This window comes from Mercenaria mercenaria, chromosome 8, assembly GCF_021730395.1.
Source record: "Mercenaria mercenaria strain notata chromosome 8, MADL_Memer_1, whole genome shotgun sequence".
Classification (NCBI taxonomy): domain Eukaryota; kingdom Metazoa; phylum Mollusca; class Bivalvia; order Venerida; family Veneridae; genus Mercenaria; species Mercenaria mercenaria.
This window is the reverse complement of record NC_069368.1, coordinates 47,584,245-47,656,333: the sequence shown is the minus strand read 5'-3', so window position 1 is coordinate 47,656,333 and position 72,089 is coordinate 47,584,245. Positions and strand designations below refer to the sequence as shown.

Below are 72,089 nucleotides of genomic sequence, written 5' to 3'. Positions count from 1 at the left end.
AAATTACATTAGATTTATTTGTTTCAAGTAAATCTACTGGAAGATCCTTTGGAAGCATAGAATGCAACTATGCATACATATTAGTCAACTCGGTTTGATTGAGTCTGTTAATGAGAGTAGTGAAATGGGCAACACCCGTAACCCTTCTCCCCCTCCCCCCACACCCCTCCCCTAAAACCGGCTTAAATCGAACTCTACTATCCATAAATATTGAATGGACTCCCTGATTCCAAAGGACCAGAAAATATAACGACACTAAGTCCGAATACGGGAAGACATTATCAAGTCGACAGACAATACTTAAATACTGCTGTTGTGATAGATACTGAAATCTGTAAGAAGAGATATTTGGAGCATAGAACAAAACCAAGCAAAAATACTAGACGACTCGGTTTAAAAGAGTCTATTCATGAAAGGTAATAAAATGTACAACACCCATTACGCCCACTAGCATCACCTTTAGCGAAACTCTGTTATCAATAAACATTGAATTGACCCATGATCCCAAGGCCAGAAAATGTAACAAAACTGAATCCAAGTAACAATTAAACATATTTGTTTTCGGGTAAATTTCACATAGTTCGCTGAATATTGTTACAAATATGCTATTTTCTCCGTATGTCCGATTTCCGTTGTCTATCTATAATGTTTTGTAATGATTAAAAACCCTCAGCAAACAAACCATAACTGAGCATATCAGCATATCTCAAACTACGGTTATATTCATCTGTTTCCAACTTCGTGCCGATTTCAATACCAGTAATAAGAGTCTTGTGATATGAATGAAAATTTGCCTTTACAGAATTCTATGAGTGAGAAGAGTACTCAGTGCAATATGCTTTACAGTTTCTTTGTCTGAAGTACATTTTAATGGCAGTTCTACTGTTTCGCTCTACTTCCTTTTGTGAAGCAGTATGTCTTTGAACTAAAGCCATTCAAAATCTATCTTTATGCGATATTTATGCAACAATTTGGATAATAATAGTGATTAACGTCATTTCTTCTGCCAAAAGCCGTGTCTTAAATGTCATCTGGAAGGAAAATTTACGAGAACTATTTGGAAATTATCCAATGGTTCACACAATGCTAAAAGTTTACAGAAAGAAGTGTCTGAAAGACAGGTTTGGCGATATCGCTTTGATGGAACATGCATAAATATAATGTTGAAATACAGACTTTTAATAAAAATAGTCAAACGTAGTAAAAATTAGATTGGCAGCTTTGTCACAAAGTGCTGGTAGAAAATGTCATTGTTCCCATCAGATCGCGTTTCTTTTTTATCTAACTGAAAAAAGTCTGAAACATTGTGATTAATCTAACACGGGAGTCCTGGTTATTCTTGTGATTTAGTTAAAACGAAGTTGATAGGGCACATTAAATACCTTACCCAGCATCTGACATAGATGCTCAGTTAATTTTTCATACCCTGTGTATTTATCAAAGACATTTTGTGAATTACGTAATATGTTCCGGATTTGTTGTTTGTAATTTCTAAGACAGAATACCAGAATCGGCAAGCAAAATGTGTACTTTTATTTTCTATTTGAATCCGGTTTCTCTTCTGCATTAAAATGCGTCATCTACCGTACATTATATATATTATGTTCTTATATACTGTTAATTACAATACAGAGGAAATGTCTCCCTCATCTATTTCCGTGTTCATTTATGAATGTCATAAAACAACAATACGTAATTTTGATCTGCCATTTAACTGTAACTTACTTTTGTTTCATTTGTTCAAATTGATAATGATTCCCCATAATAGTTTTGATTTATGTCTTGTGTATATGTCATACCAAAAATAAGGCCAGCCGAGCGAGAAAACCAAATACTTCTCATTTTTGTTTATTTTGGTTTTGGGATAACAGGAACATTCTCGTTTGAAGAATTATTTCTATTATAAGATTCATTAGGTAGAACTATTTCCAACAGCATTGAAATGAGTAGTTTTGATAATAAGAAATTTTAGTAAGATTTAATGTTTAATAATTAAAATGAAATGCTGTTTGGATTATACAATAGTCAACTCTATGATGTCGTGATATTCTTTCTCATTGTAAACTAGAGCTACAAAGTAATCATTAGCTAAAAGTGTTTCACTTTCATTATCTATCACTGTCACATTATTTACTCTTAGCTGATAACAGCTAGTCATATCTTTGATCCTGATTTCAAGCTGCATCGAAAGCTTATCATTATTATAATAGTCACGCTATCTGCTAATAAAAATATTTAGAAAGGTAATATACGTGTAATTTATCATTCACGCATGATAATACGGAAGTTACTGCTTCTCAGCGATTGGACTATTATTCTAAGTATTACAGTTTACAGTCATCTGTCATTAATTTTTAGATTAAAGTGGATGAGATACAAACAGATACATAATGTCATATGCAAAAAGTACATTTTCTTTCAAGAAATTATATGCCCTGCAATCTTCTGTCTTCGTGTTTCCACTTGTTACTACTTTTAAATTTGCAATATTATATTAATCGTGTAGCACATTTCAGGGAGATTAATCCGATTTTTTTCAAGTTATGGATTTCTGAAAGACATCTGGTCATTTACACTCATATATGGGCTTTAACTGCTTAAAGGTTCATAATGCCTTTATATAAATTGTCGTTATGAACAAAACACACACTAATTTCTTGATAAATCATATTTCCGATAAATGCTTTCTTTAACATTTGTCGAAGGTTTGAATATTGCTGAATATACTATAATGTTTTATTGATTCTATTGTTTTATTACCTCCCTTATGTCTCTAACTATAACAGTTCATGTGCAGTATTAAAAGTAGTGTTATTACGCATAAAATCTATTTGGAAAGCTGTTTAATCTGTTTATAAGATAAAAACTTAAAACAGTATGGACCTTTAACACGTGTTATTTTCACTAGTAAGAGATATTAAAAAATTTCATTTTCCTTATCCTTGTTGCCAAACGAAGATAGAGTTATTTTTGCGCAAGTATTTATTTGATAAACATACTTAGCATAGGAAATAATATGAATTTAGGAACTACTCTATTACATTTGTTAGAAGATTATATCAATAGTTACATATTAATCGAAATTTATTAGAAGTGTGCAAGTTCGTAAAATTTTTACTACCATCCCTTGCCTCTCTACTCGCGCAACCAAGATAGAGTGAAAATAAATGAACTTGGAAGCTTCACGACGGTTAAAATGTTTTCGTTTGGTTTGAGCCGATTCTTTGTGAAAGCCAAGCTAGATGGTTACACAAAGAATCGGCTCAAACGTAGCAGCTTCGTACACGAGGCAATGAAACTCAACCGAGAGTTCAAAACTGTGCTGAGCATACCAACGACTCCCCTAGGTAGTGAAGACATTATAAACCCAATAGCTAATGATCTATCCTCAGTGACTGTAAGACTTGCTGTTCCTCGTCTTGACCGCGGGAAGCAAGAGGATGAAGGCATTCGGAAGAGCCTTACACTTGCTATGATCAATGAAGACTATCCTCCGGAATCATGGACTCATGTCTATACAGACTGATCAGCAACATGCGCCGTCAAAGATGGAGGAGCAGGAGTTTTCATTCAATACCCATCTGGCAAGAGAGAAACACTACATGCAGCCACAGGAAAACACTGCAGCAATTACAAGGCAGAGACTGAAGCACTCATGAAGGCCGTCTCAATGGTTGAAGACTCGGCAGAAGAAAGCTCCTCAGTCGTCTTTCTCACACATGCACTGTCTGTCATGGAAGCTCTGATCAACAATAAAGCTCCGCAGCTAGCCAGGAGAATGCAGAGCCTGAGTATAACCTGCAAAGTAGCACTTCAGTGGATTTCATCCCATTGTGGACTTGCAGGCAATGAGGAGGCAGACAAACTGGCTAAGCTAAGAGCTCAGTCAGAACAACCAACAGAACCTGTGAGTCACAAGGAGAAAGTCACCCTCATCAAGGCACTAACGAGACCAAGGATGGAGGAAGATGCTTTTCATCTCCTTGATCGGTCTGAAAAAGTGATGATGGTCAGGCTCCGCTCAGGGCACAACAAGCTCAATGCTCACATGTACAAGAAATACAGACTGACATCATCGCCAACTTGTCCAAGTGGTGAAGAAGATCAGACTGCGGAGCATATACTTCAGAGATGTAAAAGGCATGACCAGGAGCGAGCTGCGACTTGGCCGATAGATACCTCAATCCACCAGAAACTGTATGGAGGCATTGAGGATCTGCGGCAAACCACAAGTTTCATCCAGGCTACTGGTCTGACAGTGTAGTCGCGAACAAGAAGAAGAAGAAGAAGAAGAAGTTTGGTTCAAATTGTTGAAATATCCTATTACCTATCAAATGCAAATAGAAATTACATAATATAATTTAACGAAAAATACAGTTTTTTCAATACTTTTGTAGTAAAGGGAGACAATAACAAAATTTTATTGAAAAAAAAATATACATTTCTGAAAGGGATCTAACTCTATGTAATTGTTTTTTTTTTTTCTTAAATAAATCTCATATAGAATACACATTTTTCTCTTGAATTCATTTTTACTATGTACAATCCATTTCTCAAGACAACAACAAAAACGTTTTATCTTACTAGACTGAATAATTCAGCCTTCCAGTATGAGTAAATATTCAAAACCTTTAAGTAAATGTTATTAATAAACTTTCAAGTCTTTTTATAATAATATACACGTATTATAGCATATTCTAATATGCTTGTCTCTGTTAAAACACTCTTACGCCAGAATGACGTCACATTAACGTGCAGTGACATCAAAGTTGTTGTTGCGACCAAGAAAGAGCGCTTCTATATTTCATCTACTGTTTTAGATTAAGGACATATTAAAATCAAATAATTTATAGCAAAAGAGGGTTTTAATTAAGTAATAATTCATGGCAAAAGAGTGTTTTAACTCTGTTTATGCACGATGGGCCGTTATACGTCGGGCGTAATAATTTCACGAAGGCGCAGCTTTGAAATCAATTATTTCGACTCTAATATGCACTTAATCAAAACAGTAGATAAAATATAGTAGCGCTCTTTCTTGGTCGCTACAAAAACATTGACGTCACCGAACGGTAACGTGACGTCATTCAAGCATAATATTGAGTGTTTCAACAGAGCAAAGCATATTAGAACACCATTTATACACTCGGGCGGTAATACGTCGTACAAATAATTTCACTCGGGCTGCGCCCTCATTCAGTTATTACGCCCGACCTATGACCGTCCATCGTGCATAAATAGTGTTAAAGCACTCTTTTGTTATAAATTATTTACTTATATACTAGTACCTTTTGTGTTAATGTTCGTCTTGTGAATAAAATCGATGTAATTAAAACATGTGTTAAGTTTACTATAAAGAAAAAACTTCAATTTCACAAAATCAACGAACAAGAACAATGTAATAACAGGTAAGGTGTGCTCACAATTCAGATATTGATAGTTGATAACAGGATAAGTTACAAATCTGAATTGAATGACTCGTGACTAATATGTTGATAAGTCTTTATAATTTTGAAAATCAACACTATTTTCGAATGTTGAAGCATCTTGGTCACGACTGATAATGATCTATTGTAAGCATGCAGACAGTATGCCAAATAATGTTACAGCTTGGTATTTCATATTTACGGTTGCCTTGAAGAAGAAGCTCTTGACTGTTTCGTTTTTACATACCAAATGACTGACAACAAACCAGAACATTTCACTTTCGTCGCTGTTTAATTCAATCGCGCTAATAACATTTTCAATAAACATCATATCATACCATATATCAGCTAAACTGTGTAGAAAACTGTCTCCTTATCAAAATTCCAACATCCCTCCCATTCCTATTGTTTACTAAATAATGCCATGTTTTCCCCTGTATATCATTTTTCTCTAAATGAGGCATTCGCATCCAGTCATTTCTGCTTTTGATATTTTTCAACAATTTTGAATAGAATATAATAAAAGTTACAGTCTATAAACTTTATTTTTCTCAACTGAATATCACAGTAAGCTCTTTATGAATTCTGTTATCAAGTAAGATTTCTAATTTCATGACAGCAAACAAAATCAGTTTCGATCCTTGTTGATCATCAGTCTAGCGGATATTTTCTAATTATTTTTATGAAGAATTACCGGTACGTTAAATATAATTGTGACACTGAAGCTTCCTTGTTTGTCTTTTAAAAGCATGTAAAATACCAACTTTCAAAGCAAGAAGCCATGATCAGCACTTTCAGAGTTGAACATAATCAATATGAAATTAGTTTTAGGCAATGCTTTTAACGAAATGGCTGTCAGTGCCTTAAGTGTTTTGTCACAACAAATTGTATCTTTCAAATACACTAATTCTCGACATGTTTCAGGAACACTGTATTAGAAAACAGCTCTGGCTTATTTATATTAAAAGACAAAAATCAGAGCTAAATGAATTAAATGTATTATAATAGCTGAAACAACAGCTGTAGGTCAGAATTTAAAAAATATGATACAAATAATTTGCATTGCAGGCTATATCAGCATAAAACAGTTCTTATTTGCCTGCAAATGAATGAATCACTCAATGAACAGGAATTCGAAAACACAAGCTGAATACAAGGAAGTGTCTGTGGAAATGTAAATATGAAAGTAATGTTAGAATACAAAATCAAATTTTATATATGTTCCTAAAAATCAATTTAAACATGTCAGACACAGTGAGGCAAGTGTTAAAGGAATGGCATGTTACAAAATTATACTAAATACATCATCATAATTTTTCATTAGACAAACCACTGATCATATCAGACAAGTTATGTCTACGAGTATTAAAATATTAGTGTTAGTGTTTGGAAAATCACAATTCTGGCTATGAACCATAGAAATACTGCTTCTATTGTTATCCTTGCAAAGTAACAACAAGACGTATGAGATATGATCTGTTACAAGACCACATATATAGGTTACTGGGAATAAAGGTGGAAAGTAGAATTACCTTGCTGAAGAATATTAAAGTTGATAAAGCTGGTGTATCCGTCACGATAAATACTTAACATGATTTGTCATAATGTTGTCCTATGTTTTGTCAATAATTAAGGGAATGTTCCATTTGTACTCGTTGGTCTGATTTACAACCCGCTCTCTTTTTCCATTCAAATACATGTGTACTGTCTATTATATCTTAAAGATCAAAAATAGATACCACTTACCAAAAATAGCTTCCTCGCTCGGCGCTCAGCATTAAGAGGATAGTGCTAGGACTGGTCAGCCCAGTGTCATTATCATGTGAATGGGTGGGGTGTCATGCCACGTGTCTACGGCATGATATTCCAGTGAGACAGCACTATAAAGTTGGGCATTGTGCTCACTGCTGCAAGTAGTCACTGTCGTTTATATGACTGAAAAATTGTTGAAAAAGACGTTAAATTTAACGAACACACACACACACACACACACACACACACACACACACACAATACACACTTGCCACAAATTGTTAATATGAGACATGATACCTTTGGTTTGTTTTGAAAAATTCATTATGACTATCAACTTTTCACAAAATGTACTTTAGATCATACATTTTCACGTGAATTACATTAACTACTAAGAGTAACCGTTTCACCGTTTGTTTTGATAATCGGCAAAACTATTCAACAGCTAAGTGTATCACAGCTTTTATATATTTTTGGTAGGTACATCATAGTCAAAATCAAGAATTGCCTTTTGTAATATGAATAATTCATACATTTGTTTTCTTTTAAATTTCCAATGCTACAGCCAAAAATGTCGTAAGATAGTTTTCTTGTTTTACTTAAGTGTACATGTTTCCGCTAGTTAAAACACAAGACGATTGTTTTTGTCAGGTCCAAGACACGACTATATATTCAGTCCAAGTTCATTACAAATGAAATGTAAGTAGATCTATATGAAAATTAAGCTCATGTTTGTTAAAACTTAAAAGATTTTCCCTGAAAAGTCAAAAACTTTATCAGAAAATATTTTTATTCACTTAAGCTTCTGTTCTGCTATCGGTCGGGTAGTTCACGTCATTACCCGGTACTGCATTCGATAACTAGTTATATTCGCAAAAGCTTTTCTTTTTTAAGATAAATGGACGGATTTATTTCAAGAAAAAGTTGTTTTATCTCAGTGTTCGCGAAATTTCCCCTTATCAATAAGGGAAACACAATATATTAAAGATTTTTTTTTAAAATGGAAACGTAAGATTTTAAAACATTTGATCAGTTACAAACTGAATATCATGTAGCTAAACCAGAATTTCTAAACTGCATCAATTCCTAAAGGTCAGTTTTGCCTTTACATATATTGTGTTTATCAATTTACAAACTTTTATTAAACTTTCGTTACAGACACATTACTATAGAAATTAAAAGCTTTGAGTCTATGTGACTATTTTAATACGGAAGTTGAAAGCACGAAGCACATGTTAAATCGCTCTGCATCAGAATAGATCTATTTCAATTTTTCCTTTAAAACACAAAGTCATATTTTTTCACTCTCGCCTTAATAGTCTTTACATCTTCAGTAATTAATGTAAATATTTTTGCTTCCCTCACTTTAGAAAAATATGTCCTATATACTTCGTCAGCATTCTTCTTCTCAATGTTGTTTTCCCTTGTCTTTTATAATTACTTACCTATCGTTGTTTTTTTTTCTACCGTAACAATCTTTATAAATGGTCGAAATTGATTCTTTTTAATATTTTCAAATCTATAGAAAATGTATGCTGTATATTGTTATTAAGATATAGAAATTAAATTTGTAATAATGTTGTGAAAAAACGTGCATTGAGCGTGGTTCCAAATGAGAACAAAAGGCGGGATGATCCAGAGAAGATTGAAATTGAAAGGTGAGACATAAAAGCTAGAGTGCCCCGTCCATGTCATCATTCTGCTCATATTGTTTCCCTAACGTCCTACGTTATTTAACACACAGGAATAACGCATATCACATTTCTCATTCAATTGAAATGTTTGCGTCATGCGTATGTTGATTAAAAAATATCGTATACTCACTTGGTCAGATCTGATGACACGTTCGTCATGCTGACTTGATTTCTTAACTTGCAATCTAAAGTAATCCATTGAGAGGTAATGTTGTTACGCTGCACATGAACAGTTGACTTGCACACAAGACTCTACGCATTGCTTGGCTCCTGCCTTTTCCTCTTTTTGCACGATCTGTTTTACTTAGTAAAAAGAATAGGGTTTACGTTTTGGTTTGTCGGCAGAGTCAAAATAAATAATAATTAATATCACATACTTTCTGGTTCTCCTAAGAATGATCTATTTCTTTTCTATTGTGCAAATTATTTCTTCAAATAACATGTGAAATATATGATTTATTTGATTCTAATTTTTTGCATGAAATTGGCACATATCTCCTTGTGAGGTCCAGAAATAACTGGGAAAGAAAACATCGCATTTCCTTCCATTAAATAAGACTAACAAAATTAATCAGACTGAAAGTAGATTCTCTGCAGTGCAATTTAACGGTTTACAGTTAATATAGTTATTCAGTTCTTTGTTAAGGTTACAACAATTTAGGTCATACATCGACTTTTCCAGCTTATGGTTGTGGAGGAAAACCCAGTGTCTCTCATTGCATTACTTCATCACGGACGGGCATATAGTTGTATATAGAAAATATTCAAATATATAAATTGTTGAAGAGGTCATTAAATCTTAAATCTCAAAATAGATAATTCTGTAATCAGATAATGGTAGTGTTTAGTTTTGCTGTACTTTATTAGCCTATTTTTCAATGTCATTATTAAATCCGAAACCAAAATTAAAGAATAAGACATATTCAATACATGTAGTTATATAACACTGGGAATATGAAGCTATACTAAATAAAATATGCAGTTGAAACCCGATTTCTTGCATTCCAGACGGGGATTTCTGGTGATTTCACCAGTGCTGGAAAACTCCATCTTACACCCCGGGGTGTAAGATAACTCTCGTGCTGTAAATGACGTATAACGAACTACATATGTACAGAAGATGTGTATAGTAATAATAATGTTTTTCGTAAAACGAGATAAAAATTAAATACCTTGTTAGTTCCTCTTTGTTCCTTATAACATATTTCTTGATTGAAAAAACGTTATTTTAAGGAAATAACATAACGTTTCATTGCAGATGATAAAACAAAACCGGAACTTTTGCGTTGTTTTCGTCTCTGTAACGTCATGACGTACTTTCTGTTTACAGACGTAAAATTCCCGCGCTTTGTTAATACGCTACTGTAAGAAAAAAGTGCTATAAGAAAATCATTTGTTTGAATTTATTTTTTACTCTTCTTTGTTGAATATGGTAAGCAAGAAAAAGATTCTATCACTGGCTGTAGGTGCAGATGGGAATATCCGGCTCTCGTGTAACTGTTTACGCGGTCACTCGGCTGGAGCCTCGTAACCGCCTAAACAGTTACCCGCGAGATCGGAAATTCCCATCTGCTCCTACAACCAGTGAAGGAATCTTATTATCTCGAACTCTTTTATTTCAAAATTCCGGACATTTTCAAATCCAGTCTCGAAAATAATTGCACAAAATATCATTTTAAGTCAGATTTCGATTTTCTCGAAGTATAACACACCATCCATGTATAGAATTACGTTTTCACACCAGGACTAGGTCGTGCAGAAGAAGAAAATATCTAAACAAGGGCGATAACAATTTAAATACAAGCTCTGTTTCACACTTCTTAATCATACTCCACGTATAAATGAAATCAGTACACAAGAAACTAAACAAGATGGTTATCTTTAGAGAAAGACATTCTGTGATATGTAACATATTTTAAAATAATTACTACTTTGAAATCTGTTATAGATATGACATGAGTAATTCGGTATAGAGAAACTGCTCCCTGATAAAAATGATGGATTCCTTTTCGCGTAATATTAAAGACTCTGTTACAGAAGTAACTTCATGAGTGTATATCTACGTCTTTTATGTTAATGAAGCATAACTGTCTAATGCAATCTGCAAAAAGCTCATCTTCGGTAATTAGTACGCGATACAGCTACTTCTCTTTATACTTTTATTTCAGATGATGAATATACTCGAATTTATAGATGTTAGTCCTTTAATCATATAAAAAATATTTCTTAGATGAAATAACTACAAAGGTTGCTGTTCGTTAAACGACAATCTCCTCATACACTGTAATGTAACTACAACGGTAGTGGAATTTTGTCTTGCAGCTTACTTAGTCATGCCCTTAAAACTTAGGCTCTTGGTGCTCTGAATTCAGACAAGTTGTTTAGTGCTTTTTTATGTAGCCTTTTCTATGTTCTTTCCAGCGAGATCTTTTACATGTAAATGCATATTTGCATTCGTAAGCAGTGTCATGTTAAACATTACGTATTTTGGCCCCCGAACGTTTTCAGGTGTATTTTAAAGGTAATTATATTCAATGTGCTTTTAAATTATCATGATTATTATAGATTTAAGGACTTCCTAAAATAAGAAATCGCTGTGTAAAACAAAAATGCTTGAATCGAATCCCATAGCTCCTTTTAGAGTCGTGTGATTCCAAAATTATATTACTTGGTGTACTGGAATCCAGTCAAAATGGAAGCGGGTATCTACCCGTATATTCTGTGATCCACCATTGTTTACGTCTCACTGTCATGCTCTCAGATTATACATATATTATAGGTCAGACACTTACATGTAATACGGGACAGGTCTCACTAAGTATGCAATTAGGGTACATTTTGTCCTTAAATGCACTCTAGAAGATATTTCAGTCGTTTTTATCGTAAAGCAACAACTGAAAAGACCACATAATTGTTTTCTAAGTATAAGTGAAACAATAGCCGAAAGTTTTCATCTTTGTTTAATTCTATGACTTTTCCCGCCATGGTATCAGAGCATTTTTCTTGGAATCTTCAAATTTAAAATCCATTGTGGCCCAAAACCTTCAATCTTAATTTCCTTGATATGCTTTAGTAACAATGTCCGCCTTACATTCATGCATTCTGTTAATTACACTTGCCTGGCCTCAGATAGAGGCATTATTAACTTTTATTTTTAAACTACAAAAGGCCAAATTCCATTATTATATAAAAGATGTCATCGTCTAGCCTTTGCTATGTTCTTTCCAGCGAGACCTTATACTTTTAAATGCACCTTTGTATTCGTGAGCAGTGTCTTGTTAAGCATTAGGTTTTTTGACCCCCGTACGTTTACTGAATAAAAGACATAGGTGCATTTAGAGGTATTTTTATTTAATGGGTTATTAAAAATCATTATAAATCTATGGAATCCTCAAATAGGAATTTGTAAAACAAAAATACTTGTATCGATTCCCGTAACTTCTTTCAGATCCGTGCAGGTCGGAAATGATATTACCTTGGGTATCGGAATCCAGTCAATGTGGAAGCAGTCATCTACCCATATATTCTATGATCGTTTGTAAATAAGGAAATGGCTAGGAGACGCTTTTCTTCACACCATTGTTTACGTCTCACTGTCATGCTCTCACATTATACATATACTAGTTTGTCTTTTATTTTAAAACTTTTAATTTAAAAGCAGGCACAGCAGCGTGTCAAACCATTGACATCGTGTATTGCGCAATTAGCTACCCGCATGTACTAAGGAAAATGTTATCGGAGTACACAGCTGTTTGGGTCATGACGTAATGTGTAGTGTCGCGAGCGTGTCAAAAAGCCAGACATGGAATACACGAGGTACCGTATTTAAATGCATAAAAGACACACTGCATTAAATTGGATGCCAAATAATTACGTTTTGGGGGGATTAAACAACACAGAAACACTTTACAGCTAGTTTGAACGATGTTTTTAAGTTTTGTAAAAATTTTCATTTTTTATTTTTTTACCTCAAATAAACGCCCCCTCTTTGGAAAATGTAACGCCCCCGGGGGCGTTAATACGGGAAAATACGGTAGATCAAATATGATAGAACTTTTCTGGCCCATGGCTGGCGCCATATGGTGGGTCGTCACGCTCCTTTCTATATACATGCCAGGGCTGGGAATGGTGATACGTCTTGCGGAATAATTCCATTAGGGCGCAAATGATGGCGAAATATTTTGCACAGCTAATAACCAACTCCATATGTGTGTAAATGTACTAAGACAGATATGTCACGTGACATTTCGCTTTAAACATGTTTTTTAAGTGAATTATTTATCAAATTTGGAAGCTCTACTTCTCGATGCGTACATGGCGCTAAATATAGCGTCGGCGTGACGTTAACATAATATCGTTGTGATGATTTAAGCACTGTTTGTGCTTAAGAATTTAAAATAGTATCAACCTTTTACCTTAATATAGGCAAAGAATATTACTTAATTGTTGAAAGAAAAAGTAAAATTTTGAACCTTCATTCTGAAGCAGAAAGAATGCCGAAAATCCGTTTAACTCGATGTCTTGTGTATAAGTTTAAATGTTACAAAATTATATAAAAATAACTTACATATGAAATCACGTGTTTATGTTCTCATAAGAGGTATTTCCCTATGTTGCTACGAACTTGAAACATTCTTAGGTTTTCTTTGTTTTTTCTTTCACTCTCATTACATGTTTAGTCATAGAGATGAATATGTTTTTCTCTCTAAAACAGGTTTAAGCAATTTACACTGAACAAAAAATAAATTGAGTACCCAAATTTCTAACGATATTCTGACGCAAGTAAGGAAATAAAACTTTCAGGGAATATATCTCAGTCGACAAAGTGTAATTTTTATGAAGTGGAAAGTGAGTAAACTTTGTTCAAAACATTACATTTAGCATAATGTCAAATTAATAATTTGCACATTGGCATTGAAATTTCGGCTGGAATTACATTAGATTTATCTGTTTCAATAAAATCTATTGGAAGATTCTTAGGAAACATAGAACGTCACTAAGTATACATATTAGCCGACTCGGTTTGATTGAGTCTGAGAGTAATGAAATGGGCAACGCCCCTTACCCTCCACCCCCATCCCCATAAAGCCGCCTTAAATGGAACTCTACTATCCATAAATATTGAATTGACTCCATGACTCCAAATGACCAAAAATATAACAACACTAAGTGCGAGTACGTGAAGACTTTTTAAAGTCGGCACACAGCACGTAAAGACTGCTGTTATGATAGATACTGAAATATTTGCAGCACAAAACAAAACCACGCAAAAATATTTAGAAGACTCGGTTTGATTGAGTCTGTTCATGAAAGGTAATGAAATGTGCAACACCTCTTAAACCCACTAGCATCAGCTTATAATTAAGCGGAACTCTAATATAAATAAACATTGAATGGATCCCCCATGATCCTAAAGGCCAGAAAATATAACAACACTGAGTCCAAGTAACAATAAAAACATTTGTTTTCAGGTAAATCAAATAGTTCGCTGAAAATTGTCACAAATATGCTATTTTCTCCGTATGTCCGATTTCCATTGTCTGTCTGTAATGTTTTGTAATGATTAAAAACCCTCAGCAAACAAACCATAATTGAACATATCAGCATATCTCAAACTACGGTTATATTCATTTGTTTCCAACTTCATATCGATTTCAATACCAGTAATAAGAGTCCTCTCATACAAATAAAAATTTGCCTTTAGAGAATTCTATGAGTGAGAAGAGTACTCAGTGCATTATGCATTACAGTTCCATTGTCTGAAGTACATTTCAATAGCGGTTCTGCAGTTTTTGCCTTCTACCTCTTTTTGTGAAGCAGTATGTCCTTGAATTAAAGCCATTTCAAAATCTAACTTTATGCGATATTTATGCAACAATTTGGAGAATGATAGTAATTAACGTCATTTATTTTACACTCCTATCCAAAAGCAGTGTCTTAAAGGTCCAATACTAAGGAAAGTGAACATTTTAATTTCTTTTAAAAAGCACAGAAACTATTTCATTTTATTGGAAAATGAAAGTTGGTATGTAGAAATTCGAAATAAATCGCAGTATATGTACAATTATTTTTCTATGAAGTATGAAGAAAGTTAAAAAGACCTGGGGGGCTCATTAGGTCGATTCATTGAAATTTCAACATAATACACATACATTTCTTTGAGTTCCAAAGACCTTCTGTAAATTTTGACCTGCCAATCTTCATTATTTAGTGTCTTGCAGATGTCTATGCACTGGCTATGAAAAAAATTACCAACTCACTTTCCCTTAGTAATGGGCCTTTAAATGTCATCTGAAATGAGTATTTACGAGAACTATTTGGAAATTATCCAACGGTTCACACAGTGCTAAACGTTTACAAAATGTAATGTCTGAAAGACAGGTTTGGCGATATCGCTTTGATAGAAGATGCATAAATCTGATGTAGAATTACAGAAATAATACAGACTTTTAATAAAAATAGCCAAGCGTATTGACAATAATCAGATTGGCAGCTTTGTCACTAAGGGCTTGTAAAATTATTATGGTACAAAATGTCACTGTTCCCATGAGATCGCGTTCTTCTAGAATTTTTTCTTTATCTAACTGAAAAAGGTCTGAAACGTTCTTATAAATCTAACACGGCAGACCTGGTAATTCTTGTGTTTTAGTTAAAATGAAGTTGATAAGGCACACTAAATACCCTTGATCAGCATCTAACTTAGACGCTCAGTTACTTTTTATACCCTGTGTATTTATCAAAGACATTTCGTAAATTACGTAATATATTCCGGATTTGTTGCTGGTACTTTTTAAGAGAATACCAGAATCGGCAAACAAAATATGTACTTTTATTTTCTATTTGAATCCGTTTTCTCTTCTGCATTAAAATACATTATCTACCATACATGTATACTGATGATTGTAATACAGAAGAAGTCCCTCATCTATTTTCGTATTCATTTATGAATGTCATAAAACAACAATACGTAATTTTGATCGGCCATTTAACTGTAACTTACATTTGCTTCATTTGTTCAAATTGATAATGATTTCCCATAATAGTTTTGATTAATGGTTTGTGTATATGTCATACCAAAAATAAGGCAAGCCGAGCGAGAAAACCAAATACTTGTTTTTGGTTTTGAGATAACGGAAGCGTGTGATGAATATATTTTCTTCTTTTCATTCCCGTTTAAAGAATAATTTCTTTAACAAAAATCATTACGTAGAACAATTTCTAACAGCATTGAAATGATTAGTTTTAATGATAAGAATTTCTAGTAAGATTTAATGGTAGATAATTAAAATGAAATGCTGTTTGGATTATACAATAGTCAACTCTGTGATGTCGTGATTTTCTTTCTCATTGTAAACTAGAGCTACATAGTAATTATTAGCTAAAAGTGTTTCTCTTTCATTATCTATCACTGTCACATTATTTACTCTTAGTTGATAATAGCTAATTATAACTTTGATCCTGATTTCAAGCTGCCTCGAAAGCTCATCATTATTATAATAGTCACGCTATCTGCTAATAAAAATATTCAGAAATGTAATATACGTGTATTTTATCATTCACGCCATCGACAATACGGAAGTTACTGCTTCTTAGCGATTGGACAATTATTCTAAGTATTACAGTCTACTGTCATCAGTTTTGAGATTAAAGATGATGAGAAACAAACAAGTACATAATGTCATATGCAAATAGTACATTTTCTTTCAAGAGATGCTTTGCCCTGCAATCTTCAGTCTTCGTGTTTCCACTTGCTACTTCATTTTGAACTTTTAACTTTGTTACATTATATAACTCGTATAGCATATTTCAGGGTCGTTAATAAGATTTTGATCAAGTAATGGATTTATTAAAGACTTTAACATCTGATTATTTATACTCATTTATGGGCTTTAAATGCTTAAAAGATTATAATGCCTTTGTATAAGATGTTGCTGCCACATTTTCCGTTATGAACATAAAATTAATTTCTTGTTAAATCATATTTCCGATAAATGCTTTCTTTAACATTTATCGAAGGTTTGAATATTACTGAATATACTAGATGATTTATTGATTCTATTGTTTTTATTACCTCCCTTTATGTCTCTACCTATAACAGTTCATGTGCAGTATTTAAAGTAGTGCTTTTCTAACCATGTTATTACGCATTAAATCTATTTGGAAAGCTGTTTAGTCTGTTTTTAAGATAAAAACTTGAAGCATCATTGACCTTTAACACATGTTATTTTGACTTGTAAGAGGTATTAACAAAATTTCATTTTCCTTAGCCTGGTTGCCAAACGAAGATAGAGTATTTATTAAATAAACATACTTAGCATAGGAGACAATATGAATTTAGGAACTATTATATTATATTTGTTAGAAAATTATCATAGTTACATATTTAGCCGCCATTCATTATAAGTGCAAGTTTGCAAAATTTTTACTACCTACTCACGCAACCAAGATAGATTGAAAATAAATGAACTTGGAAGCTTCACGACGTTAAGAATGTTTTCGTTTGGTTCAAATGGTTGAAACATCCCATTATCTATCAAATACAAATAGAATTACGTAATATAATTTAATATAATTAAACGAAATATTCAGGTTCTTTTTTCAATACTTTCATAGTAAAGGGAGACAATAACAAAATTTTATTTAAAAAATAAGATATACAATTCTGAAAGGGATCTAACTCGAAAAGTGTCACAAATGTTGCTTAAACATTCATTTTCCTTTTGATTTCATTTTTACTATGTACAATCCATTTCTCAAGACAACAAAAACATTTTATCTTACTAGACTGAACAATTCAGCCTTTCAGTATGAGTAAATATTTAACTCTTTGGAAGTAATTAATATTTACCCATGATTTAGAAATTTTGTTTCCTACAACAATTACTCTCAAGTCCTTTTATAATAATGTACATGTATTATCACATATTATATACCTTTTGCGTTAATGTTCTTGTGGCCATTTTGTGCAGCGAAGCGGGACGTGCCGGCGATATGTACAAGTAGGCTAGGTACTGATCACTCCTATGAAGTTTTGTTGAAATCCGGCCAGCAGTTTGGAAGCCGGACAAGCCTAATGCGGACGGACAGACGGACGGAAGGAATGACAGACGGCGAAGGCAGAAACAATATGTCTACCCCCCCTATGGGGGAGACATAATAAACATCACCAAAACTGTGTTTAACATTTTTTGTTATGACAGCTTGTAGAAAACTGTCTCCTTCTCAAAATTCCAACATCTCTCCCCTCGCCCTTGTTTACTAATTAACCTGTATATCATTATTCTCTAAATGAGGCATTCGCAATCAGTCCACATCAGTCATTTCTGCTTTTGAATTTTTTCAACAATTTTGAATAGAATGTAATAAAAGTTACAGTCTATAAACTTTATTTTCACTCATCTGAATGTCACAGTAAGCTCTTTATGAATTCTATTAGCAGGTAAGGTTTCTAACATTATGACAGCAAAAAAATCAGTTTCGAATTCTTACATTGATCAAAAATCTAGAAAATATTTTCTAGTTATTTTTATGAAGAATACTGATACGTTAAATATATTTGTGCGGCTGAAGCTTCATTATTTGTCTTTTAAAAGCATGTGAAGTACCCACTTTCAACATTGTCTTATTTGCCTGCAACTGAATGTAATCAATCAAGGAACAGGAATTCGAAAAGACAAGCTGAATACAAGGAAGTGTCTGTGGAAATGTTAATGTGACAGTAATGTTAGAATACAAAATAAAATTTTATATATGTTCTTAACGATCAATTTAAACATGACAGACACAGTTAGACAAGTGTTAAAGGAATGTCATGTTACAAATACTAAATACATCATCTTAATTTTTCATAAGAGAAACCACTGATCATATCAGACAAGTTATGTCTAAGAGTGTTAAAAATATTAGTTTTTAGTGTTTGAAAAATCATGATTCTGGCTATGAACCAAAGAAAAAACCGCTTGTATTGTTACCTTTGCAAAGTAATAACAAGAGGTATGAGATATGATCTGTTACAAAAAAACACACACATATAGGTTGTTGGGAATAAAGATGGAAAATAGAATTACCTTGCTGAAGAATATTAAAGTTAATAAAGCTGGTTTATCTGTCACGATAAATACTTAACGTGATTTGTCATAGTGTTGTCCAATGCCAATGAATAAGGGAATGTTCCGTTTGTACTCGTTGTCAATGAATAAGGGAATGTTCCGTTTGTACTCGTTGGTCTGATTTACAACAACCCACCCTCCTTTTCCATTCAAATATACTGTCTATTATGTGTTAAAGATCAAAAATAGATGGCACTTACCAAATATTGTAAATATGAGACATGAAACCTTTGGGTTTTTTTAAAAAAATTCATTATGACTATCAACTTTTCACAAAATGCACTTTAGATCATACGTTTTCATGTGAATTACATAAACTACTAAGAGTAACAGTTTCCCCGTTGCTACGTGTATCAAAGCTTTTACATATTTTGGGTAGGTACAGCATAGTCAACTTCTAGAATTGCCTTTTGTAATATGAATAATTTATAGATTTGTTTTCTTTTAAATTTCAAATGCTTCAGCCATAAATTCCGTAATATTTTTTTCTTATTTTACTAAAGCGCTTACGCATGTTTCCATGGGTCGAAATACAAGACGATTTATTTTTGTCAGATCCAAGACACGACTATATATTTAGCTAAAATTCATTTTTAAAAATGCAAGTTTGTAAAATTATTATTACATCCTTCTGCCTATCTTTGTTGTGGAACCAAGATAGACTGGAAATAAATGAGTTCCAAAACTATTATATGATGAAATATTTCTGCATATGATAACGAGACATTTTTTTGAAGAAAAGTAAGCTAATCTTTGCTGAATGTTGAACTGATTTTCCCTGAAAAGTAAAAAACTTTATAAGATTTTTTTTCACTTAAGCTGCAGTATCAGTTGGAAGATGCACGTCATTACCCAGTACTACATTGGATAAAAGTTATTTTCGCAAAACCTTTTCTTTTTTAAGGTAAATGCACGGATTCTTTTTCAAGAAAGATTTGTTTCATCTCAGTTTTCGCGATAATTTCCCCTTATCAATAAGGGAGACACATTTTATTAAAAATTAATAATTATTGAAAATAAGTTTTGCTGGAAAAACATATCCAAAAATGTCTTTACTTATTCTGAGTTTATCAATTTACAAACTTTAAATAAACTTTCTTCACAAACACATTACTATAAACAAATTATGTTTTAAAAGCGGTGAGTCTGTGTGACTTTTGTAATACGGTAGTTGAAAGCATGGAGCACACAAAGTTATATCTTTTAACTCTGGCTTTAAAAACATTTTTGATGCGCGGTAAAACCCAAATAATATATTAAAAACATTTATTTTACGTCCGTCTCTGAAAGAGCGAGGCGTATTATGTGAACATCCGTGGCTGGCGTGTAGGCGGGCGGGCGATCGGCGTCCAAAAGCATGTCCGCTCTCTAAGTCGAACAGTTTTCATCCGATCTCCACCACACTTGCTGATAATATTTGTGGGCATAATAGCTCGGCCAAGTTTGATAACAAACCAAATCGCCTCAGGCACTCTTGGATTATGACCATTGAATTACTCGTAAACCTGCGAATTTAGCCTTGTCCACTCTCTAAGTCGAACAGTTCTCACCCGATCTTCCCCAAACTTGCTGATAATGTTTGTGGGCATAAAATCTCGGCCAAATCGCCTTAGACACCCTTGGATTATGGCACTTGAATTACTCGAAATCTGCGACTTTAACCTTGTCCGCCCTTTAAGTCAAACAGTTTTCATCCGATTTTCACCAAACTTGGTGACAATTTTTGTTGGAATAATATGGCCAAGTTTGATAACCATCCAAATCGCCCCAAGCACTCTTGGATAATTCCCCTTGAATTACTCGAAATCTGCGAACATTCAGTTTTGGTCCGATTGTCAATTCATCCCACATGGAACCTCACAAATACCTTGATTCCTTCTTACTCTTTTTTTGCGGGTGAGGGGGAGGGGGGTGGGGGTTAACAAGGCATACAACATCAACATTATTACCTTTATGATACGTAATTAAATATTTTGACGGGCGTACTTTTTGACGGTCTGACACTCTTGTTTACAAATGTAAAATGAATAAGAAGTGCCAGACATAACTGGTATAAGTCTTATAGATAAATACATAAACAAGAAACAGAAAAATACACAGTGTTACGTGACGATAGTCTTTACACCTTCAATAATTAATGGAAATATTTTTTTTGCTTCCCTCACTTTATAAATATATACTTCGTCAGTCTACTTCTTCTTTTGTTTCTCTTCCCTTTGTCTTTTTTAATTACTTACCTATTGTTGTTATTTTTTCTACCCTAACAACAACCTTATAAATGGTCAAAAGTGATATTTTTCGATATGTTCAAATATATTGAAAATGTCTGCTGTATGTTTTTCAGATATGGAAATGAAATGTAAGAATGTTATGCAAAAACGGGCCTTGAGCGTGGTTCCAAATGAGAACAAAAGAGAAGACTGAAAATGAAGGACGAGACATAAAAACTAGAGTGTTCCGCCCATGTCATCATTCTGTCATACGTAGCTTCTTCATAGTTTCCCTAACGTCCTACATTATTTAACACGCCGGAATAACGCATATTACATCTTCAAGAAGCTATTATATTCTCTTTGTGTCATCAAAGAATATCGTATAGTCACTTGTTCAGATCTATGGGCGTTCATGAGCTGTCCAAGATAGCGGTATATGTAAGAACTCAAACGCTAAACATACCGATTTGATTCCATAAAGTTCTTAATTCAATGTTACTGAAGCAGTAATCAATTGACAGGTAATTTTGTTACGCTGTACATGAAGGATTGACTTGCATGCAAGATGGTTCTTATTTTTTCCTCTATTTGCAAGATCTGTTTTCACTTAGAAAACAAGGTTTTACGTTTTGGTTTGTCGAATGAGTAAAAATAATTAAAGATTAATCACATACTTTCTGGTTCTCTGAAGAAAGATTAATTTCTTTTCTATTGGGAAAATTATTTCTTCATTAAGTATAAATAACATGTGAAATATATAATTTATGTGATTCGAAATCTATTGCATGAAATCAGCACATATCTCTATGTGACGTCCAAAAATTACTGGAAAATTAAACATCTCATTGCCTTCCGTTAAAATACGACTAATGTTCAGTACAGTTACAGTTGATATACTTAGTAATTTAGTTCTTTGCTGGGTTACAACAATTTAGGCCATTTAACGATTTCTTCAGCCTGTGATAGTGGAGGAAAACTCAAAGCGCCTCTCCTGGCATTGCATGAATTTCATATAGAAAGTATTCAAACATATACATTTTTGAAGATATTATCTAATAATGATAGTGTTTAGTTTTACTGTACTTCTATTAGCCTATAGTGTTTAGTTTTACGAGGTGTGTGAAGTTGGCTCAACAAACGACATACGACATATGGCATTCGAAAGAAAAAATGAATGTCGTACAACATACGACATACGACATACGCCATTAAAAAAATTTGAATGTCGTTCAGCACACAAAAGACGACATACGACATTCGAAAAATAATTGAATGTCGTGCAAAAACGACATTAGACATACGACATTCGAACTTTGACAAACAAAATTTGAATGTCGTTCAGTACGCGAAATACGCCAAACGACATTCGAACTTCGACAGAAGAAAATGAATGTCGTTAAGTACACGACAAACGACATTAGAAAAAAAATGAATGTCGTGCAAAAATCGACATTAGACATACGGCATTCCAACTTCGACAAACAAAATTTGAATGTCGTTCAGCACGCGACATACGACATACGACATTCGAAAACAATTCGAATGTCGTACAACAAACGACATACGACATTCGAAGTCTGACAAACAAAATTTGAATGTCGTTCAGTACGCGAAATACGCCAAACGACATTCGAACTTCGACAGAAGAAAAGGAATGTCGTTCAGTACACGACATACGACACTAGAAAAAAATTGAATGTCGTGCAAAAATCGACATTAGACGTACGACATTCCAACTTTGACAAACAAAATTTGAATATCGTTCAGCACGTGACATACGACATTCGAAAACAATTCGAATGTCGTACAACAAACGACATACGACATTCGAAGTTTGATCAATATAATTTGAATGTCGTTCAGCACGCGACATACGACATTCGAAAAAAAATTGAAAGTCGTGCGAAAAACGACATTAGACATACGACATTCGATCTTTGACATACGAAGTTCGAAAAAAAATGTCGTTCAGCTCGCGACATACGACATTCGTAGAAAAATGAATGTCGTGCAACAAACGACATACGACATTCGAACTTTGACAAACAAAATTTGAATGACGTTTAGCACGCGACATACGACATACAACATTCGAAAATAGGACAACAAACGACATACGACATTCGAACTTTGACAAACAAACTTTGAATGTCGTTCAGCACGCGGCATACGCCATACGACATTCGAACTTTGACAGGAAAAAATGAATATTGTTCAGTATGCGACATACGACATACGATAACGACATCCGACATTGGAAAGAAAATTAAAAGTCGTGCAAAAACCGACGTTGGACATTTGACATTCGATCTTTTACATACTACGAAATTCGAATGTCGTTCAGCGCGCTACATATGACATACGACATTCGAAAAAAAATCGAATGTCGTGCAAAAACGATATTAGACATATGACATTCGAACTTTGACAAACAAGATTTGAATGTCTTTCAGTACACGACATACGACATAAGAGATTCGAACTTTGACAGAAAAATTTGAATGTCGTTCAGAACGCGACATACGGCATGCGACATTCGAAAAAAAATTGAATGTCGTACAGATCCGACATTAGACATACGACATTCGATCATTGACATACAGAATTCTAATGTCGTTCAGCAGGCGACATACGACTTACGAAATTCGAGAAAAAATTGAATGCCGTGCAAAAACGACATTGGAAATACGACACGCGATCTTTGATAAACACAATTTGAATGCCATTCAGTACGCGACATACTACATTCGAAAAATAAACAACAGAATCTCGTGCTAAAACGACATTGGACATACGACATTCGAACTTTGACAAACACTCTTTTAGAAATGAAATGATTTCGTTGTTGTAAAGTACGTTAAGGTACATTTAAATGTATTTTTGTAATGTACTACAGCACAACGTAGCCAGCTGTATGAGATATTAACTAAGTAGGTAGGCAAGCAAGCAGACAGACAAGTTATGATCAGTTTGTTTCTTTTGGGTTTAACGCTGTTTTTCAACAGTCTTTCAGTTATCAGAAAGTTAACCTAACTAGTGCTCCTGGTACTAACCTGATATCCGCGAGTAACTGCCAACTTCCCCACGTGAGGTGAAAGACAAATGATGACTTTTAAGTGACATAGTTTAAAAGATGCAGATTTTGTAGCTGATACTACTCTTGATTTTGTCCTTATATTAACTATTCACACTGATGAAGCGGGATACAACGTGAGTGAAATGTAAATGAATAATAATTATGCTTATTTGGTCACGCAATTCAATGAATCCTGTTCTAGGTCTTAACCTACTGCTACTGTCCGTAGAAATATGGATAATTTTGATAACAGTGCAGATGTACTTTTCAAATCCAGTAATAGAAGTAAATGTCTGTTTTCTATTTTAGTCGTCTTTATTTATACTCCAAGGAAAAGTATATGAAAATAGTAATTGTCTTGAATTATGAGATTCTAAAACAATTCAGGGTGTCTACAAAAGACAGCTGCTTAATATGGAATGTTAAATATTGAACGACCATACATTAAAAGCAAACGCAAAATATAAGTAATGTACAATCGATATTTTATATTTAGCAGCCTGGTTATCTAATGAAGTATTTATCAAACACTTCAAGCCATATCTAACTATTTGCACTGATGTACGAAAAAGGTATCAACATATCAAGAAATCTTGTGGAAATCAAATGTAGCATATGTGTTTGTTCCAGAGTAAGATGAAATATCTTTCAACTAGTGAGGAAAAGATGTTGCACTTCCACCAGCGCCTGCAATACCCAAACTACAAATCCACGACATCGCAAAAAACTGTTTATAGTCTTTTTATAGTCTTTAAATAGTTCGTGTCATGCAAACATTAAACTTTCTTATAGCTATAAGGTACATATGTCAGTACCTACATCAAGTACTAGTAAACGTTTTCAATTGCAATTAAAGTATTTTGTATCCATTCCATGTCGCTTTAGTGATTCAAGGATTTCCAAATAATTTAGTACAAAGATTTGCTGTCTTGAGGCAATGCCCTAAACATAAAGTTTAGTCATGTCGGTTCAAGGTTGATTATTATTTTCTGTTTAATGGCTAAAACTACAGTATTTCCTATAACCACCTGGTCTTTTAAGACGCTTTTTACGGTAATTAAAAATTGCACCGTTGTAGCGTTCGCGGAATTTTTGCTACACATTTATAGAACGTTAAAAAGTATAATTCAATACCATATTGATATATTCATCTCGTGTCAGGCTAAGCTTGAAACAAAGTAGTGTAAATTTCGGGTGCCAGCCATTACTACTTTATCATTATTATTATTATTATTATTATTATTATTATTATTATTATTATTATAAGAATTACAAAATAGACCTTCTTGTTGAAATATCTGGCCAAATATGCATCTTTAAATGAACAAGCCAGATATATATTACTTGCCATAAATATTTATATATTTGATTTTAATTCAAACGGAAGATATAATAAAGAGATTTTTGATATTTTTTATTCCAGTTTAAGATTGATCCTGCATCCTTAATGACCTTTAATCTAACTTCGACAATCTTGATCGTTTGGTTGTTGAAACAGTTTCGCTGTGTTGTCCTTATTAAGGATTAAGGACAACAAAGCAAAACTGTTTCAACCACATAAAGTAAAATCTGTCAAAGTTCAAGATTGTCAAAGTTAGATAAAAGGTCATTAAGGATGTAGGATCACTTTTTTCTACAGTTAAGATTTGTTCATACTCTGTAAGATTTAAGAACATTAGTTTCTAAGACAAATAAGAGCAGAAAAAGCAAGGTCACTGCACTCGTTTTAATTAATATAGAGCACTGTCATTACCCACTGTTTAAACATTTCCGAAACTTTAAATATAGTTAAATTGAAAAACGGCGGTAATTGTCAGAATGGGGGCACATATGATGGCGAATTATTATGTACAGCTAATTACCAACTCCATGTGTGTGTAAATTAATTAAGACAGTTAAGGCCATACCAAATTGATTTGTCGTTCGTCGGAACTACCGCATCAATGATTTCATTCCCGAGAAAAAGAAAAAAAAATTCACCCGCCCGCACGTACATAAAAATCGCCGAAAAAAATTTTTTTTTTCTGATTACGCGGTCCGGAATGATAACGGTAAACAGGTTTTATCGCTGTTTTAATGCGTCAAAGTGATATTGATCGGAATCCATGCGTTCGTAATACATGTAGCTGATGACACAAACTCAAAAAGTCAGGAATTATGGTGTTGTTCATCATTTGTTTTAAATCTGAAGTGTCTGTGCTAGTGCCACACATGGCCTTCGATGTGCCGGTAGGTGATGAAGTAGGCACGTTCTACGATTGTTCAAATTATACAGTGAAAAGAACAAAGCCCGACTTGTAATTCGTGCACGGCCACGGGGATTCAAATTGAAAATATTTGGATTAAACATAGAAATATTGTTCAGATAAAGTTTTCAAACCATTTGTTATCAGTGTGTTTAGTTAAATATTTTAGATCTAGAGCCAAAGCCAGTGCTTTCTTATAAAAAAAGTTTGTTCACAGATCCTGACTGATGGATCCATCACATTAATTGTCTCGGGCCCAGATCGTTTTGAACGTAACTTCTTTAGTACGGCAGTCAGATATTCTATCAAAATGCATATATTCATTTTTAAAAAATGTTCAGCTTTTCAAATAAGTTGTGTAGATATAAAAAATAATTTCTGTCGTATTGTAACCCCAATTTTCCCTGTTTGTATATTAATTGGCTGTGAATTGATTGAAAGAAAGAATCTGAAAAAACAGACTTTCCCAACTCAAAATTTCTTGGTCAATCAAAGCACAACAAATAACACTTTTAAAGAGTGGCCATAATTGGGATCATTTTTGTCCGTCTGTTATCATTTTTGACTGAAATAAACCTCTACCACAAAAACTTAAGCTAAGCTTATCTGTTAAGAAATTATTCCAATGGATTCGAGCAGTGTCGAGGCATTTGTGTGCCCAACTCTGTTTGGTCTCATTGGTCAAGTGATTTATTACTTTCCCCTCACCTCTACCGTTTGGAGTTTCACTAGGGGCACAAAGTTGCTCATGTGTCGAAGCCATCTAACTGGGTTTCAGAAGATATGTTATTCCACTTGGGTGCCTGTTTTGTCTTAAATATTCCTCATCCTCTGCCGTTAAATGGGCACGCCTTCAGATTAATGTAGAACAATCAAAATTAAAAATAAGACACTCATCCCTCAGTAATTATAAATACAAAATAAAAACAAAGTGATTCGGTGAGTTTTAGCAAGAATTTATTTGCAAAACCATTCATGTAGTCTTTAAAACAGACAGAAAAGTTATCTACTGTCTTAGTCACACTATAAATGTTTAAGTTCTGTGTTATTCTTAAAGAAATGTTAACTTCATGTATAATCATACCTGCAAAAAAAAAAAAAAAAAAAAAAAAAAAAAATACCCGCTCGCTCCATGTAAAAGCTACCCGCCCCTGAAAAAATCAAAATTGAGAAAAAAAAAAAAATTCGCTCGCTTGCACCCATTTTTTTTGAAAATTTTCCGAAGAACTATGAATCAGTTTGGTATGGCCTATGCGATGTGACATTTATTTTAAACATGTTTCTTAAGTAAAGTATTTTATCAAATTTGAAATGTTGCTTATATGGCGCTACTTATCACGCCGATGTGACGTTAACATATTATCGTTGTGATGATTTAAGCATTGTTTGTCACATTAGAATGTAAACATGAGGGTCAAGATGGCCCTAGATCGATCACCTGAAAAACACACCATAACAGTGTGAACATGTTTGACCTAGTGATTTCATGGAAAAAATATTCTGATCTATTATCATTTAAATTGGAACAAAAACCTTGAGTATAAACAAGTATTTTCTTTGATTTGACCTAGTGACCTAGTTCTTAATCCCAGATGATTCATATTCAAACTTGACCTAGATTTTATCAAGGCTATTATTCTGACCAAGTTTCATGAGGATCAATTGAAAAATACAGCCTCTATCGTATTCATAAGGTTTTACTTTGATTTGACCTAGTGACCTAGTTTTTGACCCCAATCAACCCATATTCGAACTTGACCTAGATTTTATCAAAGCAATCATTCTGGCTAAAATTTATGAAAATCCAGTGTAAAATGCAGCCCCTATTGCATACACAAGGTTTTGCCTTGATTTGACATAGTGACTTAGTTTTTAAACCCAGATAACCCATATTCAACCTTGACCTAGATTTCATCAAGGCTATTATTCTGACAAAATTTCATGAAGATCAGTTGAAAAATACAGCCTCTATCACATACACGAGTTTTTTCTTTGATTTAACCTAGTGACCTTCTTTTTGACCCTAGATAACCCATATTCAATTTCTACTTAGATTTTATCAAGGCAATCATTCTGACTTATTTTCAGGAAGATCAATTGGACAATACAGCCTCTATCACATACACAATGTTTTCCTTTGATTTGACCTAGTGACCTACTTTTAGACCCCAGATAACTCATATTCAAACTTGACCTAAATTTTATCAAGGCTATCATTCTGACCAAATTTCATGAAGATCAATTGAAAAATTTAGCCTCTATCACATACACAATGTTTTCCTTTGATTTGACCTAGTGACCTACTTTTAGACCCCAGATAACTCATATTCAAACTTGACCTAAATTTTATCAAGGCTATCATTCTGACCAAATTTCATGAAGATCAATTGAAAAATTTAGCCTCTATCGCATACACACGTTTTTCTTTCATTTAAACTTGTGACCTACTTATTCACCCCAGATGACCCAAATTCAAGCTCAATCTAGATTTTATCAAGGCAATCATTCTGACCAAAGTTTAATGAAGATCAATTGAAAAATACAGCCTCTATCACATACAAAGTTTTATATTTGATTTGACCTAATGACCTATTGTTTCACCCCAGACGACCAATATTCAAACTTGACCTAGACTTCATCAATGACCTAGTTTTTATACCCCAGATGACCCATTTTCAAACACAACCTAGATTTTATCAAGGTTATAATTCTGACCAAATTTCATGAAGATTAATTGAAAAATACAGCCTCTATCGCATACACAATGTTTCTATTTGATTTGACCTTGTGACCTAGTTTTTGACCCATTTTTTAACTCGGCCTAGATTTTATCGAGGTAATTATTTTGACAAAAATTCATGAAGATCAATTGAAAAATCCAGCCTCTATCGCATACACAAGGTTTTCCTTTGATTTGACCTAGTGACCTAGTTTTTGACCTCAGATAACCCATTTTTTTAATCGGCTTAGATTTTATCGAGGTAATTATTTTGACCAAAATTCATGAAGATCAATTGAAAAATACAGCCTCTATCGCATACACAAGGTTTTTCTTTGATTTGACCTAGTGACCTAGTTTTTGACCTCAGGTAAATCATTTTCAAACTCTTCCTAGATTTTATTAAGGTAATTATTTTGACCAAAATTCATGAAGATAAATTGAAAATACAGCCTCTATCGCATATACAAGGTTTTTCTTTGTTTTAACCTAGTGACCTAGTTTTTGACCTCAGATGACCCATTTTCAAACTCGGCCTAGATTTTATCAAGGTAATCATTCTGACTAAATTTCATGAAGATCAGTTGAAAAATACAGCCTCTATCGCATACACAATCTAAATGTTGACAGACAGACGACAGACGGCAGACAGACTCCGGACATCGAGCGATCAGGAAAACTCACCTGAGCATTGCTCAGATGAGCTAAAAAGTACCAACCTTTTACCTTAATACATGTGAAGAATATTACTAAAAGCGAATTCCTATAGTTTTTTTCCTTTCATAGATTTTTTTTCAAATTCACATATATGATAGAAAAATTTGTGCTGAAAACAAATGGGTCACCAAGCTTGTTTTTGTGAAAAAATTGTATTTAACACACCCACTGTTGCTGAACCTGCCAGCGATTTTTCAAATTTTCATAATTTTTTCTTTTTATAAATACCAACCAAAATATGCATCAAGACAGCACAATAAGATTTATTCTTTTTGCAAATTTTATTATATACTTATTTGATATCATAGTCATACTTGTAATACTATATCATTACAATAATAAGAACAAATGAAAAAAAAAATCTTTTTTCATATTCACTTTTGTGAACTTTTTTAATTAAAAATACACATAGTGAAGAATATTGTTTTAAAATTTAAAAAACTGTTTCATAGGTTTTTTCCGCTTGAATACAACACCTGTTCGGACAAAAAATGGCGCGAACCTGACCAAATTGCTTACAAATGTGTGTCTGCTAGAAGTTATTTTTTTTTTTAATCGTACTTCTTTCTATAATTGAATACTAAATGATCTGAAAGAAGATATTGTCGGATCAATACAAAGTTAATTCAGTAACATTATATGAACAATACTGTCTTTGTACTAAAATGCGCTGTCAAAACACAGCCACAAATGGCAAGTTGCCTGGTACATGTCAGGCACGATACATGTCAATACAACATAAACCAGTATCAACATTTGATGATTGATAACTTATTAAAAGATGTTATTTTATTCAAGATTCCTCATATTTATAATTGTGTTTCATTAAATGTCGACTTCACTTCAATTTTCCATAGATTGTGTCGGCTGCGCAGAAAGATGCGCATAAAAATATATAGGAATTCCCTTTGATCGTTGAAAGAGTACAATTTTGAACCTTTAATCTGAAGAATGCCGAAAATCCGTTTAAGTCGATGTCTTGCGTATAACTTTAAATATTACAAAATAATATAAAAACTTACATATATATGAAATCGCGTGTTTTTGCATAGCTTTAAACATATTTCAGGCTAATATATTAAAGTTTGTATCTGAAAAAGGATCCAAACGTTCTTATATGGACAGCTTGTAAATTGCTGTCGCATCTTGGTCAGCTCTCTCATGGACCACAGCTTCTGAAAGTAGTTGGATCATTATATATGTATACCGTGAAGAGTTTGTTAAATTCGAATCTCAAATGTAGGCCCTAAATGGTGACTTTGATAGATATGTTATTTATATGCTAATCATAATACCAACGATTTTGTTATCTTTTAACTTTCAGTCTACTCGGCGTAAATTATTTCTAAGTGTATGCCTACCTTTTCGCCGTCGCTGATATTTGTTTCTAATGCTTTAAGCAATGTTTCATATATGCCATTCTATCATCCTAAAGTTTTCATTCATTGTAAAGAATCTTTTGGATAACCGTAGGACGGCCAGCACATATTTATGCAATCTCGCCAGGCATATGTATGTTTTTGACAACACAGAAAATGACGTCACAAGACCTTCAGCTATTTCCGGAAGTAAATAAAATGAAAGTAGAAATGCTAAACTTGAAAACGAAAGCCGCATTTTGATTCGTAGATAGTCAGGGGTCACGCGCAGGGGTCACCCCGTCTAAATGTATGCGCGTGGACTTCTTTTTTTTTTTCGCTATTGGGGAGCCAATTTTCAGCACTTTATTACAAATTGAAATTACCTGGGCTTCAGTACAGCATGTCAATCTATGAAAAAATATTTCAGCTCTGGATAAACACAAATCCCACAGGGGTCCGTAACGGACCAAGGGTACATTGATAATTTTGGAATATCATCAAATCGCTCAAAATGTCATTTTTGATGTTGTCTGAGAGTGTCAGTATATGCCTCAGATGTAAGATATAACCGTATTTGAGAGCTGCAGACCTAGACATTTCAGAAATATTTTCAAAATAAGTTTCGTGTAATAAATGTTGTTTCTACGGAATCGTGAAAGGGCCATCAGACACTAATACGTTTTAGTACGTTAAGGCTGCGGAAAGGATATCTTCAAAAGTTTTGATTTTTTAAATCAAACTGGATACAGTATAGGCAAAAACGGATGAATAAATAAGGATTTCGTTTTGTCTAAATACATCTAAAATTGGTTGTTATCCTTTTGGGTCTGAAAAAGAAAAATATTAAATGCATAATGTAGCATATGAAACTTATGTTCATTTCATGTACCTGTTCTTATTCGACATCTTTTCCTATGATGCTACGAACTTAAACATTGAATGGACTCCATGATTCCAAGGTCAGAAAATGTAGCAACACTGAGTCCAAGTAACAATTAAAACTTATTTGTTGATACAAATAAGTTATTTCCTCCGTATTTCCGATTTCCATTGTCTGTCTGCAATGTTTTGTAATGATTAGGAACCCTTAATTGGATATATCAGCATATATTAAACTGCGGTTATATTCATCTGTTTCCGACTTCATGCCGATTTCAATACTGTTAGGGCATTGTGGCTTGCAGACACTAAATAGGAAAATGGCGCATAATCATGGCCGATACAAATAGTCCTCAGTTATTTTGCTCAGCAGAGCTATTTTCCATATTTTCTTTGCAATTCCTTTGCTAAACTCACATGACAGATCTATGCTTGACATGTGGGTAGCATTTTGATAATGAAATAACAACATGACAAAAATTTTCATGGAATCTTAGCTCATACATCACCACTCTAATTTGGAGTCTCATTTTTAGCTGATATTGCAGTTTGTGTTTTTGACTGAAAATAATTTTCTTGCATCAAACATGACCCCCACTTTTCTTTTGATTTTAATTCAGCACTGACAATATTCTTCGAGAAAATGTAAGTTACAGACATTTAAAATTGGTCCAGATGTGTGCTGCGACCATGGAAATATGTCAGTTTTGTATAGACTAAAGAAGAACAGCTATTTAGTGTGTTGTAACCGTGTGATACGAATGAAAATCTGTTTTTACAGAAGTCTATGAGTGAGAATTTCATTGTCCGAGTCAGTTTTGCAGTTTTGCTCTACCTCATTTTGTGAAGCAGTGTGTCCTTGAATTAAAGCCATTTCAAAATCTAACTTTATGCGATATTTATGCAACAAATTCGGATAATAATAGTGATTAATGTCATTTATTTGGCACTTCTATCCAAAAGTCTTAAATGTCTTCTGAAAGGAAAATTTACGAGAACTATTAGGAAATTATCCAACGGTTCACACAATGCTAAAAGTTTACAAAAAATAATGTCTAACTAATGTCTAAAAGACAGTTTTGGCGATATCTCTTCGAAAGAACATAGTGATTGACAGCTTTGTCAGAAAGGACTTGTAAAGTTATCATGGTAAAAAAATGTTCCAATGAGACCACGTCCTTTCTAGATTTCCTTTTTATCTAACTGAGAAAAGTCTGAAATATTGTGATGAATCTAATATGGGAGACCTGGTGGTTATTCTTGTGATTTAGTCAAAATGAAGTTGATCAGGCACATGAAATCCCTTACTTAGCATCTGACATAGATGCTCCGTTAATCTTTTATACCCTGTGTATTTACAAACACATTTCGTGAAATATGTAACATATTCCGGATTTGTTGTTGGTTATTTCTAGGACAGAATACCAGAATCGGCAAACAAAATTTGTACTTTTATTTTCTATTTGAATCCGGTTTCTCTTCTGCATTAAAATGCGTCATCTACCATACACTAATTTTGTTTACTGATAATTGTAATACAGAGGAAATGTCTCCCCCATCTATTTTAGTATTCATTTATGAATATCATAAAACAACAATACGTGATTTTGATGTGTCATGTAACTTACATTTGTTTCATGTCTTCAAATTGACAGTGATTTCCGATATTGTGTTGTTTTATGGCTTGTGTATATGCCATACTTAAAATAAGGCAAAGAGCGAGTAAACCAAATTCTTGTTTGATTGTTGTTTTTTTTTTTTTTTGGAGGGGGTGGGGGCGGGTTGAGATAACAGGAGCATGTGATGGATATATCATCTTCTTTTCAATCTCGTATAAAGAATTATTTCTAATATAAAATTGATTAGGTAGAACAATTTCCAACAGCATTGAAATGATTAGTTTTGATGATAAGAAATTTTAGTAAGATTTAATGGTAGATAATTAAAATGAAATGCTGTTTGGATTATACAATTGTCAACTCTATGATGTCGTGACACTTTTTCTCATTGTAAACTAGAGCTACAAAGTAATTATTAGCTAAAAGTGTTTCATTTTCATTATCTATCACTGTCACATTATTTAATCTTAGTTGATAATAGCTATTCATATCTTTGATCCTGATTTCAAGCTGCCTCGAAAACATATCATTGTTATAATAGTCAGGCTGTCTGCTAATAAACATATTTAGAAATGCAATATACGTGTATTTTATCATTCATGCAATAATAATACGGAAGTTACTGCTTCTCAGCGATTGGATTATATTTCTCATTATTACAGTCTACTGTCATCAATTTTGAGATTAATGTTGATGAGATACAAACAGATACATAATGTCATATGCAAATAGTACAGTTTCATTCAAGAGATGCTTTGACCTGCAATCTTCATTCTTCGTGTTTCCACTTGTTACTACATTTCGTACTTTTAACTTTATAACATTATATAACTCGTGTATCACATTTCAGGTCGTTAATCAGATTTTGATCAAGTAATGGATTTCTTAAAGACATCTGATTATTTACACTCATTTATGGGCTCTAAATGCTTAAAGGTTCATAATATTACCTCCCTTTATGTCTCTAACTATAACAGTGCATGTGCAGCATTAAAAGTAATGCTTTTCTAACAATGTTGTTACGCATAAAATATATTTGGAAAGCTGTTTAATCTGTTTTTAAGATAAAAACTTAAAGCATTGTGGACCTTTAACACATGTTATTTTCACTAATAAGAGGTATTAACAAAATTTCATTTTCCTTATCCTGGTTGACAGACGAAAATAGAGTTATTTTTGCGCTAGTTTTTATTTGATAAACATACTTAGCATAGGAAATAATATGAATTTAGGAACTATTGTATTATATTTGTTAGAAAATTATATCAATAGTTACATATTTAGTCGCCATTCATTAGAAGTGCAACTTTGCAAATTTTTTACTACCTACTCGCGCAACCAAGATAGATTAAACATAAATGAATTTGGAAGCTTCACAACGTTTAAAAAGTGTTCGTTTGGTTCAAATGGTTGAATCATCCCATTATCTATCATATGCAAATAGAAATTACATAGTATAATTAAACGAAATATTCAGGGATTTTTTAATACTTTCATAGTAAAGGAAGACAATAACAAAATTTTACTTAAAAAATAAGATATAATAAAATTTACATTTCTGAAAGGGATCTAACTCCATGCAATTGGTATTATTGTACCTTAAATAAATCTCATACAGAGTACACGAAAGCGAAAAGTGTCAAACATGTTGCTTAAACATTAATTTTTCTCTTGAATTCATTTTTCTATGTAAAATTCATTTCTCAAGACAACAACAAAACGTATTATCTTACTAGACTGAACAATTCAGCCGTTCAGTATGAGTAAATATTTAAAACCTTAAATATAATTAAGATTGAAATTTTATTTTCTACAATAACTCTCAAGTCTTTTTACAATAATGTACAATGTACTATCACATATAATATACTTTTGGCGTTAATGTTCGCCTTGTGAATAAAATCGATGTCATTGAAGAGGTCTTACTTTACTCTAAACCAAAAATTTAATATCACAAAACCATTGAACAAGAACAATACAAGATGTGACCACAATTCAGATATTGATTGTTGAAGAGCAGGATAAGTGACAAATCTTTAACTGAATGTTAACATAAATCTTGTCTTTGATAACGTGATAATCATCTGTTGTAATTTTGTAATTAGCGGCATGCAGACATTAAATTTATGGCTTGGTTTGAAGAAAAAGCTCTTGACTGTCTCGTTTTTGTATACCAAATGGGTGACATCCAACCAAACATTTCACTCTCGTCGCTTCTAAATTCGATCTTCCTATTAACATTCCCCCCTCCCCTCGCCAATGTTTATTAAATAATGTCAGGTTTGCCCCTATATATATCATTATTCTTTAAATGAGGCATTCGCATCCAGTCATTTCTGCTTTTGATTTTTTTTTCAACAATTTTGAATACAATGTAATAAAAGTTACAGTCTATAAACTTTATTTTACTCATCTGAATATCCCAGTAAGCTCTTTATGAATTCTGTTAACAAGTAAGGTTTCTAATATTATGACAGCACAAAAAATCAGATTCGAATCCTTGTTGATCATCAATCTAGCAGATATTTTCTAATTTTTTTTATGAAGAATTACCGGTACGTTAATTATAATTGTGCGACTGAAGCTTCCTTGTTTGTCTTTTAAAAGCATGTAAAATACCCACTTTCAAAGCAAGAAGCCATGATTGGCACTTTCAGAGTTGAACATAATCAATATGAAATTAGTTTTAGGCAATGCTTTTAACGAAATGGCTGCCAGTGCCTTTAGCGTTTTGTCACATCAAATTGTATCTCTCAAATATACCAATTCTCGACATGTATCAGGAACACCGTCTTAGAAACCGGTCTGGCTTATTTATATTAAAAGACAAAAATATTTAATGATAATTCAATGAGAAACGTTACAACTCTCCGAAATAAGTTATATGTATTACATTTATTTGCAGAAATATGAGGAGATGGCCTTAATGTCATTTATTCTGTAGAAAACATAACTGAAATATTTATGTTAGAAATTCATCGCTTTATAATTCGATGACAGCTGACGAACATTACCCAGTTTTTTCGCATTGTTTTTGTTCTGTTTGGCACATTTATTTTATCTACTAGAAACATTAACGTTAGTAAATACTCGGAAAGCAGGGGGTGGAGAGGGCCTTTGTAACATGACTGTGAGATTCTACATGCAGACTAAACGCTCTACTTTTTCCGTGCTAAGTAGTAGTAATAAAAAGTACATCAAATTTTCTGAAACAAACAATTTCTAAATGATGAATTTATTTGTTTATATTTTTATCGTAAAAAAATGTTTCAGCCCGGTAAGTTTCAACTTCAACATCGGTGCATCTAGATCTATATCCGGTCGTGTGCGTAGTTTACAATTTCTGCGTTGTAGGCCCCACAAATGTCAACTAGATTCTACTTTGACAGTAAATAAATTAAAATTCATGTTCCAATCTTCCAGACTCAAGTGGTTACGTGTTTATATGCTGCAATGTTCTAGCGTGTATGTTTCAGTGCCATCATGTAGGTGACGTGTACTTTTTTAGAAACTGCATATATAAAGTGAATGAAGTATTTACTTCTATTTCTATATCCGACCTTAAATGTTATTGCAAATAACATTTTCACAGCAGTAACTACTTAATACTTTAATTAAAATTTACTGAAAATTCCGTTTTATGCAACGCTTTCCATTCGTGGGGAGGTTTTTATAACAGCATATGACCAACCGAATGACAAATCGAGCTAAAATGTTGTCCTGTAAAATGCGAGGAAATTGCATGATTAGAATCGAAATAATAAATATGTTCCAATAATTTTATCAATTAATAAGATATGGGCAGTCGTTCGGATGCGAATATTATATCACTCGTGCTACGCACTCAAGATTTAACTATTACGCATCCGAACTCCTGCCCATATTTATTAACTGATAAAATATAAAGACATATTTATTATTTCTTAAATAAAATAAACGTGTTTGTGAATATGAACGGTAATGTGTAAGGTTTAAATACTAAATAATAACGAATGTGTTAGTAAAATGAATATGTTACGGAACTAAAATCTGAAAGTTTGTTTAGAACAAATAGTTGTTACTTTAAAGATCTGTAATAGTGATTGCGGCATGCACAGTTAGTTTATATATTTAGCCAGGTTAAAGATTTTTAATGAGGATTTTCTAGATTTAAAACAAAATGTAATGATAAAATATTTACGTAAAAGGTGAGTATAGTATCTTTAAAGGAACGTTAAATAAAACAAATGTTTTGATGAAGTCATTTCTAACCTGCACGCATCGTAACAGAATGTAAATCAAATGTAGACAGTACTACTAGACACCCGTTTATGTCTAATCTTACATAACTGATAACAATTCGGATAGATTGAAAACTTAAAACCAAAAAACACTATTACCTCTCCTCGACTTAAATTCACGACCCTTCAAAATTTGTATAACAATATAATTCTATATAAGGACAACTTCACGAATCTTGCTGAGTGAACTCCTTCGTGTGAACTTATGTCTTTATTTTTAACACGAATGGACACAACTATAGAATAAAACAGAATAATAAGCATAACACTATATCTAATTTCACTTTCACATTTAGCAGTTAGTTTCTATACATTCGCTGCTGTTTTGTGACATTCATATAACTGCGCTATAAATATCGCTGTTTCGAGCACTGAAATGATGTCTGTGGAGCATTTACAGTTGTTTCAGAAATGTTCAAGTCTCAATGTTTTAACTTCTCTTGAAAATATCTTCTCTGCATTTGTTTTAAAATAATCCCTAATGTTTGGGAGAAAAATAAAGGAGGGTGATAACTTGACATCTATTCCTTGTCGAAAATTATTCAAATTGCACTCACACTTCTACAAAAATGGTTGAAAAGAACAAGTTCCTTTTAATCAGTTGATCTACATTTCAAAATAAGATTTCTCTGGTCAAACCAGAAATATCTGTTGCCAGACAGATCTGAAAAATTGTTCGCATGATTCGGTTATTTGAAACCAACTGCTTAATTCAGCATGAACTAGAGAAACTTTATAGTGCTTTGTTAAGTTTGTTTGATTAAAGTTGCACGCAACAACGGGTAATTTCCAAATATAGCAGCAACATCGGCGTATTTTTGCCTTTGGTTATTTTACAAAGAAAACAATCAGTTTTGCCTTTTTTAAATAAAATCTTAATTCTGAAACTCCCGGGCGTATGTAATAGGCGCTGTTGTCTAGTGGAAGAAGTTTCATCTGGTAATATATTGGTAAATCAAAGCTGCGTATGCACATGTATAGTATGAACTAAGATTTCTTAGTCCGATTCACGAATAATTTTCACGCATTAAGAAATAATGTATGAATAATACGGATGAGTTCATATAACACATACATATATACAATAAAACCTTTAACGCTTCACCCCTAAAAATATAGAAAAAGTACTTGCCTTTATACAGTAGCTCGAAATATCGATAGATAATGACATTAAAGTAATTGATAAAATATGTGAAGTATAGAACGCAACAAAACAAAGACAAATATTAGCAGACTCGGTTCAATATTCAAAACCCCTCACGCCCCATAGCACGGATTTAAGCGGATTCTGTTACAGTGAAAAAGAAAATAGTAAGAAAGAATAACAACACTGATTACAAGATGTCTTCTTCACGACTGCATAACGACAAACTCATTAACAGTGTTTTATCTAAAGGAAAGCCTGAAAACACTTATTACAACGAGGTTTAAAATAAAGATGCTTAAATAGAGTTAAACAAAGCAAAAATATTTGAGTATTGATATTGGTATTGGTATAACTGTACTGACATTATATGTCATTGCCACTAATTACCTTGAGGTAAAGGGAAAGCACTTCTATGCACTGTTACAAAACATGTACCTGATTATTTATTGCTTTATATGACAATGATAACGTCACGCAATACCCTTCGAGCAGTACAATAACACCGACAACTTTCTGTGAAATTCATCTGCTTTATGTCATTTCAGCAGTAATCTGGCAAAATAACTTAATGAAAACAGGAAACAGGAAAGTAATAAACGAAAATTAATTGTCTTTTCCAGCGTTAAATTAAGAAAAAAGTGCTAGATGGATTTATTTTTGAATAAATAAAAATATTGCATAATTAAAGAATGGAAAAGCAGCGGTTCCCATTTTCCTGCTGCCATTAAATCTGCAGTAATAAGTCTGGTATAAATGAATAATATATTCGTAGAAATTGATTAATTGTCAACGTCCGTTATGTACTGTCCTAAATTCTTGGGACTTGACCTACAAAATGAATCACTGTCAACAGTAATGAATTATTTTCCACCATAAAAAGGGGTATATTTCACGCGAATATCAATTTAATTATTAGACAATAAGTAGTCAAGAATGATTGCTACATCTGCCAATAACACGTGCCTCATGTGATAATTCAGTATACCGTGTCAAAATTGGTCAAATTACAAAAGAAATAAGCTATTACAATATTTAAGGACTCATATGACATAGAAATCTTTTTACAAAGCTGGTCAATCTTTTTGCAACGGTTATGGTTTTTACTTACACCATCTTATAAATTGGCTTATTTTTTATGTTAAACTGTAATAGGCAAATATAAAAGACTTATGTGTGGCGGCCGTAAAAAGTCGCCCCGACTTCATCTCAGTGTTGTTATATTTTCTGGTCCTTCGGGATCATTGATTTCAATTCATTTAGATTTGAAGATTGAATACTGCTTAAGCCGGTGCTAGTGGACGTGAGCAGTGTTGCATATTCCATTTCTGCTCATGAACAGACTCAATAAAACCGAGTCTGCAATTTTCACTGTTTGCTTTGTTCTCGGTGCTTCGGAGAGATCTACTTTCCAGATTTTATTATTTTGTACTTAGTATATTTTTCCTAATACAAGATCTTTCACAATCATTGCAATTGATGGAATAAAGTGACATGTGAGTCGCAGATAAAGATGATTTTATAGTTTTGGAATTCTTTTAGCTTTTTCAGGAAATGCAGAAATCTGAACGAAAAGTCTTAATTCTATCCGGTTTTGCGGATGTCATGTTTCCTACATAAAATGGAAAAGATTTGGTATTGCTTCGATTTGTTTAGAAATTAAGTGAAAACACACTTTACTCGCCACGTTATGTATATCGTTAATCTTTCCTATACTACAGTCCAAACTTGATTTAAATGAAAATAATGTAATCTTATTTTCTATTTATGTCTAAGTGATACAACTTGTTTCGTATAAAAGAAAAATAAGGCGATATTTTCATTTCCAAGAAATTTGTGAAGATATTACAGACAGTGTTATTATGATTAAATTTGATGTAATGAACATTATCATGACTTACTTGTGTAACAGACTTGAACTGCGAAGCCTATTTAAGAATTAACTGTGACAATTAACGAGTTGACAATGTTTATTAGGTCTCACATTTTTTCTCAATAAGGAAATTATCTAAAATAAAATAAAAAAAAGTTTAAATAAATACTCTTTTTTCATGAGCACTATGAGGCACCACCTGGTGTGTCACAGGCAACCCTCCACCATCTCTTCACATCCACGGATAAATGGTGTACAAAACCTATTTCTTAAATGTTCCAGAATTATACAGAGCTGGGGAATTTCCTAGAACTGAGCTATTTTACCACATAAAATGGAGGACAGGATACACCCCTATCTCAACCAGCAACATCAAATTAAACCCGTCCTCTTATAATAAAATTAAATAGAAAAAGTGGAAACCCCACAGGTCGTTCAAAAGGACTAAAATGAAAATGTTGGAGGCTCGGTTTGATTTAATCTTGTATGGGAATTACAAAAGATCAAAAAGAGGCAACACTATAGGAATGACATGCAGAACTTGTTGTTCATTGCTTCGTTTTTTTAAAGATCTGAAAAAAAAGATAAAGAGTTCAGTAAAAAATGTCTACCAATTTTAGGCTGAAGTCTGCCATAGAAGTATGTAAATTACATTTGATTTGAGCTTCATAGTGCTATAAGCTGCACTGTTAGTCTGCACACTGTTTTATGTTGGCAAATATTTATGTCATGCAATATAATAATCTTTCAAAATTCTGACAACATGAAATTATTCTCAAACGACCTCAGTGACGCTTTACGACTTTGACCTTGAACATACATGACTGAGTTACCGTCTCATAGGAAAATTCAGTCTCAACTTTTATTATGTGTACTATAGTCTGGGGTGGGTCGATGCAATATTGCATCTTTGGAGGTTTTTATTGACCCACCTTTGCTTTTAATTAATTTGTATTAGATAGACATCATTTAACTGTGAAAATTTGAATAACAGCTTCTTTTGTTGTCTGATATTAATGCACGTCATTTGAAGAAATAAAAAATGACAGTTTTAACTTTGACATTGTGTTATTCTATTTTACTGCATCTAAAAAGCAAATGAACATACTCCTTGCAGCCATTGTTTTTGTTGAGAATATGTTATAAACATGTTGGTAATGCCCTGTCCAACCGGCTCAATTCAAATGTCTGTTTGGTGAAATAATATACTTGTTTGTATTTTTATATTATTATTATCTATGTGTTTATTTTCAAAATGTTTTGCACAATGAACATGTTTAAATGTATTCAGACTTATTATAGAGTCCACTTTTAGATTGGTTGAAATTAGTTGCTAATAATCATGCAAAGCAGTTTCATGGTAAGATAATAGTACCAGGAAAACAGATTATGTACATGTAGGTGTCATATTGAAGAAATGGGATTTTTATTGAGATATTTTGGACAGAAATAGGGTCATGCAACCGAATATATATTGTGTTTTGGTTAAAATGTGTTAAAATATACTTTTAGCAACGGCTAGAGGGACTCTCCCTTTATTTCTGGACTTCTGCGGTGACAGAGCAGACAAAAGAAACATTTATTATAGAATGGGTAAGAAAAACGCGTCTCATTCCATGTTGCGTGTAAGTCGTTTTTGTTTGCATTTATCTAAACCATTCCTCTGCTGTACATTATTTCGAGTATAATATATGCCCAATATGTAAAAATAGATCAGATATGGTGGCACTATATTTTTCAAAATTGTGTAGGTCCGCCTGACGTCACCATCAGCGCGCATTATTTCAGGTTACAGAACTTGTTAGTACATAACGTTTATATTTTGCATAATTAAGAACAAGTGATCTCAGGCAGTGTGTCGGACTTGGGATAGAAAAGAAAATAAATAAACGACCGCTGTTATTTAACATTTACCTAAACATGAAGGTAAACGATCTTCTTTGTAGATATAAATATCGGATACAGCCGTAAAATAAAAAAAAGTTTCCATTGCGAGCACGTTTATTTTACAAATAATTACAAAATTCAATTTAACAACCTTTACAAAAAAGCAATGCACTGTCTCAAAACATGTAAAATAAAAGTTCATTACATTGAGCTTCAAATCACAACAATTCTATAAATAATACTATATCACTGAACAACACATGCATCAACAATAAATGCACAAAGTACAAAATGACAAGTGCCCACAGCGATTATTTACTAAGAAATATGATTACATCTAGTAACGCCTCTATAATTGTATCGGTGTAACGTTCAACCCAACGAAAACCAAAACCAACACATTTAACAATATATACATGTAAAGGTGTATTCATTTATGACATGAATAATCACACTTTCAGGGATTTTCTATTTTTAAGTTTTAACAGTTGCAGTCTACACACAATTCAATAGCAGGCCCTTTTAATACCTTCAGACTTTATTTCAGAGAAGCATATCTATGTAAAATCTAATTTTTCAAAAAAATACCTCTTTAACCATAAACTTAAAATGAATAAAACTATATATTAATTTATTTATTAACAACAATTTATAGATCAACGTTAATTATATCTTGTTCTCAAAAATATATAAAAAAACATTTAATTTAGTAAAAACTCGTATTCATACACTTGTGGAACAGTTATCTCCTAATACACATTCATTACAAACACCAGTTTAGGCTGATGTCAAGATTATTTTTCGGACTACTGTCTGGATAAATAAACATGTTTGTATACTAAATAATAGGTAACTATAAATTTTTTTTGATATATGAGACTTTGACAAAACATATGTAACAGATCGACACGTGACCTCCTCATGTAATTCAAGAACTACATGTGCTCTGAGAACAATGAATATATTTTATAAATATCGCACATTTTAATTTTCGTGACATAAATTGTTTTTAAAGTTACATTGAAAATTATATATAATAAATTAAGACGTCATACAATGATTTCTTTCTAAATATGTTAAATGGTAATAATACATGCTGCAAAGTAAAACCACACAGTGCCTGGTATTTTCGTTTAAACATCAATAGTGTAATAATTTCTGAAATACAGTATATTTTGGAATAATTCGGATAATGATTATCCGAGATACTTTTCCCTTAACAAAGAATGTCCTTCTAATCTTACACAATTAACAGTATCGTAAGTTTATATTTAGATCGGCTTGCCATTTTAGTTTCAAGAGAAGTTTTAAGCTATGTATCTATGGCACTAAAATTGTCTCGTTAGTGAAAACCATTTACAATATGAAATGCAATAAATACTTGTGTGAAAATCTAGTTTAATTACATGAATAACTAGCAACATGATATCACAAAATCAGTATAGAACCTGAGTATTAATATCAGTAATAGTAAGGCCTCATGTAATAACCTAGTGATTGTGAACTTCACTAAAGTTGTATGTAACTATACAATGATATAATACACGCTGCACAAAGCATCAACGTAACAACAAAGAGCCTCTTCAGCTTTTCAAATATACAAGTAATGAAAGACCCTCAAGAAATATATGAAACATGAAAAAGCAGATTGTCAAAAAATTATATATCTTACATTACAAGTGCAGTTTTTATCAACAGATATTTTGCTGAAATTTTAACCAAGACTTCAAGCGCGATAAAGATACAAGTTAATAGTGCTAACATGTGCCGTTTGTTGGATGCACATTTGTTGCAAAATCAATAAGATGGTATAACAGGAAACAAACATAATTTGGCCATATATGACAAAAGGCGATTTTATTTGATATTTATCCTTATTCGTGACTTATGAATAATCTTCTTACAGATTTTATTATAAACCAATATATATGCAAACGATACATATCTTGAACTACTGTGATCCTGCGCATTGCCAAAAGCTTATATTAAGGTTTAATGCAACAGACTGTGGTTACGTAGAAATGGGATACCAGCGTTCATGCTGTAGAGATATTTTATCCTAAACATTAAAAACTATATTATTTTGATTAATTACAAAAAGATCTGTAAAAGGAATTAAGAAGCAAGTGTAGGATCTATTAACAGTACTTAATGATAATACCGTACACACAAGTAAATGTCAACCAACTACATGGACTTCTACGCCTCTGTGGAGTAGGGAAATGTCCTTTATGATAGTGTACTTTACTGGATGACAATTTTATAGATACCAAACTAACTTTAACGACGAAAAAATGAATTTTCCTTCTACAATGCGTCGCTGGACTGCGCTTCTACAAAACTGTTAGTTTGCTTCTTCGATGATATAACAAAGTACCTTATTGGTGTATGTTAAAGGCTGAGGACATTGATAGAATGGATCCAGATGATAAAAACTGGCTTTTCAGATACTAGGATAACAGTTCGGAAGTATCTAATAAACCTATTCCTATAAATAAAGATTCCGAAAGTAGCTGATATATATATATAGCACCAGTTGTTGGATTAAAGAAGATAAATAGATACTGTTGTTTATCTATTCCCTCCATTTACTCTCGCCGTTTCTATATTGTAGATATTGGTACCTGATTATAACTGCCTTTAATGGCTGCTAATGTCACTGTATATTCAATGGAAATACCTATACAGGGGGACCAGATTTCCTTCTTTGGCATTGCTAGGTACTATTATCAACAATAATTTTTGAAATCATCAAATGTTTTCTAACAAACACATTTTTTAGAGAATGAGCTTTACTTACAATAACACAAGAAACAAATGGGTACAACAGAACTGGAGTTATTACACATATTGTGGTAACGACACCGTTTGTGTCGAATCATTTGAACAGCCTGTGATTATCACAACTTTCACTAGTCTATGCACACTGGCTCGAAAATGTCTATTCAGTGACCAATACAACATTGGATTGAATGCACTGTGAGCTTGTCCCAACCACAGAACAAATGGCAAAGTATTTGTAAATTTTGCGTTTTCATAAAGGTCTGACAGAGTTGAAATGATGCTATATGGCAACCAGCAAAGCATGAACACAAAAATGAGTATAATCACCATGCGGGCTGCCCGTTGGCGGGAGACAAGTCTTTGGGTACTACCGTCAGAGCTGACACGTTGGTGCCCTTCTACCGTACACAGAGCCTTACCGACATTCCCGTAGCAGATAGTAATAGTGAAGGCCGGAATGATGAACACAACAAATAGTAAAAAGACACCGTAAGCTTGTCTGTCTCTGTCATGCGGCCATTTCTCGATACAAAATGGAAGAGGCCGTAACAAGGGAACGTCGTTTAACATGTCAATGTCTCGGATGTAGATGAGCGGTCCCATAAAAACTGCCGCTACAATCCACATGAATAAAATGAGAACGCACGACTGGCAAGCTGATGTCATTTTCTGGGCTGCTACAGGGTGCTGCAGTGAAATATAACGATCAACGGACATAGCTGTCATCGAGTATACGCTGACGGCCACGGCAACACCTGCAAGAAAATGTAAACTATTCAGCAATCCCATAAAACAATTGTCGCATTTCTCATACTTAATCAACATGCATTAACGATGCGATGATAGGTAAAATTGTGTCACCATAATTATATATTATGCAAAAGACTTCTCCTTTAAAAAATAGATTAGGTATTGATAATAAAATATGCGTGAAACTAAAGTTTTGTCTAAAATTTTGGTCTGTAATTCTATTATTCTATCGCAGCTTTAGTCAATGATATCTAGAAGAATAAGCGTTAACGAATACACCGTTCTTTATATATCTTTTTCAACATAATAGATAAGTTAATAATAGCACAATGACGTTCACCATAAAATATTGCTTTGACCAGATATGATCAAATTAGAGACTTTTCATGTTCTGTTCTTGGAAATAAAGCTGAATAATGTAATGACGTCAATGTTTTTCTTTCAATAGATAGTAATGCAAATTAATAATGATTTGATACAATACCTGTGTTGCTAATATTTTTCTTTATATTGTATTCTTTGCAAATTATTTGCATTTATATTTATCTTTTATTTCTTGTATGAGCGTTTAGTAGGAGGCGAATATTAAAGATTAATAAATGAAAATGCTAATTTGTTGAAAACGCCGTTAACGAATCAAACGCGAAGACAAGCAGTGTAGATATACACATATTTAGTCTACAGGTGATAAAGTACAAAAGCCACTGTCTTAAGCCGGTATGAATAACATGAATGCAGAAAATAGACGCTTGAAGAAAGGCAACATCATTCCAAAACATTGAAATATAATTTTTGTAAAATATACAGTATAAGGCGAAATGTATTTGCATGAATATATTGCTCATAACGGGTAAATATTTACCTTGTATGAAAGCTGTAAATTTACATAGAAACCTTCCATACACCCACAGTTTGTAAATTTTCGTGCCAATTGATGTTGGAATACACAGTACCGTAACCGCAAGGTCAGCTAGGGCTAAATTTACAAGGAAATATAAATTGGCCTTCCTTGCCCTTTCCGCTGAAACTGACACAATGATTAAGATGTTGCCAACAAGACCCAGTATAAATGTTGGAACATATAGAGAAAGAAGAACCACCGTGGAGAACTTGTTGGCTGTATATAAACCATTCTCGAAGTCCGAAACAATGTCACCAGCATCTGATAAGTTTAAGTGTGTAGTATTTTTGTGTTCTTCAAGAAAATGCTTGTAGTTTAGAAGTTCTGGTAATTGATCCATGATAAGTATTTCCTCCTGTAATAAAAGGAAAAAGGTTTCGTCATAAAGGCTTAAATTTGGCCTTTCATTTTTAGGCTTTTTATTTTCTTTCCCTCTCCCTCTCTCTCAAAAATCGATAAAATGATGCTTTAAAAGGTGCAAAATGGTATTAACTCATTGACATTACAAATTTTGCAAGATATCCTAATAAATTACCAACACATAGTGTAGAAAGGAGTAAACAATTGTAACGCTTCCGATATAATGAGAAAAACAACATTGAGCCGTGCCATGAGAAAACCAACATAGTGGGTTTGCGACCAGCATGGGTCCAGACCAGACTGCGCAACAGTTTCTCTAATTGCTATAGGCTTTGAAAGCGAACAGCATGGATCCTGACCAGACCACGCGGATGCGCAGGCTGGTTAGGATCAATGCTGGTCGCAAACCCACTATGTTGGTTTTCTCATGGCACGGCTCCATTATTGTTGCCTTTTTTACTAATATCTAACACTTATTTCCATTACCTATGTTTTTGATTATTGTCATATATACGTTTTATACCAGACGTGGTTGTAAAGAAGAAGTTTTCAATCCCTATGTTTTTTCAATGTCATTATTGTTGCTTTTTACTGATATCTAACACTTACTTTCACTCCCTATGTTTTTTTTCATGCTGCCAATCGTGGTTGCAATGAACATTCATGCTCAAAGAATGCAGCCCCGCAAGCGTTGTCGAAAATACAAAAGAAAAACAAAACCGTTACTAAGGTCCAGTATAATAACAGGAGCGTGTCGTTAAAAGTTATATCCACCAGGATATTGACAATAATAGTTATATCCACCAGGATATGTCTATGGCAACAAGGCACAATACAATGAAACTAAATTGCAGAAAAAACATCGCTTTATTTAAAACATGCACATGTCATTGAATTTGAAAACATCTATTTATATTTACCAGAAAACACAAATCAGACTGCATTGTTAAACTGCCTTTGTATTCATATATATCATACATTTTTCCAATGAGAGACTGCATGCAAATAATGATGAATCATTTTGTAAAAGCAATTATATCAAATGAATAGAACTAATTATAGACGATAGTCGTTATTGTAGATGCTTTGATGTAGATGGTATGAAAGTACAAAACATGACTAAATGTTTCTTTTAAGTCAAAACTGTAATCCTATATATCTACAGGAAAAAAATAGCTAAATTAATTATATCAAACCAATCGAAACCCTGCTGTTGATCTTGTAATGGAAGTAAGATATCAAGGGATTGAAATCTTTTATACAAATACAATAAACACACTGTTCTTGGTTCAACAGCTGTGCACTCCGTGACAGAGTGATTAAGGTCACTGACTTCAAATCACTTGCCCCTCGTCGATGTTGGTTAGAGCCTCACTCGGGGCATTGAATTCTTCATATGAGGAAGCGACCCAACTAGCTTACGGAAGGTCGGTGGTTCTACTCAGGGGCCCGCTCGTGATGAAATAATGCACGGAATGGCAACTGGGGTCTTCCTCCACCATCAAAGCTGGAAAAGTTGCCATATGACCTATAATTGTGTCTGTGCGACGTTAAACCCAACAAAATAAATAAATAAATGGTTCAACAGCTATATTCAGGTACATTTCTAACACGTATCTACCTTATGTATTTACCTAATAAAATATCCTTGTTCCATATAGCAGGTAATTTCTAATTATTACAGTTTTTCACAAAAATGTAATGTTCTGTCAATGATATATCTGATTTTATTCTATCCTTTTTCTAATAACATACTGTTGTGTTTTCCTTGCATATTACCTAACGTGTGATACTTACATTCATTATTGTAAATCTCACTTTGTTTTGTGTTAATATAAGACAATGGAACAATATTATTTCTTAATAACTTGTTGTAGTATGAAATTACCAAAAAATATTTCAGTTATATCCCTATTTCTAGATTAATTCTGAATTTATAATGGTAACTAAACATATTTGCACAACAATTCAATGACTTGGTACTTACTATGATTAACGCAGATGATTTTGTATAAATAAGCTAAGGATACATTGTAATTTTATAATGGACTCAGATCTTAATATTGCCATGTTTAACATGATACATTAAATTCCAGCCGCATAATAATCGAATACTATTGAAAATACTTGCGTTATGACGAGCTATATTAAATGATATTTCATACGATTGCTCATGTCCTTTGAATACACTTTTAGAGATCTATTATGAAAAAATATAATATTAACAACGATAAGAAAACTTTTTATAGAAATCCAAGAGAACGTATATTTTGAAACAAGCATTTCAGAATTTCTTACTTATTCAAAATCTCTTATCCATTGCACATACTGAAATGGTGAACTCGAGCATTTTAGTGCTATTGAGAGCCTAAACTTGATTGTACTTCATACGTTATAACTCCCCGAAAAGGTCATACTTGCCTGATGGCCTTAGGTCCAAATGACATTATATTATCACGTAATGGCATTGGAGATATTTGACGCCTGTCTTTCAAATGTAAGCAAATGTGATTTTATTTCACTTGATTGTTTTGTATGGAACCAGCTGTCAAGTAGATGACATTATGTAAAATACGTCATCATAATATAGGAAACATATGAATATACAGTACATTCTGTAACAAGTTGTTGGCATCATGATGTACTTTTTCAACATGAGTTTGGAATTCACTATGCACGTATATAAAGATCATTTTTATGGACGATTTTGCTAGAATAACAAAACCGTAAGACTTTGATTTAGATATTGACGAAAGGAAATACTTTTTTAATTGAAATGAAGGTGGAACAATGATCGCAATAAAGAAGGTACTGTTGTACTGTTAGTGACTTTGTATTTAAAACGGTCAACATCAATTCAAAGATACAGTGTTTACGAATTTCAAAATGGTGGCCATTTTGATTTACATAAAGTTGTCCCAGTTACAATAGAAATACCAATATGACAAGCATCCGCAGGCAAAAAGACATAACCACTGAACGTTGATCATAATAACACACAAAAAACGAAATAATTTCGCCACTAGATACGTATCGTAAAATGGGTATTTAAATGCTATTTGTGTTTAAAATCTCCAGAAATTATTTCTTCAATCTGAAACTGAGCAATTACGCCGTTTTTTTAATGTTGTTTCTTTCAAATATATCTCAAGATATTTTTCTTTTGCTTCGGACTGGTAGTGGAGTTAAGGTAGTTCTGCACGTTTGATAACCCGGAAGTGATGGCGTAACGTCGTTTATCCGGAAAACGTAGAATAAAGCCTGGATTCGGCGTACGGAAATCAAAATCATTTTATGAATTAATGGCAACCTTTGAATAAATTTATCAAATTGTATCAGTTACTATCTTTCTAAAGTTAAAATATGATATTAAGACTTTTGACGCGTTAAATAATACAAAATAATGTCTTAAAATTAGCTTCAAATAGGCGACTCACTTTAATCATGGCCAAATTATCTCAGCACACGGACCTATACATTTTATTTCACTATAATTATTATAGGCCATATGTTAATTTATGACTGCGAGAAGTTTCATTAAAATCTACATTGTGGAAATTTTCTATTCGCGAAAATGTTATGAAAATTCCTATTTCCCATAGACTCCAATTATGAAAAATTGCGAGAGGTCCAAATTTTTCAAATCAGTCTAGCAAAAAATCAAGCACATGACCCTATCCTTTTTATTTGCTGAATTTTCTAGGTATATTTTGAAGTTTTGAAAAATCAGAGTTTAATCAAATTCTACATTGTAGAAAAAAGTTCGATCCAAACGTGCAGAACTGCCTTAACTGTCAATCTATGAAAGATATAGTACAGAAATTCTACAGAATTGCACAAGATGACAGTTCCTGGAGCACAGTATACTTTCATGATAATTTAGAATACTGAAAATAAAAATAAAAATTAAGTGTTTTTCTATTTTTATTCTACTCCGCAATCGGTGTAAGATATTTTAAAAACGCATTTGTTTATCAGATGCACAATGATATGATTAGCATGCGCTGTAATGATTTGAATTTTACTTGGCTGTGTTTGTAATGCTCTGTGTTTCCGAGAAATCTACTCTTACCTATTATCTTTTGCCGTCAGTGACACAAAATTTGCTCTACAAAATGATAAAAATAGTATTCTACAAAAAAATGTATTCAATATCAACGGTCTTATTCTCCTTACATTACTTAATTAAATCTTGAAAAGATCCTTTTGAAGCAAAGAACGCAACCAAGCAACATAGCAGCAGACTCCGTGTAATGTAGTCTGTTGATAAGCGGTAATAAAATGTGCAATATCCGTCTTGCCCATTAGCACCGACATGAGCGGATTTCTATTATAATAGTAAAAATGATTGTTCTCCATGATAGTAAAGGACCGGAAAATATAGGAACACTGAGTACAAGTACGGGGGCTCTTTATAAATCATCTACACGACACTTAAAGACTGCTGTGTTGATAGTTAATAAAACTGTAATAAGATTCTTTGGAAGCGCAGAGCGCAACTAAGCAACAGAATAGCAGAAAACTTAAGACGTGCATGCAACAGTTCAGAACATAAACAGACGACGGCTAAAACTTAAACAAACGATTTAAGATATAATTTCTAAGAATCTATATGTCATAAACTATAAAAAAGCGAGAATGACTGATTAGTAATGTAAGATAATTAAAATCGCAAAACGGTTCAAACTTCCAACATTATTGAGAAAAAGTATATGAATAGAATTTACAGAAGCATTGCATTTCGTTAGACATAGCTACGCAATTAATATTACCGCGACTAATTTAAATAATATCAATATCTACAACACTCATTACAAAAAAATGAAATGTCAACGAGGTTTCTAAACTGTTTCCTAATATGCATTAATCTGCATTCACATGTGATAACTTATCGATTTATGGGCTTTCTTAAAAGCTTAATTTAGAGAAATATGCTTTGTAAAAAACACAATTCAAATTGTATTTGTTTTTACAAAATACCTATGCGCCTATTAATGGTCCTTTTTTACATCCACAATACGACTACTAAAATTAACTACATGTTGATGTAGCTAATAGCAACACAGATCTACTGGAGTGAAAAGACCCTTGTTCACCCCAGGTAAGTAACGTTTTCGATCAAGTTCTATTAAGTCATGCCTAATTCAAAAAGTCTGATTCACGACCAAACTGGATGAAATATTAAAATGCAAACTAAACTATAAATTAAATAAAATTGTCTTTCATCTTATCAAACATTCTTTCAGAAAAGAAAGATATTTACAATATTCATTTAAACGATCGTCTGTCAACAGGAAACGCCTCAGTTCAGTAACATTTCAACCCTGATACACTGAAATAAAGCAGAGACTGAAGTCTAAACGAAAAGAAATTGTACTTACAATGCTTTCTTGGAACAGAAAAAAGTAAAGCGTCAAAATGAATCAATCAAATATTAATAAAATAATATCATCATCATTAAATCTTTAAAGAAATAAAGAAATTAATGCCTTAACGATCTAAGATGCTAGCTCCATCTAAATGATTTATTAAGCTTACTTTGCCAATATGATCGCAAAATGATTCTCTGACCACATCATGTGATCTTTTCCGATACTTCCTGGCACTGCTGCCTTGTATATCTCATAAATGAATTTCTGAAGGAATAATTGGCCAGGGTATTCTGAACTAGTTTTAAGGTTGTCTGTGAAATATTTGAATGTAGAAAATATACATATTTTTTCCAAAAGAAAAATTGATACTGTTTCATTCTTTTAAAATACGTTTATCTTCATTCAGCAAGTACTTCTGCAAATGAGAAGAACTACGTTTCTAAAGCTTCAGAATATGCAAAAGAAAATTATCTACATTGGCAGTACTGACTGGTTCTCCTTCTTCTCTTTGTAAAGTCGAATAAATGTCCTATTATCTCATGGTGTACAATAGTATAGTATAGTTTACCGTGTGCAAAAGTCGTACATTAGAAAATGTCCTTAATACTACATTGTATATTCTACAACAGTAGAGTACATGAACCGTATATCAATTTACACCTCAAAAATGAGATTATGGGTATACTATTCACCATCGGAGTAAAAAGGATACAGTTTTGGTGTTGTCTACCCGTCTTTCCAGGCTTGCGTCCTTTTGTCCAAAGCTACATATGTGACATAGGTTAGAGTATTTAAAGAAAATTATAACTGCTATAGGGAAATTTCACCCTGCAATTATCACTCAGACTTATGACCCTTTGAACACATATATAAACTACAAATATAGTTTTTGTTCCAATGCAAACTGTCAAGAGGAGGTGTTGTTAATAAAGCAACATAACATGTTAAGTTTTAAAGGAACATGTGGTCCTACAAGATGTAGTCAGAGTTAATGAAGAAGACAGGATTTATGGCCATTTGCGTTATATGTATGGTTCATAAAGTGGTTTTATTTAATTTATTTTGTCCGTCCGAGCATGGTTTGAAGCATTTTGATTAAATAGTGTAACGATATTATCTATTACTTTTATGTTAGTGGTACTCAATTTAGTTTGTCAGCTTTGGTGGTTCCAAAACTTTTGCCTTCGTATATTTTAGGTAGTGATTTATCATTGTTTGGAAATAGTGCCTGCTTTTTAATTTGGCTTTGATAGTTTCAGTAATATGTAGGATAAATAACATTGGACCCCTCCCTATATTCAATGTTATATATACCCTGAAGAAGACATCTGATAGCCGAAACGTCTAGATTTTTTCAGTAAACAAACGTTAAAACCATCCTGTGTTGATTGTTTGTTCCGCTTCTCCCACTTTTTGTAGTAAATCCAAACGTGGTTGGCCAACGTGATATATTCTTACGCATAAGAACTCAAAACTCGGGTTATTCTACAATAAACCACGTTTGGGAACTTATTATTTCGATTCTAACGCGACATACTAGTATCAAAAGTGTTAGAAAAAAATGGTAACTACTTTTTACGACAGTGCTACGCACCTGGATTGGATGACGTCATTGCACGCGAGTGGTTTATTGCAGAATAACCCGAGATAGATTTTGCTCCACATGTATGTAGGTTATTCGCTGGTCGTGTTACTTCACGCAACTTCACTTTAGGAACTTCAGATTAAACAAATACAACTAAACATAGTCAAGTCATTCAGAAAGGGTTTCACTAATACAAAAGCAAACATACTGCCTTCCTCTGGATACGACAGTCTACTGATATAAGCGATAAAACCAAACAATGCTTATTTATTCAGATCAAGTCCTTGTGACCTTTTCTCAAATACTACCTGCCGTTGACATTCTTATTTTTATTTGATATCTGCCAGCCTACTGAAGACAAAATTTGATATTGGACAAAAAGATAATAACAAGGAAGAATATTCAACAGGGAAAGCGCGTTCTAACAACGCAGCCACCCAAAACGCGCACACGATCAATACGCGCGTAACACACACACAAAGCAAACACACAAGGACAAAACAAACAAACAACATGAACAGATTTAGCAGTTAGACGACAGAGTTCTGTCAATTTTGTTTTTGTCCCACTCTTTTCTTCCCATAAATAGCTCAAAGTATCATTTTAATTTCAACTCAGGTACTTAAGACAATAGATACCCCCAATCAAAATACGATTTTCACTGACCTGGTAAACTAAACCTATGAGATACATGTGTGCTATCGTGCCTGTGCGTTATTATGAGCTGCCTTGATATTTCGTGTTTGTGTTCTGTCAGATTGACGAACAAAATTTAAAATTTTCTAAAAATCATTCCAAGTCTTTTACAGAAAATGATACAAAGTGTGAACTTGTACAGCTATTACATATTTTTCTCGTAAACAGATTAATTTGAAAGCATTCTTACGAAAAAGAAAAATAAACTTAAGAAAAATAATTTACTCAACTGCAGATTAAAAGAAAATTAATGCAGCAAGTTTTAAATCAAGTCACACATGTTTTTTTTAATGTTTCGGTCAGTGATGCAGTTTAATTAACTTCGTTGTCACGTTGTTATTTTTAGCAGTGCTGATTGATTCAAATATTAATTTCAATTGTTGAATTGAATCTTTATTCATTTATTCGCTGTCGGTCTTTATCTGGGGAAAGGTCCTGAAGTACATTTCATACCAAATCGCGTACGTTTCGTTATAGTTCTACCTAAAATGTACATATTTGCAGCAAATTTCACGTTTCATGTACAATCCAACCTACATGTACATATTTGCAGCAAATTTCACGTTTCATGTACAATCCAACCTACATAAAGGATTTTACGATGATCTAGCATCAAAAGCCACTAATTGTTAAAATAGCACTACGTCATTGCATGTATCGTCAGGTATGTAGCTCAAGTTATGTAATGTTATAAATATTCCAACAGAAACAAAACAAATGCCAGAAATTTTTGATATGCCATGTTTTGAATGATCTCATTTCAATTGAATAGAACTGAATTAAAAAACACTAAGGATCTGATACATCAAATAGAAAAAGTGGAAAACCGCAGGTCGATCAACACATCAAAAATGAAAATGTTGCAAGCTCGGTTTCATTGAGCCTCTTCATGGACGGTAGTGGAAATGTAAGCTAACGTCCACGCAATCTAGCCCCGGGTTGAGCGAAACTCCACATTTCCAATTGTTATAAGTACTAGAATATAATTTAGAGACACCCGCAGATGTATTCATACGGCGATGAAAAGTCAAAGTTAAGCACACTTATTGTTCTCTTAACAAAAAGGGGGTAGAAAAACATATCCTAACATAAAAGACAAATTTTCGACATTATTACGGAAGACATATGAAACACTTCTTAAGGCCAGGAGTTGGAGCAGACGTCCATTTTATTTGGATGACTTAGTTGCGAGACTGAACTTGTCAAAACTTAAACTAAATATATCTAATTCAAATCATGCAGTGTAATCTAAGTCTTGTGTTTTCGGGTCGTGGTTATTATATCACATTTCAAATGACGCATTCATTCTCAGTATCAAGACTGTCGAATAATGTCAACACATTCTTGTAAAAACATTCCTTATCACTTTCACAGTCAAGATAAAAATAACTTTCCAATTTTGCGAAACCTGCTAAAAACATTCCTTATCACTTCCACAATCAAGATAAAAATAACTTTCCAATTTCTCGAAACATGCTACAATCATTCGTCTAAGACGGCATCTCGTGTGCAAGTTACTTACTACATGATTTTTAACATCTTTACACGACAAATAAACAAAATAAAACGATTATTCTAGAATTTGCTAATAAGACCAAATATTATAGAAATACCGTGCACTGACATACATATGATTGATCTCCGACCATTCTGTCATCCAATAATACTTCGAATTGAACTGTCTTCTGAATTATTATCGCATTATTGGCTGCGAATGTAATGAATAAATCTCCCGGAGAAAGCATTGTCAAATCATCTACAAGACAGCAATAAACTCTATTTTTTGACATAGTTTAACCAAAATTTTGAAATAGACACTAAATATAATCTAAGAATAATCTGTCTTGGTGGTATATAATAAAATATATAAGAAGATCAGCTGGAAGCAAAGAATGCAACCTAGCAAAATGATAGCAGACTCGGTTTCACTGAGTTTGTTCATGAGTGGTAATAGAATTCGCAACATCCCTCACGTCCTCGTGCATCGGCTTGATTGGAATTATAATACAAAATATACATAGATTATGAATGGACACCAAGATCCTAAAAGGACCAGAAAATATAACAACACTGAACTCAAGTAATATAAATCAATTATGTTAAAGAAATTTAATGATAATAGGAACTATGACCTAACACTTTTATTTTATTTCGCGTTGTAAGGGAATTCGAAAAATTGTTGAAGTAAATAACTCATGTAATATTGTTAAATGCGTTTACTTAGGTTTTGCAGGCTGTTGCTTAAACAATCTTGTCACTTCAAAGATCAAGTAACAGCTTACAGTTATAATCAATAAAACACTTGATTGAGTTAATAGGACCTTTTCATATTGTTAGCAGATTTTTACTACGCGTACAAGAAGCCATGGGATAGACACCGTTTAGCATTTGTACGACAATAAATGCATTAAAATGACTTCAAAGGCATAATCAAGCAGTACGTTCAAGATTATTGGACGCTGTCTCTGTTTAATGTGTTTTAGTAAGTATATAACATGTACTCTATAAGTATGTTTTATAGATTAAACCTAAATATTGTATCAAGAATTGGACCAGTTGTCTTTATTCTCATCTTTACAAGTCCTTAAGATTTTTGAATCCTTGAAAAAATTGTAGACAATCATATTTGTAAACAGGTAAGGTAGCTACTAGTAGCAAGTCATGCCTTTAACGGTTCAAAATCTGCACAAAGTGCAGTTTTTACAGTTATATTACATAAACATCGTTATAAAGAGCGACAAATCAAATCAAATCAAATCAAAATTTATCTATTGTCGGAGATATTTTAACAAGTTAAGGTAACTTGACAAGAACAACCAAGATGGCGTCACGAAATAAGGGTTGGTCACATTATTTACTCTTATAGACGATATGCTGCTACAGAGGTCTAAAGATGCATTTTAATCATTTTACACACACATAAACAATTGTAAAAATGCATTTAATTTATAAAAATATAAAATAAAATGTTCTGAAACTCACCATGAAATCTAGTCAATTTTTATGCGTATTTTGCGGAAAAGTTATGTATCCAAACTGAAAATAATTTATATCCTCATATGTTTGAATGTGTCCTTCAGGTGCTCCACCTATGAACAAAAGAACTTATCCTCTAAGTTTTATGCTATTTGCTCTGGAATTTCATCAGTAAATTATAAATTTCTATATTTTACACTCTAAAATGTTGAAACCTGCTGGCAGTATGAGGGCCGTTAAAAAAATTCAAAGTACATGTAAGTTTACTTTGTCCTTATTTCTGAGACTTAACATCCTCACATATTAGGAGTTTTTAGTGATGTGTACATTTCTTAGTAATTCTACATTGTTTCTATTTAAATTTTATAAAACATTTACAGTCTTTTCAATTTGTGTCCTAGTTCAAATGTGTTTGCTACTGTTTGAATAATCCTCAATGTCAAAACTTTACTGACTTGCATGGAAATCTCATGGAAAGCATGGATCTTAGGCCATACTAAATTAATATATGTTTAATGTAATTGATAAAGTACATTTTCTTGATTTTCTGTTGCCTCCCAAAAAATATAGAGACAGTTTAGATAAGGATTTCTTCATTTGAACATGAAGGGTCATAAAAAATAATGTAATATACCCAAAATCAGCTATGTTTTGGTTCATTTTCCATTCATAGGATTGGGTGAGTTTTACAATAAACCTATTTTTGGAATTGCGTAGCCCCTTGTTACTGAATTGATTTGCAATAAAATATTGAAATTTATAATTTACTGATGAAATTCCAGAGCAAATAGCATAAAACTCAGAGGATAAGTTCTTTTGTTCATAGGTGGAGCATCTGAAGGACATATTCAAACATATGATGATATAAATTATTTTCAGTTTGGATACATAACTTTTCCGCAAAATGCGCACAAAAATTGACTACTTTTCATGGTGAGTTTCAGAACATTTGATTTTATAATTTTAAAAATTAAATGCATTTCTACAATTGTTTATGTGTGTGTTAAATGATTAAAATGCATCTTTAGACCTCTGTAGCAGCATATTGTCTATAGAGGTAAATAATGTGACCAACCCTAATTTCGTGACGCCATCTTGGTTGTTCTTGTCAAGTTACCTTAACATAAGCTATGTATAGCTTTTTACCGACAATTTAGTTTCACTTGTCTGTGTCTGTGACAGTGTATATCTAATTGAAATACTGACATTTGTTTGCAGATTTGTTTAATACACACAGAAGATGAGAAACTGTTTAAAGATGAGCAGATATGATTTCACAGTAACTGTTTGTTTGTTGGAGGCAAAGAACCGTTTACATCTCTTGAATTTAAGAAGTTCCGCGACTGGTGTGAGAAAGTGACGTTACCTGGTTCGCCATTCACTGTGGCATTGTACTTGGTGTCTATAAGTGATAGCTGTTGCAGTAAGTCAAAGTTAAACATGGTTTTCTACTCTATTAATTGATCATACGTTCTGTCAAATGTACAAAATCCTTGTAACAATGATTGTTTGAAACTGTTTATATGACTGTAAAAGAATAACTGCCAGACCGGTGGTAAAGAATTCTAATATTATGACACAGTTTATTGAACATTTCCCTTCTGAGAGCATTCCCTATCTGATTTAAGATTATGTTGTTTATTTATTTATATATATATTTTTTTTTTCATTTGCCGGTATTTTAAGAATCAATTAATCACTAAGGATTTCAAGATTTCAGAATTTCATCGTTAGATATAGTTATTGAAAGTCAGACACTGTTGGTTTTAGGGACGGAAACGTATACCGGACATTCCTCCTGCCTTGCTGCTAACTTAGAAAGATATATACGAAAACCACTTATATCATGTCTTCAGAATATATTTTACGTTCAGACATTTTCAAGAAAAAGCTTAATAAACGTATGTTTTGCGAAGTGATTCAGACAGCCGCTTTCTTATTCTTCTGTTCATCTTGGTTTAAAACAAAAACTTCAGTTAGATGTTTTGGACTTCATTCTTTTCGGTCGGGGGCTGTTACTATGGTTGCTAACAGAAGTAATTGTGAGAGGTTGTGGCAGAGGCATGGCAGGTGGAAATGTGTCATCAAGAGATGGCTATGTGAAAGACAGATCGTCTTTTTGTTTCTCATAATTAAGACTTTTAAACATACTTAGTACCAGGTTGAATTTATTGCGTGCATTTTATTTTTCTATATGTTACACTCTTAAAAGGTGCTTGAGACTAATAAGTTATGTTATCTGCAAGCAGCGGATTACTGCGTTATCTGCTGTTTTTGTAGTTGAATGCTGTGTTTGTTTATCTGCAAGCAGCGGTATGCTGTGTTATGTGTTCTTCTTGCAGTGGAATACTCCGTTAGGCTATTTTCAAGCAGTGGAATGTTGCGTTATGTGTTCTTCTTGCAGTCGAATGCTGCGTTAGGTTATTTTAAGAAGTGGAATGCTGATTTATATGCTCCTTTTGCAGTGGAATACTGCGTTAGGTTATTTTCAAGTAGTAGAATGTTGCTGTGTTCTTCTTACAGTAGAATGCTGTGTTACTTTATTTTCAAGCAGCGGAATGCTGCGTTACTGTATTCTTTTTGCAGTGGAATGCTGTGTTAGGTTATTTTCAAGCAATGGAATGCTGCGTTATGTTATTTTCAAGCAGTGGAATGCTGCGTTATGTGTTCTTCTTGCAGTGGAATGCTGCGTTATGTTATTTTTAAGCAGTGGAATGCTGCGTTATGTTATTTTCAAGCAGAGGAATACTGCGTAATGTGTTCTTCTTGCAGTGGAATGCTACGTTAGATTATTTGCAAGCAGTGTAATGCTGCTTTATATGCTCCTCTTGCAGTGGAATGCTGCGTTATGTTATCTGCAAGCAGCGGAATGCTGTGATATGTTATCTTCAAGCAGTGGAATGCTGCGTTATGTGATATTAATGCTGTGGTAGGTTGTTTGCATGCAGCGGAATGCTGCGTTATATGTTTTCTTGCAATGGAAGGCTGCGTTAGGTTATCTGCAAGCAGTGGAATGCTGCGTTATGTTTTTTGTAAGCAGCGGAATGCTGCGTAATGTTTTGCTTTATGTGCTCTGCAAGCAGCGGAATGCTGCATTAAGTAATCTGCAAGCAACGGAATGCTGCGTTATGTGCTCTGCAAGCAGCGGAATGCTGCGTTATGTGCTCTGCAAGCAGCGGAATGCTGCGTTATGTGCTCTGCAAGCAGCGGAATGCTGCATTAAGTAATCTGCAAGCAGCGGAATGCTGCGTTATGTGCTCTGCAAGCAGCGGAATGCTGCATTAAGTAATCTGCAAGCAGCGGAATGCTGCGTTATGTGCTCTGCAAGCAGCGGAATGCTGTATTATGTAATCTGCAAGCAGCGGAAGCTGCGTTATGTGCTCTGCAAGCAGCGGAATGCTGCATGATGTTTTCTGCAAGCAATGTATTCCTGCTGAAATGGGTTTGAGACGATTGGGCTTTGGTGATCTGATGGTCCTTCATAGAAGTGGTATATTAATGTACAAGGTAACCACGGTAATTAAGTATCGTTAGTAAGTATTTTTTTTGTTTTCCATTTACTGCGTCAACAATCTTGATACAGAAGACTGTTAGCATTTTCTCTCTTTGTTATCTCGATATGCTGCCAATTATATACCTTATTCCTACTTTTATTGTTTCTTTTTTGTCTTGTTGAAGGTAATTGAGATTAGAGAATAATTGATTTACTCACAGCTTTAGCGTGAGTAAATAAAATTATTCGCGTTTCGAAATTACTTTTCTTGTTAGTTTATCCCAGTACTAGTTTGGTCTGAAGTTTATGCTAGTATATTTGGGCGCTCTTTGTCACGTGAATTTCGTGAAATATTTCGACGTATATAAGTGTGAACTGATATTGTTCTCACCACTCGAGGTTTATGATTGGCAGCAAACAGTCTGTACCCGCCCTCCCTCCCATGATGTATGTTGGTGCTTGTATTTTAGTTATAGCTTGCTTCAGCGAAACAAACTGGCATGAAAATCGCTTGTCTAGAATATTAGTTTATTTTATTATAAAATAAATGTTGTTTTTGGTTTATGTTCACTATTCTACGCAGGTTATGTTAAGTTTTGAATATATATAATATTTGTTTGTTTTTTCTAAGTAAATCACTCCGATTGTCAGTTGTAAAGCTACAATTTTGGTTGTATCTGTTTGGTTCTGGTGATGTATTTTCTAATAAAATCTTAAACACCAGATAAAATTAGAGATTTTATTAATTATTCACGTCTGCGTTTTACGCAAACTTGAAACATTTATCTTAACAACATGATTAAATTTACTTTTAGTCTCGTTTCAGTTCAGATTTACCCGGATACTAGATCGCTTGGAACCATACGAAGAACATTAAATCGATTGTTGAAATATGAATTTTCTTCGCGAACAATTGTACATTTATATGCTGCCAATTATATACCTTATTCCTACTTTTATTGTTTCTTTTATGTCTTGTTGAAGGTAATTGAGATTAGAGAATAATTTATTTACTCACAGCTTTAGCGTGAGTAAAGGGGCATAACTGTAGTCTCTAAGGTGTTAACAAGATTTTCTTTGATTTGATCTGGTGACCTAGTATTTTTACCCCTCATAATCTAATTTTGAACTTGGCTTAGGGATCATCAAGATAAATATTCTGTGCAAGTTTCTATAAAATCAAAGCATAAATGAAACCTCTAAATGGTGAAAAGGCCAGATAAGAAAATTTCGCTCCTTTCAGGGGCAGTAACTCTAAAACCCATGATGGAATCTAGACGGTTTTTGAAAAGAACCATGATCTTATTGTGACATAAGTTGTTTGTAAGTGTGGTTAATCAAATGTTAAATGTCACTTCTATCGTGTTCACAAGGTAAAAATTAACAAATCTGGTTCTCTCGGGGATCAATCAGGGACCGTAACTCCAGAACTTCTGACTGGATCTGACGGACTCATCGCGGAATCCAAGATCTATTGTTGTTAAAGGTAGTTTGCAAGTTTTTATCAAAACTAGAAATGTGTCACAGACACGGATGCCACCGCAACATGAGAAAGGTCAGTGGCATAAGTAATTTATAGTAACAACTAAGGGAAGTTAATCTTAACCAAAAAATCCTTACCAGGTAGAGATAGGTTAAAATACTTCTCAAAATTGGATATAACATGCATGTTGTACTACGGAAAATTTGTCTTGTTTTTTCCCTACGACCAGTAATAAAAAAGTTACAATATAAGCTATTCATAATAACAACAAAGGGAAGTAATTTTAGACTAGGGACCTGGTTCTTGCACATGACATTTTGTGTCCTGAGGGTATACAACTGAGTCAACTTACATCAAAATCCCTTCATGTATGAAGAAGAAATGCTCAAGACAAAGTCATTCTTGTATGTGACATTTGGTCTCTAAATGTGACCTTGACCTTAGACTTAGGTACATGGTTGTTGCGCATGACATGTTGTCTATCCATGCTTTGTGTCAAATTATTTTGAAATCGGACCATGCATGTCAAAGTTATGGACCGGACACGAAGACCACATTATCAGTATATATGTAGTGAAAATTGGGTAAGTTCAACAAAGAACTGTGCCCTTGACCTTTAAGCTAGGGACCTTGTTGTTGCGCATGACACATTGTCTACCCATGCTTATTATTTGTGTCAAATTATTTTGAAATCGGATCACGCATGTCAAAGGTACTGACCGGACACGTACATCACCCTTTCCCGAACACAAAAACACACGTACAAACACACAAACGGACAAACACACACACGGACAGGGGTAACACTAAATGCCCCCCACCCCATTTTATGGTGGGGGCATAAATGAAGTCTCTACATAGCTACAAAGGCCAAAATAGCATAACTCTAGAACGCATAATGGGATCTGACCAGTTCTCGACAGGAACCGAGATATTATGCCAATACAAGTTGTGTGCAAGTTTGATTAAAATCAGTTGAAAAATGTGGTCTCTAGTGTCTTCACAAGAATTTGTGGACGGACGACGGATGGACGTCGAACGAAGGGCAATCACACAAGCACACGTTGTCACTATGTGACATGTGAGCTAAAACATAGACAAAATGCAGTCATTCGAATATTCTTTGCAATGCAATCTCGTTATTGTCTTCTTTAATATCAAAGATAAATTATCACTATACTAGTATTGCTTTAGATATAATTCATCAAATTCTTCTATAATCACATCCAGGTTCTCAACATTACTCTCTTTCAAAATACCGTCGTGAAACAGATGAAAAACATCAGCACAGTTACAGAAATGTCCTCGCTTCAAAAAAAGCCAGTTAATATGTTCAAAATCTTTAAACACTTTACTGGTGGGGTTTTAATATTAAGTCATTGAACATAGGAAGTTTTCCCTTGAAGTCATAGATGTTGACGTTCATCAATTCAGACACCTTACCTAATGGCTGTTGGACAAAGAAATAATTGTATACTTTCATTTTAATCGGAATAAAAACCAGAACCTCCGCTTCTCAGCAAGTAGAACGATATACACATGCACTCATTATTTCAACTTTCGATCATGCAATTTGTCAGGACGATGATATATTATGATTATTACCCCGCGATAAAAATGTCATTAATCTACTCCGACGACACCAGTAAATAGTGTCACAGTTATGAGAATTCTCATTTATCTGTTTTCAAAATTGTCTTTTACATACATGTAGAAACACTACTTGCACACGGACAAGGTCATCAATCGCAAAGCATGCCTCTTTTAAATACATATACCGTTCAATTTTTTCATGTTGATTTTTAATTAAAATGAAGTTACTTATTATAGACAATAGGATGATTTAAGGTCCATTTTATATCCCTGATAAAAACAAGAATGAATATCCGATATGGACAGTCACGTTCTAAAAACGCAGCCTCCCCAAATTTAAACTCCGCACGTGCACGCACACACGCCCAACAAGCACACTCCCACAAAGCGAACACACAAGGACAAAACGAACAAATAAAAGCACACATAAACCTGATGAAACAATGAGTTTACTTACCCCATGGGCAAGAACCAAGGTACAGATATTTGATACTGTCGATTTATGGTTTATATACCATGTAAATCCAATACATATATATATATCAATTTTATGCAATTGAAACGCAAAGTCAATTAAAAAAAAATGATTGTTGCCCTTTTTGTTGTTTTTCTCTTCATTGTTACCATTTGTTACATACATTTTGTATTTGCTTTAAACACGAAAGCAATCATAATGCTCCAGTTCATGATGAGGATGAAGTTCAATACCTACATGGCAACAAAAAAGCAAGATATTAAGTATACAGAAAACACAGAATTTAACTTCGACATCTATTTAGAAATATCACTAATGCCATGTCGAAATGCCACAGTTTTCTGACAAATGATTATCAGTAAGAGTGCCTTATTCTTACTAACCGTATTGTTGAACGTGGCTTCTTTGTGATGAAATACATGGCTGTCGAAGATAATGTCCAATTGCCGCCGGGTACTCAAAGCAGATGCGGAGCTTTGTTCAGTTTTACAGGTCATATCTTGTATCACTTGATTGAAAATACCTATTTTGTCTGTAATCAATAAAATAAATATAATACCACGACATAGGTTATATTTAACAATTATCAGAACATAATTAACATGATACATGCTACAGAAAGTGAAATTACAGTTATTGAATTAGAATACAATCTTTGCCAAATTTTGAAAAATGAACTTAGCAAAGTAGAAGCTTAGCTTTTCCTAGCTTGAATTGGAATTATCCATTACTGAAAAGTTGCCCTTACTTGAATAGAGAAGGAGAAAACCTGAGGTCGCTCAAAACGACAAAAGGATAATGCTGCAAGCTCGGTTTGATTGAGCTTGTTTGCTGACTGTAGAGGAAATGCATGCTATGATCCACACATTATTGCTGTTAATGCTGGTATCAGTGATTTTTTTCTATGTTAATTCGTAACAGTTAAAGCCGGTGGAATTCTGCTAGAACATATTTTATTTGAGAGGCTTTCCGACGTATCGTTTTATAAATGTTTATCATCAATACTTACGTATGAAATAAACTAGCCGTTCTTGTGCCTTTAGCAATTGCGCTACTAGTTTGTTTTCTGACATTGTATCAAAATAACAAGTTTACCATTTGTAAGAAAAAAGAAAGAAAATGTAGTATAATTATTTAAAAACATTTCAACCAAAAGTATAGGAATCTTACCGAATTAAATATGATATAGAACTGTCCAATAAGTCAGTTGTTATTCTAAGAAATATGAAAGTTACGGAAAGAAAAAATGTCTTGAAGCATCGAAAGCAGAAGAGACGATCAACGTAAAACTATAAAAAAATGGTTACTATGTACTGTATCCATACCATTATGTACATACAGTAAAAGTTCGTACAGATCTACATTATTTTATTCATATGATTCCGTATTTAAATTTATGTAAAGTTATGCAAAACTTTGCGACATACTACGTACTAGTAATTGGTGGCGCGGAATCGTAAATGGCCGATTCAACAACTCTGGATATGCGTTTGATTGGATGATCAAACATTTTCACTGCTACTTCTGTTAGCTTCTTTAACAGACAGTCTCTACACGTATCTTATTCCATTATGTAGGTAAATGTGTTTTAGGTTCTTGTTATCTGCACTATTATGTACATATGTACATATGATGGATTAGGTCGGTCCTCGTTAGTCGCACCTATATGTCCATATGTATATATGCCATTTCTTGAGGTCCTCATTATCCATACCATTATGTACATACGTTAATGTGCTATTTTGTTGAGGTCCCCGTTATCAATACTAGTATGTACATACGCGTGCTGTTTTGTTGAGGTCCTCGTCTCGTTATCCATACCATTATGTACATACGTAAGTATGCAAGTGTGCTTTCTCTCTTTTTTTTTTTTTTGTTTGTTTGTCATCCCGCTAAATTTCAACACTCTTGGCCTAGTGGTTCTCAAGTCACTGTTCAGGCTCCTGTGACCTTGACCTTTGATCAAGTGACCTCAAAATAAATAGGGGTCATCTACTCTGCATGTCCAATCATCCTATTAAGTTTCAACATTCTAGGTCAAGTAGTTCTCAAGTTATTTCCATAAAATGATTTTACATGACCAGGCCCCTGTGACCTTGACCTTTAATAGACTGACCCAAAATCAATAGGGGTCATCTACTCTGCATGTCCAGTCATCCCATGAAGTTTCAACATTCTGGGTCAAGTGGTTCTCAAGTTATTGATCGGAACTGGTTATCAATGTTCAGGCCCCTGTGACCTTGACCTTTAACGGAGTGACCCCCAAAACAACAGGGGTCATTTACTCTGCATGAACAATCATCCTATGAAGTTTCAATATTCTGGGTCGAGAGGTTCTCAAATTATTGATTGGAAATGGTTTTCCATTTTTAGGCCCCTGTGACCTTGACCTTTAACAGAGTGACCCAAAATCGTAAGGGGTCATTTACTCTGCATGACCAATCGTCCTATGAAGTTTCATCATTCTGGGTCAAGCGGTTCTCAAGTTAGTTACTGACTGGAAATGGTTTTCCATTTTTAGGCCCCTGTGACCTTGACCTTAAACAGAGTGACCCCAAAATCGTTAGGGATCATCTACTCTTCATGACCAATCATCCTATGAAGTTTCAACATTCTTGGTCAAGTGGTACTCAAGTTACTGACCGGAAATGGTTTTCAATGTTCAGGCCCCTGTGACCTTGACCTTTTACGGAGTGACCTCAAATTCGACAGAGGTCATCTACTTTGCATGTACAATCATCTTATGAAGTTTCAATATTCTGGGTCAAGTGGTTCTCTAGTTATTGATTGGAAATGGTTTTCAATGTTCAGGCCCCTGTGACCTTGACCTTTGACGGAGTGACCCCAAAGTCGAAAGGGGTCATTTACTTTTCATGACCAATCATCCTATGAAGTTTCAACATTCTGGGTCAAGTGGTTCTCTAGTTATTGATCGGAAATGGTTTTCAATGTTCAGGCCCCTGTGACCTTGACCTTTGACGGAGTGATCCCAAAATCAATAAAGTCATCTACTCTTCATAACCAATCATCCTATGAAGTTTCAACGTTCTGGGTCAAGTGGTTCTCTAGTTATTGATCGGAAATGGTTTTCAATGTTCAGATCCCTCTGACCTTGACCTTTGACGGAGTGACCCCAAAATCAATAAAGGTCATTTACTCTTCATGGCCAATCATCCGGTGAAGTTTCAACGTTCTGAGTCAAGCGGTTCTCTAGTTATTGATCGGAAATGGTTTTCATGTTCAGACCCGTGTGACCTTGACCTTTGACGGAGTGACCCCAAAATCAATAGAAGTCATCTACTCTTCATGACCAATAATCCTATGAAGCTTCAACTTCTGGGTCAAGTGGTTCTCTAGTTATTGATCAGAAATGGTTTTCAATGTTCAGGCTCCTATGACCTTGACCTATGACGGAGTGACTCCAAAATCAATAGGGGTCATCTACTCTTCATGGCCAATCATCTTATGACGTTTCAACGTTCTGGGTTAAGTGATTTTCTAGTTATTGATCGGAAATGGTTTTCAATATTCAGACCCGTGTGACCTTGACCTTTGACTGAGTGATCCCAAAATCAATAGGGGTCATCCACTCTTCATGACGTGGTACTCAAGTTACTGACCGGAAATGGTTTTCAATGTTCAGGCCCCTGTGACCTTGACCTTTTACGGAGTGACCTCAAATTCGACAGAGGTCATCTACTTTGCATGTACAATCATCTTATGAAGTTTCAATATTCTGGGTCAAGTGGTTCTCTAGTTATTGATTGGAAATGGTTTTCAATGTTCAGGCCCCTGTGACCTTGACCTTTGACGGAGTGACCCCAAAGTCGAAAGGGGTCATTTACTTTTCATGACCAATCATCCTATGAAGTTTCAACATTCTGGGTCAAGTGGTTCTCTAGTTATTGATCGGAAATGGTTTTCAATGTTCAGGCCCCTGTGACCTTGACCTTTGACGGAGTGATCCCAAAATCAATAAAGTCATCTACTCTTCATAACCAATCATCCTATGAAGTTTCAACGTTCTGGGTCAAGTGGTTCTCTAGTTATTGATCGGAAATGGTTTTCAATGTTCAGATCCCTCTGACCTTGACCTTTGACGGAGTGACCCCAAAATCAATAAAGGTCATTTACTCTTCATGGCCAATCATCCGGTGAAGTTTCAACGTTCTGGGTCAAGCGGTTCTCTAGTTATTGATCGGAAATGGTTTTCAATGTTCAGACCCGTGTGACCTTGACCTTTGACGGAGTGACCCCAAAATCAATAGAAGTCATCTACTCTTCATGACCAATAATCCTATGAAGCTTCAACATTCTGGGTCAAGTGGTTCTCTAGTTATTGATCAGAAATGGTTTTCAATGTTCAGGCTCCTATGACCTTGACCTATGACGGAGTGACTCCAAAATCAATAGGGGTCATCTACTCTTCATGGCCAATCATCTTATGACGTTTCAACGTTCTGGGTTAAGTGATTTTCTAGTTATTGATCGGAAATGGTTTTCAATATTCAGACCCGTGTGACCTTGACCTTTGACTGAGTGATCCCAAAATCAATAGGGGTCATCCACTCTTCATGACCAATCATCCTATGAAGTTTCAACATTCTGGGTCAAGTGGTTCTCTAGTTATTGATCGGAATTGGTTTTCAATGTTCAGGCCCTTGTGACCTTGACCTTTGACGAAGTAACCCCAAAAACAATAGGGTCGTCTACTCCAGCAGCCCTACAACCCTATGAAGTTTGAAGGTTCTAGGTCAAATGGTTCTCCAGTTATTGCTCGGAAATGAAGTGTGACGTACGGACGGACGGACGGACGGGCGGACGGACGGAAGGACGGACGGACGGACATGGCAAAACAAGAGGGGGAGACATTATAATGGCTGTGCCCTAAACGAGAACAAAATGGACAGAACTATACAACCTGGAATTTAGAGAGAGGATCTGTGTTTATGGAGCCTACATATCACAGAAACTGACAAAAGACAAAATTAAAAAGCAGGCACCAATCCAATACAATACCCAAAGCTTTTAAAGCAAGAGTATTTGAACCACCCAGGCCGAAATGTTCCAGCTGAAAAATTAAAGGATACACTAAGCACAACATAAATGTCGTGCTGAACGATCTGATCTGAAGAGATCGAAATATTACAGCTCTGATTTAAAGTATTATTAAAATAATTCTGTGTGTATACTGTATGAATAAAACAACAAAACATTTAGGATTATTGAACTTATTACGAGTTTCCTTTTCTAGAAAGACAACATGACAGCGAGGAAATAGATATTCGGAAACCTTGTTATAGATAATCTGTTGAATTAATTTCCCTTCTATTTACCCGATATCTTTGACCTTAAAATATTGAGTCCATTTGCACAGTTAGCCGTGTAATGGTGGAAGAAATTGGTATCAATTTCAAAATACGATTCCCCTCAGTGTTCAATTTGACAAACTACAAAATTATTCATGTTTTCAGAAACTGTAATATGAGATGCTCATATAAAGAAGATGTCACGCTACGGACATGTACGCGTTAGAGGAAAATACGAGTCTGTAAGCTGGTTATCTCAGTCGGTACAGCACTCTCCCTGTACGCAAGGTGTCCCGTAAGATAGCATAATTTCCAGATTGTTTATCAATTTGTAGTGGAAAACTTACCAATGTGATCCTAGAAGAAGGAAGACAATTTTCTGTCAATTAACTTGAAGGCGGTATATTTGACTGATTGACTGATATAACCTTTCAGATAAATGTAGAATAATTATTCAATAAATATTAACCTATTCTTACAGACGTTCGGCCGAGTAAATGTAATATTAAGTCGGATGGATAATATATATCTGGTCAAGTGTACTAAATTATTTACAATTAGTACAAGTTTGGCCACCTGCTTTTTTTTTAGAAATTTATTTAACAACACAGTTACTGCATACACCAGCAATGGCTATCAATAATAGAAGGTAATCATACTTACTTTTCAAATGGATTTATTTGCTTAACATACCGGGTCATAGCAAAGGGAGAGTCAATATGACCATACCTGGTTCGCGCCCTGCGCAAAACGTCAAAGCCATCCAGCTGACTTGTAAAAGGTCGGTGGTTTTATATGTGTACAAAAGGGCCTGGTCATGATTACATTAGTGACTGGACTAAGGACTGCACGCCTTCTGTTCCCATTAAAGCACATACGATCTAAACTGTGTCGGGTGACTTAAAACGGAACAATTTTTTATTCTGCTTGATGAGTATGTGACACCCTGTGTGATATATTACAGTTGTTTGCATGATATTTATCTTGTACTTTGTTTCCAGAACAGTAAAAACAGTTGCTTCACAGGCCCGTAGCAAGAGGCAAATTTTAACCGAGGCAGTCTAGTGGGGTCCGGGGGCATGCTCCCCCTGGAAATTTTTTTCTCTAGGTCGTCTATGGTGCATTCTGGAGGGTCCTGCGACCATGTTTTACTACTTTAAATTTGGTGTTTTAATGTAGTTTTGTACTGATTTTTTTATGTTTTTATGATAAAATGACAGAAAATAATTCGGAAATAAGGTATATTGGGACATGTAACAATGTAAAACTAGCTTTATTGAACTACAGTTCATGTATCAACAACTGTCTACTAAATTTTTC

At 33.7% G+C, this 72,089-nt stretch overlaps 1 protein-coding gene across 1 annotated transcript; it reads right to left on the bottom strand.

The window, feature by feature from the left end:
- Positions 1 to 45,833: 45,833 nt before the first annotated feature.
- LOC123565373 (QRFP-like peptide receptor) lies at positions 45,834 to 47,767 on the bottom strand. Its single transcript, XM_045359239.2, has 2 exons — positions 47,389 to 47,767; positions 45,834 to 46,531 (listed from the first exon to the last, which is right to left on the bottom strand). The coding sequence occupies exons 1-2, from the start codon at positions 47,765 to 47,767 to the stop codon at positions 45,834 to 45,836; spliced, it is 1,077 nt and encodes a 358-aa protein (XP_045215174.2).
- Between the last annotated feature and the right edge of the window lie 24,322 nt (positions 47,768 to 72,089).

Excerpts from the sequence above, each read along its gene's own strand:
- LOC123565373 (XM_045359239.2), bottom strand. The coding sequence starts at position 47,767 with ATGGATCAATTACCAGAACTTCTAAACTACAAGCATTTTCTTGAAGAA. Across the intron at positions 46,532-47,388 it reads ATTTACAGCTTTCATACAAG|GTGTTGCCGTGGCCGTCAGC; the intron begins GTAAATATTTAC and ends ATTTTCTTGCAG.